This window comes from Erythrolamprus reginae, chromosome 2 (genome assembly GCF_031021105.1).
Source record: "Erythrolamprus reginae isolate rEryReg1 chromosome 2, rEryReg1.hap1, whole genome shotgun sequence".
Taxonomy (NCBI): Eukaryota; Metazoa; Chordata; class Lepidosauria; order Squamata; family Dipsadidae; genus Erythrolamprus; species Erythrolamprus reginae.
Window position 1 is genome coordinate 6064828 of NC_091951.1, and position 72089 is coordinate 6136916.

General features: G+C 40.1%; 1 protein-coding gene across 1 annotated transcript; it reads left to right on the plus strand.

The window, feature by feature from the left end:
- The first annotated feature begins 18102 nt into the window (after positions 1 to 18102).
- LOC139163191 (vomeronasal type-2 receptor 26-like) lies at positions 18103 to 50852 on the plus strand. Its single transcript, XM_070744152.1, has 7 exons — positions 18103 to 18151; positions 21883 to 22057; positions 23741 to 24032; positions 28734 to 29522; positions 30949 to 31161; positions 34883 to 35009; positions 49948 to 50852. The coding sequence occupies exons 1-7, from the start codon at positions 18103 to 18105 to the stop codon at positions 50850 to 50852; spliced, it is 2550 nt and encodes an 849-aa protein (XP_070600253.1).
- The last annotated feature ends 21237 nt before the right edge of the window (positions 50853 to 72089 follow it).

Below are 72089 nucleotides of genomic sequence, written 5' to 3' on the forward strand. Positions count from 1 at the left end.
CCCTTTCATTAGCCAGACCTTTTTCCTAAATATTTTTTATTTTGGCTCTATAAATTTCCTCTTCTTACCTATCACAAATTAACTTTGCACAATCAACATAATAAGTAATACATCCATTAGTTTGTCTATTTTCAATCTTATTGTTGCTTTTATCTCTATATCTTCCTGAAATCTCCTCAATCTGTTTGTCGTTCTGCAGCATCTTTTTCAATTTTTTTGTTTATCTTCATCACAATCTTTATTGAGAGTCTCCTTTATGTCCAAGGCTCCCTATGTTTTTCTTTTCATTCCAGTTTGTATTTGTATTTGTATTTATTAGATTTGTATGCCGCCCCTCTCCATAGACTCGGGGCGGCTCACAACAGTGATAAAAAACGGTACATAGAGACAAATCTAATAATTAAAATCTAAAATAGCACTTATATATATAAAAAATCTAAAAAACCCCAGTAAATAAAAACATACATACAGTCATGTTGTGCACAGAAATACATAGGCAAGGGGAAGATGTCTCAGTTCCCCCAAGCTTGTCGACAAAGATGGGTTTTGAGGAGTTTACGAAAGGCAAGGAGGGTGGGGGCAGTCCTAATCTCCGGTGGGAGCTGATTCCAGAGGGTCGGGGCCACCACAGAGAAGGCTCTCCCCCTGGGTCCCGCCCGATGCCATTGTTTAGTCGATGGGACCCAGAGAAGACCAACTCTGTGGGACCTAACCGGTCGCTGGGATTCGTGTGGCAGAAGGCGGTCTCGTAGATAATCTAGTCCGGTGCCATGAAGGGCTTTATAGCTCAATCAAATCATTTGTTGCATCTTTACATTCCCTATGTTTTTTGAAGATCATTGTAGATATACATTAACTCCTGAATCTCCATCTTGATCTCCTCCTTATCCAAAGAAGCAACTTGTTTCAGCTGTCTAGTAGTATCTTTCCAACAGCGTAAAAGATGTCACTTTAATCTATTCCATATGTAAGGATCATTTTTAGTATTTAATATAGCTTTCTCTCTTTTCTTGAAGTTCATTTAGAGTCCAAACTCAAAATTCAACAAAAACAACAACAATAATATCTCCTTTCGTTTCCCCTTTATCACATTTTGTAGAAAAGAAAAACATCAACATTCTGTGTAGCCCAGTGATTCTTGCTTCAAGGATACAGCTGAACAAAGACTGGTGTAAACCATATGTAATCTCTCACCAACAAATCTTCTACCAGCAGATGGCAGTACTGCACAGTCCCAAAATCCCAAAGTGTCTTTTAAACTTTTTGAAGTCCAAAATATTTAAACTTTAAGTTTTAAAGTTCCCTTTAAACCCAAATTTTAATTAAAATAAATAATTAAATTCCACCCATGTGGGATTTAGTTGTAGCTTTTCAAGTCTTCAATGTTAATTGAACTCTTCTGATATCTAATTAGCAATTCCCCTACCTTTTCTGAATCTTTTCTTCATTAACCAATAATAAAAAATTCTATAATTTTTTTTTCTCCAGCGAAATAGTTCAGCATAAGTTTAGGCTTCTTTTCTTTTTGTCCTCCAGCATAACACTTAGTTCTCGTTTCTTCTCAGATGACATCCAACATTTCAATTCAATCATTCTGTAATGTAGTCTCCATGGCTAGGATGGCTAAAGAGCCAATTTCACACCGCTGCCGGTGGAGGTTCCATGCCAGTTCTCTCTGGGGTATGCCGACCCCAAAAAAGATTGCTGACCAAGTCCCCTTTTTCATCTCTCCTTCTGGGAGGATCTGGGATTTGGGTTTCCCGTGTGAAGCATGGAGAACTCCATGTCTCCACGACAGCTGACTATGCCCCCTCTCCAAGTAATCCAGTTGCTTAAATCTTACTTGAATAAGCTTTAAGCAACTGGATACAATGTTAAATATGGAGAAAGCCAATCTTTAAAATGAACTGATTTGAAATTGCAGTGCTCTAGAGATAGAAGATATAACACGTCTATTATCTAAATGTCAATTTTATTAGAAAAGAGAAAGAGCAGTATCTTAGACCCAAGATTAGACAAATGATTTCATTCAATCTTGCTAATATGCTTGTGCAGTGGTACCTCGACATACGAGTTTAATTTGTGCCAGACCAGAGCTCGTATGTCGATCAACTCGCATCTCAAACGAATGCCTTTAGACTTTGCTTTTTGCGTCGAGATAACTGGAAACATGGAATTCTTGCGCCACCTAGTGGATGCTCGGCTTGTATCCCAAATTTGAGCTCGGGTGTCAAACTGAAATTTTGCTCGTGTCTCGGCTCGTAACTTGGAATACTCGCATGTGGAGCAGCTCGTATCTAGAGGTACTACTGTATTCGTTATCTTGATATAGCTTAATGGTTAAGAACAATAAACTATTCTAATACGTTTGTGAGAACCATACTGGATATGTTAAAAGCTTATATATACTATAATACATATTCTTCATTGCTTTTTCAGATCAGTTTTGGAATTGTTTCAGAGGCTCTGAGTGATAAAAGTCAAATCCCCTTTTTCCATCAAATGCTGCCCCATAAGGGGTTCCAATACTCAGGAATTGTCCAACTCCTCCTCCATTTCAGATGGACTTTGATTGGTCTCTTTTCAACAGACACAGAGGAGGGAGAACTTTTCATTAGAATTTTCACTCCTATGCTTGTCAGAAATGGAATTTGCGTTGTTATCTCAAAACAATTTTCAATGGCTAAAGATACAGAACCTCTCAGAAATGCCATTTCTAAGTGGAAAGAAGTCAATGTCTTTGTTCATTTCATAGAATTTGCTTCCCTTGTGGATAGAGTTCACCACATCCAATTAGCAATTGAAGGTTTGCCAGGACCCATTGAAGGGAAAGTCTGGATCACCACAATTGTGGAGAAAGTGAAAATGGCTAGGAGTACACTTTTTAAATATATCCATAGTATTTGGACCTTTGCTTTTCAGGAAAAAAGGTCAAATGACGATGCCTTTCAATCCAATCTTTTCAGAGATGCCAAATTTGAAGATCAGTCTTTTCACTGTTCTTTTTCAAAGCATGTCCTTTCGGTCAAGGGCCGAAGACGATGCACCCAGATAGCACCAGTGGACATGCAAGAGAAAAAGAACAGTATTCAGATGAAAAATGACCACCGTTTTTATAGTGTTATTAAGACTCTGGCCCATGCCTTGAATGTTGCATATTACTCAATATCTAGAAGGAGAAAAATGGAGAAGAAAGAGAGATTGGGGGCTCCAAGGCTAGAGCCATGGCAGGTATGGAGGTCTATTTGTGTTAAGTTGTTGTGAGTGTTTGAGGTGCGATTAGGGAATTTTGGGGATGAGCTGTTGCTGTTTATAAAAACTGAGTCAAAGAATGTGTTGAGGAGGTTAGCTTTGGTTGATTCATCATAACATTCTTTGTTGTTGGGTCCTTTTAGTGGTGGGATGAGTCTTGAGTCCTTGAATTTATTATTTACAAAGTTGTAGAAGGCATGGTTGGATTTGGTGTGCAGGAGTTTTCCTCTTGTTTGCAATGATAGTGAAGCATTCTGTCTTTATTTGGTGCCATATATTTTTGTAGTGGCTTTTGAAGTTGGCTACATGACCTTTTATGTTTTTCTGCAAGAAAGATTTTTTGGGGGGGATTGTAGTTTTCTTATTGAGATGGGTAGGTTGTTTTTCTTACTTATTGTAGTTATTAGTGGTACATGAAGTCTGATAATTCTTTTGATTTCAAGCAAGAATATGTTGTAGAGATCATCAGCAGTGTTACAGCCAAAGAATAGAGTTTGCCAATCAAGAGTTGAGAGATTGGTGTCTATGAGTTCATAGTTGGCTTTTTTAAAAATTGTACTTGGGTGTCACATTATTAGGGTGATTCCTGGAGTGGCGTGGGTTGAGGCTGAAGTTAATCATGCTGTGGTCACTGTTGGAAAATATTTTTTATTTATCTTTTATTTGTAGTTCATAAATTGCACTTCTTCTTTTTTTATAATAACTTTTATTTACAAATATAAATACACAAGACAATAAATTGCACTTCTGATGTTGCAGAATATGAGGTTTAGGCAGCTGTTGAGTCTAGTATTGTTTGTTACTAGTTGGTCGAGTCCCAGATTGTTACCAGCATTGTATAGAGTTGTATGGATGGGTTCTGTAGTGCATTTGTTTAGGGTCCAGTTAATGTGGGGTAGGTTGAGGTCACCAAAGAAGATAAGGGGATATGGCAGGAGGCAGTCCACATTAGTAGTGAGATTAATTTGTCCGCATGGGTGATGCCATAGTCTGGGGCTCTGTAACAAGGTAAGAAGCGAAGTGTGGCATTTAGGGATAGATCACAGATAATGGTCAAAGCAATGGAAACTGAAGTTTAATGTTTCCAAATGTAAAATAATGCACTTGGGGAAAAGGAATCCTCAATCTGAGTATTGTATTGGCAGTTCTGTGTTAGCAAAAACTTCAGAAGAGAAGGATTTGGGGTAGTGATTTCTGACAGTCTCAAAATGGGTGAGCAGTGTGGTCGGGTGGTAGGAAAAGCAAGTAGGATGCTTGGCTGCATAGCTAGAGGTATAACAAGCAGGAAGAGGGAGATTGTGATCTCGCTATATAGAGCGCTGGTGAGACCACATTTGGAATACTGTGTTCAGTTCTGGAGACCTCACCTACAAAAAGATATGGACAAAATTGAACGGGTCCAAAGACGGGCTACAAGAATGGTGGAGGGTCTTAAGCATAAAACGTATCAGGAAAGACTTCTTGAACTCAATCTGTATAGTCTGGAGGACAGAAGGAAAAGGGGGGACATGATCAAAACATTTAAATATGTTAAAGGGTTAAATAAGGTTCAGGAGGGAAGTGTTTTTAAGTGTTCCATCTCCTCTGCAGGATTCACGTTCAGACTGGAAGACAAGGTAGTTTCTTGATGTGGCGATGGAGTTGGGGAAGGATGCATGCAGCCATATTTTGCAGACAAAAATAATATCAAATGTGTCAGTCTAAATGTTATTGTCATTTAGGCAAATATTGAAAGGGAGGCTGAACATTTCTTGTTCCCAGGCTGAGCTTTAAAATTGCTCCTTTCAAAATTCCTGGATGTTTCCATTCTAGTTCCATCCCTTTCTGGAGAAGAATGAGTTTTGGAATTTTTCCTGGGAGAGATTATACTTGGACCAAAGTGGAAAAGTAGCAGCAGATCTGAATATCATAAGTTGGTTGCTTTTCCCCAAGAAGGATCCCATCAAAGAGCAATTGGGGAGTCTTGAAAGACAGAAGCTTATTATCAACCAAGATGTTCTTGAACGGCTAAAGTTGCTCAACAAGGTGAAGGGAAAAAATTGGAAACTTTTTTGTTCTGTGTAGTTGATGTTAGTGTCCTCTGAAAGAGCAGGCTCAGTTATTTTTAAAGAGCTCATATGTGACCAAAGTAATTTATGCCTCTGTTGCACCTTACTGGGATAAACCTCCTGTTGCTAGGAAGTTGATCCAAGGTGTTCAATCAAAATGGAACCACAATGACTTGTCCAATATGAGATAATGCCTTAAGTTAGAAAAATGAAGGATTGAAAGTTGCCTTTTTGACAAATGAAATAATGAGGGTTATTTTGTAATGAAATGATATTTAGATTTAATCCCTGGATAGTTCAGTGGATTTCAAGCTGGCTGAAGCATAGACATCAGAGAGTTATTGTTAATGGCGAGTATTCTGAGCAGAGACAGGTTACAAGCGGTGTGCCACAAGGGTCTGTTCTGGGTCCTATTCTTTTTAATATGTTTGTGAGTGACATAGGGGAAGGTTTGGTAGGGAAGGTTTGCCTATTTGCCAATGACTCTAAAGTGTGCAATAGGGTTGATATTCCTGGAGGGGTCTGTAATATGGTAAATGATTTAGCGTTACTAGATAAATGGTCAAAGCAATGGAAACTGCAGTTTAATGTTTCCAAATGTAAAATAATGCACTTGGGGAAAAGGAATCCTCAATCTGAGTATTGCATTGGCAGTTCTGTGTTAGGAAAGGCAAGTAGGATGCTTGGCTGCATAGCTAGAGGTATAACAAGCAGGAAGAGGGAGATTGTGATCCCCTTATATAGAGCGCTGGTGAGACCACATTTGGAGTACTGTGTTCAGTTCTGGAGACCTCACCTACAAAAAGATATTGACAAAATTGAACGGGTCCAAAGACGGGCTACAAGAATGGTGGAAGGTCTTAAGTATAAAACGTATCAGGAAAGACTTAATGAACTCAATCTGTATAGTCTGGAAGACAGAAGGAAAAGGGGGGACATGATCGAAACATTTAAATATGTTAAAGGGTTAAATAGGGTTCAGGAGGGAAGTGTTTTTAATAGGAAAGTGAACACAAGAACAAGAGGACACAATCTGAAGTTAGTTGGGGGAAAGATCAAAGGCAACATGAGAAAATATTATTTTACTGAAAGAGTAGTAGATCCTTGGAACAAACTTCCAGCAGACGTGGTTGGTAAATCCACAGTAACCGAATTTAAACATGCCTGGGATAAACATATATCCATTGTAAGATAAAATACAGGAAATAGTATAAGGGCAGACTAGATGGACCATGAGGTCTTTTTCTGCCGTCAGTCTTCTATGTTTCTATGTTTCTTCTATGTCTCTGGCTTCTAAGCCATCTACAAACCATTTGAATGCAATTGCTTATCTTAATTGTCAGCTGTCTTAAGTCTTCCACTAAAACAAATAATTCTCCAAATTTAAGTCATAAATAAATGTGGCTCTGTCTTTCCATGTCATCTTATTGTAATTCTAATTTTGGGAGGTAGTGGAAGTCAGGTTTGGAGTGCTATGGTTCTTGAGGGCTCAAAGAGTTGGACAGAAGTAGCGACTAACAGCAAAACTGTAATTCTTCAATAGAAAGGACCTTATCTTAAATATCTATCTGAGAAAGGAAATACAGTAATACCTTGTCTTACGAACTTAATTGGTTCCTGGAAGAGGTTCGTAAGGCGAAATGTTCGTAAGACGAAACATTGTTTCCCATAGGAAACAATGTAAAACGAGTTAATGCATGTAAGAAAAAACCCCCACCGCCGCCCGACTTTCACCTTTTGAAACAGCCGTGCGCTTCTCAGCTCTCTCCCAATGCCAAACCCGGAAGTTTGGCAAAAGTTCAGGTTTGGGTGGCTGCCGAGAAGCCCCACCGCCCGGCTGTCACCTTTTGAAACAGCTGGGGGGTTTCTCGGCGTCCTCCCGAAACCGAACGCCAAAAACGAACTTTTGCCGAACTTCCGGGTTCGGCGTTCGGGAGGCCGCCGAGAAGCCCCGCCGCCCGGCTGTCACCTTTTGAAATAGCTGGGGGGCTTCTCGGTGTTCTCCTGAATGCCGAACCCGGAAGTTTGGCAAAATTTCGGGGGCGGCGTTCGGGTTCAGGAGGATGCTGAGAAGCCTCGCTGTCTGGCTGTTAGCTTTCAAAAGAGGTGCGGAGCTGTCGGGCCGGTCGGGAGGCTGGAAAGGAGGTGGGGAATCCCAATAGGGAATTCCATGGGCGGAGCTTTGACGTCACAAAGACGTCCTTCCTGGCCGGCCAAAACGTGGCCGGCCAGGAAGGACGTCTTTGTGACGTCAAAGCTCGGTTCATCTGGCTCAAAGTCTGTTGCCAGAGGACCTGGCTGTGATCATAGAAACATAGAAATATAGAAGACTGACAGCAGAAAAAGACCTCATGATCCATCTAGTCTGCCTTTATACTATTTTCTATATTTTATCTTAGGATGGATATATGTTTATCGCAGGCATGTTTAAATTCAGTTACTGTGGATTTATCAACAACGTCTGCTGGAAGTTTGTTCCAAGGATCTACTACTCTTTCAGTAAAATAATATTTTCTCATGTTGCTTTTGATCTTTCACCCAACTAACTTCAGATTGTGTCCTCTTGTTCTTGTGTTCACATAATGATCCAACCACAACATTATGTACTTGAATATTAGAAGGGGTGTCAGGATATAAACCTGAATTAATATTACAAATACAGTAGAAGTAAAATGAATGCTGAGCCATGGTGCTTCAGCAGAATGATACAATCTGTTCTATGATCTGATTGGTCAGTACATATATATAATGGAATACACCTTTTGTATGGGTGTGGTCTGATTTGATGGTTTGGTTTAGTTATTTAGTATAGTGTGGTCTGATAGTGGCTGGTGGGTTGGTTTGTTCTGTAATGTTGTGTAGAGTAAATAGCTACTTTTTGATACTATTGAAGAAGTAAAAGAGCCTTCTGAAGAAAGAACTGACATGTCTTTATTGAGAAAACTACCTTGTGCCTGGTATCCAAGTCTGTGAAGGGGGCGGCATACAAATCTAATAAATAATAATAATAATAATAATAATAATAATAATAATAATAATATCTGCCACATTTCCAATGCAAATTCAAAATAACTGACAGTAAACAGATAGGGAAATTGTATTTCATTGAGGCCTTTGAGGTGAGGTGAGGCCAAGCACCCTAACACTAAATCTAATCCTTGACATGAGTGACATCAAGTTAGCCATGCCCATCCAGTCACATGCCCACCCAGTCACATGACTGCCAAGCCACTCCCACTAGATTACATGCCCATCAAGAGCCTACAAAACTTTTGCCAGACCCATCCTAGACTACTGCTCATCTGTCTGGAACCCATACCACATCTCAGACATCAACACCCTTGAAAATATCCAAAGATATTTCACCAGAAGAGCCCTTCACTCCTCCACATGAAACAGAATATCCTACGTAAATAGACTAACAATCCTAGGCCTAGAAAGCCTAGCACTACGATGCCTAAAACACGATCTGAGTATTGCCCACAAGATCATATGCTGCAATGTCTTACCAGTCAATGACCACTTCAGCTTCAACCGCAATAACACAAGAGCACACAACAGATTCAAACTTAATACGAACCGCGCCAAACTTGACTGTAAAAAATATGATTTCAACAATAGAGTTATTGAAGCGTGGAACTCATTACCAGACTCAATTGTGTCTAACCCCCAACACTTCTCCCTTAGACTCTCCACTATTGACCTCTCCAGGTTCCTAAGAGGCCAGTAAGGGGCGTACATAAGTGCACTGGTGTGCCTTTCGTCCCCTGTCCAATTGTCTTTCCTTTCTTTCACCTATCTTATACATTCTGTTCCTTTCATATATCCTCTCCTCTAAGTTCACTTTCACCCTCTTTTATATCATCACATGTCTATTTTCTTCCTATGTATTTATGTATTGGACAAATGAATAAAATAAATAAAATAAAAATCAAGCCACTCCCACAAAATTAAGCCACACACCTACAAATTTAAGCCATGCTCACATAGCAGCAGTAAAATATTTTGGAATCCGGCCCTGGTTGACAGTCCCTGTTTGTGAAGATATTTTTAATATCTTAACTGGAAGAAATATATGGATTAGATTCAAAGGGGAGTGGCTTTCTAACATTTTATATAGTCTTGATCTATTGCCCAGAAATTTCTTTCTTAAGCAGTTTCATTTTATTTCAATCAATCAATCTAATAAACAAAAATTTGGCAGATAATTTGGAATGAATTTTGTTTTTCTGCTTAGTCTCTGTCTCTGTCCAAATGTGTGGACAATTGTCACCCTGGATTTGTAAAACGGGCTCGGAAAGAAGAACCAATCTGCTGTTATGATTGTATTCCTTGTCCGGAGGGGACCATCTCCACGCAGGAAGGTGAGATACACCAGAGGAAAGGGCATTGGATTCAACCAGAACATTTTATCAAAGTGCATTTTAAAAGACACATGTGAACTTGACTATTTTATTCTTCATTGTGATTTTTAACTTGTCCATATATCCATATATATATCAATGCATATATTTTCAATGAACACAATATTCATCCACACCTTAAACACCAAAATACACTATAGAAGAAGAGTCAGTGTTTTATGGTTTTCTGGGTTTTTTAGATTATAAATTTAAATTAATTGGATTTAGGACATTATATATTGTTCCGTTATATGTTGTAAGACACCCTGAGTCCTCGGAGAGGGGTGGCATAAAAGTCCAATAAATAAATAATAAATAAATCTTAGACCCATAAGAGGACATGTTGGAGGCTTCAGGGTTCCCAGGAAGCTTGTCTACTCCAAAGATAAAACACCCAGATACAAAATGAGCAATGTGGTATATGTGCAGTAGAAAGCAGTGAGACATGGGCAAACCTCTACTTTGCAGAAACAAAACAATCACTTCACAAATGCATGGCACAACATAGGAGAACAGGACAAGATTCAGTAATCCATCTGTATTTAGATGATAAAGGCCACTCTTTTGAAGACAGCAAAGTCAGACATACATCATATAATATATGTTGGTCTGTTCCCTAAAACATCGCCACCATGTGGATCCTCAAAAGGTTGCCTTTTGGGGTGGCATATAAATGTAATAAATTATTATTATTATTATTATTATTATTATTATTATTATTATTATTGTCAGTACAACACAGCAAACGAGATCACTATGCTGGATTTCGTATTTCATCACCACTTGGGCGCTTCCCAAGCACCTAGGACTGCATGATGTAGCGGCAAATTATGTTTGCTGATCCCAGTAAAGTGGCCTTTTGCAATTGACAGGTGGAGATTTTGTCAATTCCGATGGTTTTCAAATGTCCGCTGAGATCCTTTGGCACTGCGCCCAGCGTGCCAAGCACCACTGGGACCACTTTCACTGGCTTATGCCAGAGTCGTTGCAGCTCGATTTTTAGATCTTCGTATTTCACTAATTTCTCTAGCTGCTTCTCCTCAATTCTGCTGTCTTCTGGGATTGCGATGTTGATCATCCATACTGTCTTTTTCTCCACGATCACAATGTCTGGTGTGTTATGCTTCAGAATTCGGTCAGTCTGAAGTCGGAAGTCCCACAGTAGTTTTGCTTGCTCATTTTCGACCACTTTTTCGGGCTTATGATCCCATCAGTTCTTTGCCACTGGTAAATGGTAGTTCTGGCACAAGTTCCAGTGGATCATGTGTGCCACATCATCATGTCTATGCTTGTAGTCAGTCTGTGTGATCTTTTTGGAGCAGCTGAGTATGTGATATATTGTTTCATCTGTTTCTTTACAGAGTCTGCATTTTGGATCGTCTGTTGATTTTTCAATTCTGGCTTTGACAGCATTTGTTCTAATGGCCTGTTCATGTGCTGCCAGTATTAGGCCTTCTGTCTCCTTTTTGAGTGTTCCACTTGTAAAAAAAAAAGAGACATTATTATTATTATTGTTGTTGTTGTTGTTGTTGTTTCAGCTCCTGCCCTATGGAAAACTCTTCCCATTGAAACTCAACAGCCCCCCCATCCTCCTAAACCTCTGGAGAATGTTTATTATTTATTTATTTGTTTATTGGATTTATATGCAACACATCTCTGAGGACTCAGGGTGGCTTACAACCTATAAAAAACAATACAAAGAAGAGAGTCTGCAGAGAGGGGCAGCATACAAATCTAATAATTTATTATTAAATTAATTATTATTATTACATTTAAAATCGAAAACCCATGTTTAAAAATCAATCATCCCCATTCAAATAGGCAAATATACATTTTCATACATCGGACAGGGGGCTGGAAACTAATGGCCCCAAGCCTGACAGCACAAATGAATTTTCAAACCCTTGCAGAAGGCAAGGAGGATGGGGGCAGTGTGAATCTCTGGGGGGAGCTGATTTCAGAGGGCCTGGCCCTCCACTCACAAGGCTTCCCCTCGGCCCCACCATATGACATTGTCTAGTTCTTCCAGGCATTGGGATAAAATGATTACCATAAGGTAGTCGTATATATTGTGTCTTTTAAAAACCTGGAGGTAATCTTCCTACTTGTTTAAGATGAGCAACCAGAAATATCTATATTTCAATTTACCAATTACAGTGTTCCCTCGATTTTCGCGGGTTCGAACATCTTCTATACCACGGTTTTTCAAAAATATTAATTAAAAAATACTTCACAGGTTTTTTCCCTATACCATGGTTTTTCCTTGCCCAATGACATCATATGTCATCGCCAAACTTTTGTCCGCCTTTAATAAATATTTTTTTAATAAACTTTAATAAATAAATAGGGTGAGTAATAATCTAAAGGGTTGCTAAGAGAATGGGAAATTGTAATTTAGGGGTTTAAAGTGTTAAGGGAAGGCTTGTGATACTGTTCATAGCCAAAAATATTTTATTTACTTCCACATCTCAACTTCACGGAAATTCAACTTTCGTGGGCGGTCTCGGAACGCATCCCTCGCGAAAATTGAGGGAACACTGTACTATAAAAGTAATATTACTTACTTTTTTCTCAGATACTGAAAAATGCACCAAGTGCCCAAATGATGAATATCCTACTGATGACAGAATCCAATGTATCCCCAAGAAAATAACCTACCTGTCCTATGAAGAACATCTGGGCATCATCCTGGTTTCCTTTGCTGTACTCTTGTTTGTAACAACAGGCATTGTTTTGGTCATATTCCTTAAATACTTAGAAACTCCCATTGTCAAAGCTAACAACCGTGATCTGTCCTACATCCTCCTGGTTTCCCTCTTGCTTTGCTTCTTGTCCTCCTTTTTCTTCATTGGCCGACCAAGGAAAGCCACCTGCCTTCTCCGACAAACTATTTTCAGCATTGTTTTCTCTGTAGCTGTGTCTAGTGTGTTAGCCAAAACAATCATGGTAGTTTTGGCCTTCCTGGCCACGAAACCAGGGAACAGAGTGAGGAAATGTTTGGGGAAGAGCTTGGCCAACTACATAATAATTTCTGGTTCTGCTGGAAAAATAGTAATTTGTATAATCTGGCTCGGAGTTTCTCCCCCATTTCCTGACTGTGACTTGCATTCTCAAACTGGAGAGATCATCCTTCAGTGCAGGGAAGGTTCTGTCACCATGTTTTATGTTGTTCTCAGCTATATGGGTTTTCTTGCTGCCATTTGCTTCACAGTGGCTTTCCTGGCCAGGAACCTACCTGGAGCCTTCAATGAAGCCAAACTGATCACCTTCAGCATGCTGGTCTTCTGCAGCGTCTGGATCTCCTTCCTACCCACTTACTTGAGCTCCAAAGGGAAATACATGGTGGCCGTGCAGGTTTTCTCCATTTTGGCTTCTGGTGCTGGCCTGCTGGGCTTCATCTTCTTCCCCAAGTGCTACATTATCATCCTGAGACCAGATCTAAATACTAAGGAACATTTAATGATAAAAGTCAGTATCCGATCATGAAGTAGTTTCTCAGGCTCATAATACTTAATTATTTATTGCAGTCTTTGCATTTGCATGCTTGTTTTGGCAATTATGGTTATTTAAATCAACGGAAATAAACGTACAAAGAATGTAAGACTAACTTAAGCTATCATCAGTGTAAAATTAAATAATTAATACTTTAAATTGTTGTGAAACTAGAGAAGGACAAGATAAGAAATGAAATAGCTATAGTAACATAATGCATCTGCAGAGGAGACAACGTTTTCCAGAGTGGGGTGAGGGAGAGAAATATGACATCATCCATCTCCATTCCACAACATAGTTCTTTCAGCAGTTCCAAGAAAGCTCCACACCAATTTACCATATGTTGGTGACCCAGGGGATAAAGATCAACCCCAAGTAGCTTCAATGACACTCTAAAACAAGAGTTGGCAATTTATTTATTTATTAATTGTTAGAGTTGAAAGGGACCATGAAGGCCATCGAGTTCAACCCCCTGCCCAAGCAGGAACCCTATAGTACACCAGTCAAGTGGCAGTTCAATCTTCTCTTTAAAATGTCCAGAGTGTTGGAGTTCACAACGTCCGCTGGTAGGTTGTTCCATTGGTTGATCGCTCTGACCGTCAGGAAGTTCCTCCTTATCTCCATGTTGAATCTCTCCTTGGTCAGCTTCCAGCCGTTGTTCCTCGTCCGACCCTCTAGTGCCCTGAAGACTAAAGTGATCCCTTCCTCTCTGTGACATCCCCTCGTATACTTGTACACTGCTATCATGTCTGCTCTGGCCCTCCTTTTCTCTAGGCTATCCATGCCCAGTTCCCTCAGTCTCTTTTCGTAAGTCTTGGTTTCCAATCCCTTAATCATCTTGGTTGCTCTTTTTTGCACCTTCTCCAGAGTTTCAATGTCTCTTTTGAAGTGTGGTGACCAGAACTGAATACAGTACTCCAGGTGTGGTCGGACCAGGGTGTAGTAGAGTGGTATTAAGACTTCCCTGGTCTTGGAGTGTATTCCCCTGTTGATGCAGCTTAGGATTGTGTTGGATTTTTTAGCTGCTGCTGCACATTGTTGGCTCATGTTTAGTTGATTGTCCACCAAGACTCCGAGGTCTCTTTCACAGTCGCTACTGCTAAGAGGGGTTTCTCCCAGGTTGTATGTGTGTCCAGGGTTTTTTCTGCCTAGGTGAAGGACTTTGCTCTTGTCGATGTTAAACATCATTTTGTTGGTGTGGGCCCACTTTGTTAGTCTGTCTAGGTCTTTCTGTAATTTGAGCCTGTCTTCTAGGGTATTGGCTACCCCCACCAGCTTAATGTCATGTGGCTCTTTTAACCATCTGCTGTAGCTCCCTCATTTCATCCCTCTGCTGCTGAGAGAAATGGTCAATGCCACTGTTTTTGCTGCCTCTATAGCTTGCCCCCTGCTCTCACAGTGCCTTGTGCAGCACAGTGAAGTCTAGTGTGCTTCACAATGGCAAAAATGGAGTCCCCTCCTCCTCCTGGAGCCCTTTACAACGTGGAGCCACAATGTGACCCTGTCCCACTCACCCCTGGCAACAGCAGCAGTGTTAGCTGTGGCATAGTGTGGGCTAGCGTCACAGAGTAGAGAGCAGGTCACATGTCTTCCCAAGCTAGTAATAATAATAATAATAATAATAATAATAATAATAATAATAATAATAATTCAGCACCAACAAAGGTTAGAGAGATAGAGACAGAAGCAGACATAGAGAGAGACAGAAACACACACACACACACACAGAGGGAGAGGGAAAGTTAGAGGAAGAGAGAGAGTTAGAGAGAGAGGGGGGGAGGGAGGGAGAGGGAAAGACAGACAGAGAGAGAGAGAGACAGAAAAATACACCGGAGGCTGAGTGTGGCAAGATGTGGGATATAATATGGCTGGCTGTGGCAAATCATTTAACAAATTGGTTATTTGTCCTACTGACTGGCTGGGTAGGCATGGCTGGGGCGTCATGTAACTGGGTGGGTGTGAGTGATGTTGAGTTTGTCACATCCACCAAGTCACACTAGTTGTTAAATTATTGGCTCCCAATGATTTTTATTCTGTGAAAAACAGTGTTTAAGGTTGAAGACTCCTGCTCCAACAGGATGTAAGGAATATAAATCCTTCCATTCCTCACTGTCCACTCAGATCTGAAGAAGCTTCTTGGAAGAGAAGTCAAATGTCTTCAAAGAAAAACAAAGCAGTCTAGTTGCCCCTTGAAAAGGCACCTTTGGGACATCACCATACTAAAAATCTACACTTCAGTTGTAGTCACAAATGATGATGAAATTGAACGAAACAAAATGGGTGGATAGACAAGCCTTCATTGCAAGGGGTGGAACTTCTCTTTCACAGGGGACAGAATTTTATTTCAAAGTTTGGATATTATGAGCATCAAATAAAATACAGTAGTACCTCTAGATACAAGCTGCTCCACATGCGAGTATTCCAAGTTACGAGCCACGATAGGAGCGAAATTTCTGTTCGACACCCGAGCTCAAATTTGGGATACGAGCCGAGCTTCCACTAGGTGGTGCAAGAATCCTTACTTCTGGTTATCTCGGCGGGGGAAAAACAAAGTCTAAAGGCATTCGTTCGAGATCTGAGTTGATCGACATACGAGCTCGGTTCTGGAACGAATTAAACTTGTATCTAGAGGTACTACTGTACAACCATTTGTTCCTGAAGCCTTAAGACTTAAGACCTGGTTCTGTACATAGCTACAGATTCCAGTGATGGACCATCAAAAAAGAGATCCTACCCACCACCCACACATTCAACTCTTTCCCTTCCCATTGTTTATTTATTTTATTTATTCATTATTTAGACTTCTAGGCCGCCCTTTAGGGCAGTTTACAAAACAAGAATAAATACAGATTGGAACATATAAGAAATCCAACATAAAAACTAATCTAAATCTAATCTAAAAACCTCAATTATTAAAAAAACAATTACCCACCATCCACAATCATACATACGGCCAAAGCTCAATGGCCGCAAGCCTGCCGTTTTTAAAACATTATGAAAGGCCAGGAGGGTGGTACAAATCTGTGGAGGGAGTTGATTCCAAAGGGGCGGAGCTGCCACAATGAAGGCTCTATCTTTAGGTCCAATCAGATACTATACTATATGCTTGATAGATGGGATTCATGAGGCAGGAGACAGTCTCATAAGTAACCTGGTCCTAAGCCATGTAGGGCTTTATAATTCATGACCAATAATTAAGTTGTGTTCAGAGACAAATCGGTAGTCAATGTAGCTCACAAAGTAATGTTGTAATATGGGTATACCATGGAAGGCCCATAATGGTTCATGCAACTGTAGTCTCTGAACATTCTTTAAAGGTAGACCCATGTAGAAGACATTGCAGTAATTGAACTTTGAGGTAATGAGGGCATGAGTGACTTTGAGGAGAGACTCCCTGTCCAAATAGGGCTACAACTGGTGCACCAGGCAAACCTGTGCAAATATCTCCTTTGCCACAGTCTATAGGTGATGTTCTAAATGCATCAAGGAGGGCTCCCAAGTTGTAGACCCTTTCTGAGGGGGTCCAAAGTTTCCCCTCCAGGGAAATGGACGGACAGATAGAATTGTCATTGGGGGGCAAATCCCACAGCCACTCCAACTTGTTGGGGTCGAGCTTGAGTCTGTTAACACCCATCCAAACCCTAACAGTCTCCAGACACCAGCACATCACCTCCACTGCTTCACTGAATTGACACAGAGTGGATATGTACAGCTGATATTAAACAGCAGGGGGCAAAGGACCAACCCCTGAGGAATCCCACAGAGGAGGGGCCTAGGAGTCAACCTCTGCCCCCCTGCCAACATTGACTGTGTCTGACCAGAGAAGTAGGAGGAGAACCACTGTAGCATGGTGCCTCCCATTCCCAACCCCTCCAGCCGGCGCAGAAGAATATCATGGGTGTGATATTTAAAGTCTTTAAGAGGTCAAAAAGCACCAGGACAGAGGAATGACCCCATCCCAGGCCTGCCAGAAAGGATTCATCAGTGCAAACAAAGCAGTTTCAGTGCTGTAACTGGGCCTGAAACTGGACTGTTGAGGGTCCAGATAATCGGCTTCATCTTAGGACCAGTTTGTTGGAGCTGGAGCGCCACCACCTTCTCAACAACCTTCCCTAAAAAAGGAAGGTTGGAAACGAGATGATCGTTATTTAAAATAGCTGGATCCAGGGAAGGCTTCTCGAGGAGGGGATGCACCACCGCCTCCTTTAACAGAGATGGGAAGTACTCCTCCATCAATGAAGCATTGATAGCCACCTAGATCCAGCCTCTTGTCACCTCCCTACTGGTAGAGACCAGCCAGGAGGGACATCAGTCCAATAAACAGGTAGAGAAGCTCACAGCTCCAATGGCCTGGTTTACTTCATCAACCATCACCAGGTCAAAATCTTCCAACCTAACTGGACTAAGACAGGTCCCTGTCACTTCAACTGATTCATTGTCAGTCAAAACTGCCTTCTTGTCGGAGTCCAGGTCTGTCCAGATCTGAGTGACTTTATCAGCGAAAAAGTTATTAAAGTCCATGAACCAAGGAGATCTCGTGGGTCTCCTGCCACAGAGAGGTCACAAAGGCGCAATTCGTTCCAGAGCCCCCCCCCCCCCCACGGCCACATTCCAGGCTGTTATCAGGGACTCTGCCAAATTGTGTATAAGCAAATCCAGTATTTTCCCAAGCACCCTGTAAAAGCCCTCTGGGTTCATTAGGCATCTTGGACAGAACCACCTAATCAATTCCACCTCCCTGTGGGGAAGTCCTAAAATGAAGCCGTAGCAGAAAATGATCTGACCATGAGAAAGGCAAGATATCTAAGCCCTTTAATCTCAGATCATTGCTCAACTGCCCTGAGAAGAATACCATGTCGGGAGTGTTCCCCTCCTTGTGAGTTGGACCCTGAACTACTTGGGCTGCCATGGTGGCCATGAACTCCTGCACCAACCCAGAGGATTCCCTGAGTGATGGTACATTGAAGTCCCCCAAGACAATCTGCCTGGGGAACTCAAGCGCCAACCCATCTACCTCCTTGAATAATGCAGGCAGGGCTGTGGTCACACAGCTAGGAGGCAGGTACATGAGCAACAAGCCCACTTGAACCCCTAGGTCCAATTTCACAAAGAGGGATTCCCATTTATTTATTTATTTATTTATTTATTTATTTATTTATTTATTTATTTATTTATTTATCTATCTATCTATCTATCTATCTATCTATTTATTTATTTATTTATTTATTTATTTTTTAGATTTGTATGCCGCCCCTCTCCAACTAACTCAGGTGCAGAGAGCCTGCGTAAGCTGAAGGTCTTTTGGGCTATAATAGCCACTGCTCCCCTCTTTCCCTGAGGTTGCAGCTGGTGCAAAACTTGAAACTTGGCTGGGCACAAGCCAAAATTCTGTGTGTGCACGCATGATAGTGTTTTGGGCCTCGAAAAATTCCTGCACCAAATTTTGCCAGCTCAAATGGTTTGTCGCCACCACTCCTCCTCTTCTTGCCAGCCTTGCACTCTGGGCAAAGAAAACCCAGCCCACTGTTTCTGCCATCCTCACACCTTCACGTTTAGCAGTGGCTATTCTCACACATTTCCATGGTGGCTGCAGGAACAGCAGACTGAGGATTACCTCCCTCCCTGCTAAAGGCTTGGGATCACAGCAGAAGCCTTCTCATGAAGTAGAAGACTCCAGGAGGGAGAGAAGTCCCAGCCTACTGTTCCTACAGCCGCTGGGAAATGGCAGCGTGAGAATAGTCACTGCCAGGCGCGATGGTTTGGGGGCATCAGGAATAGCAGGCTGGGCTTTCCCTTCCTTGCTTCCTGCAAAAGGGTTGGGGCTGCAGGAGAAGCCTGCTCTGGTGGGGAGACAGGGAAGCCCTGGCCTTCTTTCTTTCTTTCTTTCTTTCTTTCTTTCTTTCTTTCTTTCTTTCTTTCTTTCATTCGCTTGCTTGCTTGCTTGCTTGCTTATTTATTTTTTGATTTGATTTGATTTGATTTGATTTGATTTGATTTGATTTGATTTGATTTGTATGCCGCCCTTCTCCGTAGACTCGGGGCGGCTAACAACAATAATAAAATACAGCATGTAAATCCAATACAAAAACAGCTAAAAACCCTTATTGTAAAACCAAACAAACGTACCATACATAAATTGTAAAGGCCTAGGGGGAAAGAATATCTCAGTTCCCCCATGCCTGACGGCAGAGGTGGGTTTTAAGGAGCGTACGAAAGGCAAGGAGGGTGGGGGCAATTCTAATCTCCGGGGGGAATTGGTTCCAGAGGGCCGGGGCCGCCACAGGGAAAGCTCTTCCCCTGGGTCCCGCCAAATGACATTGTTTTGTTGACAGGACCCAGAGAAGGCCCACTCTGTGGGACCTAACTGGTCGCTGGGAGTGTTGTCCTTGAAGCCACCACCCTGTTGTCCCTGGCGGCGGTACTTCCCTGGCAGTGGCAGGAGCAGTTGGTGGGCAGAAAGGGCAGTGGCAAGCATGGGGGATCTTGGAGTGTTGTGGGGGCATGTGGAGCAACTGGGGAACGGCCTGTCTCACTGCTCTTCCTACAGCACAAATTCTCACTCCAGCTCCTCTAAGCCCCATTACTAATCCTCCAGTCTCTCAGAATCCCCGAATTTCATTTTATTTTGCTCCCCTTCCTTCCTTTCCATTCCCCACTCTGTGTGCGTTGTGTATTTGCATGAGGATTTGTGTGTGTTTGTATGAGGATTCCAGCGCACCTTCCGTCCCCTGTCCTAATGTCTCTGTAATGTCTTTCTTATGTTTATGTCTATGTTTATGAATCCTATTTATTACTCCCAATGATTATTTCTTCCATATTATTCCTAATGTCTTATCTGCCATTCTTCTATTACTGTATTTTTACTATGATTATATCCTTTGAACCTTACATTATGTATTTTGACAAAACAAACAAACAAACAAACAAATAATCTATATGAAACCTCTGGGTGAGATCATCCAAGGGCATGGGGTGAGGTATCATCAGTATGCAGATGATACCCAGCTCTACATCTCCACCCGTTGTCCAGTCAGCGAAGCAGTGGAAGTGATGTGCTGGTGCCTGGAGGCTGTTGGAGTCTGGATGGGTGTCAACAGACTCAAACTCAACCCTGATAAGACAGTAGTGGCTGTGGGTTTTGCCTCCCAAGGACAACCCCATCTGTCCCTCCATTACCCTTGGTGGGGAATCACTAACCTCCTCAGAGAGGGTTCACAACTTGGGCGCCCTCCTCGATCCACAGCTTACATTAGATAAACATCTTTCAGCTGTGGCGAGGGAGGTGTTTTTCCAGGTTCATCTGGTGCACCATTTTTGGCCTTTCTGGACCGGGAGTCACTGCTCACAGTCACTCATGCCCTCATCACCTCGAGGCTCGAGTACTGTAATGCTCTCTACATGGGGCTACCTTTGAAAAGTGTTCGGAAACTTCAGATCGTGCAGAATGCAGCTGCGAGAGCAGTCATGGGCTTCCCCAAATATGCCCATGTTACACCAACACTCCGCAGTCTGCATTGGTTTCCAGTCACAATTCAAAGTGTTGGTTATGACCTATAAAGCCCTTCATGGCATCGGACCAGAATATCTTCGGGACCACCTTCTGCCGCATGAATCCCAGTGACCAGTTAGGTCTCACAGAGTTGGCCTTCTCCGGGTCCCATCGACTTAACAATGTCAGTTGGCGGGACCCAGGGGAAGAGCCTTCTCTGTGGCAGCCCCGACCCTTGGAACCAACTCCCCCCAGATATCAGGATTGCCCCCACCCTCCTTGCCTTTCATAAGCTCCTTAAAACCGACCTCTGTCATCAGGCATGGGGGAATTGAGATTTTCCCTTCCCCCTAGGCTTATAAAATTTATGCATGGTATGTCTGTATGTATTATTGGTTTCTTAAATTAGGGTTTTTAAATTAACTTAAATATTAGATTTGTTTATATTGTCTTATTATTGTTGTTAGCCGCCCCGAGTCTATGGAGAGGGGTGGCATACAAATCTGATAAACCAACCAACCAACCAACCAACCAACCAACCAACCAACCAACCAACAAACAAACAAACAAACAAACAAACAAACAAACAAACAAGTGCTTTGCTCCAGGCATGAGAAGGGGGAAGGTTGGCCCACTGAATAGCAATGGGAGAAAAATTCCCCCCTTCTCCATAGGGATGCTAGTCCAGTCACCTACTGCAGGAAGTGGTTTGCTGTTTTCCCCACACACCAATGGAGAGGAAGGGTGGAGCTGCCCCGGGGGAAGAGAGAGAAGAAAGGACAACAACCACTTCAGACCAATGGCCTCTAGAGGTATATCTATGATTTTTCACTATGCTTTTTTTGAGTATCTCCTTTGCACATGGAGGCCCAGAAGTAGTTCAGTCTTCCCAAGAGGAGATGTTGCTTCTTACAGTAATTATTAAAATCTTGGTCTGTTAGATCTCTCCTGATATTTCTTCAGTGATCATCTTTGATGTAAACATCAGACTGAAGCTACTTGAAAGGCATCTTGCATCAGAAAAGGATAAATGTCTCAGGTCACATTCTGTGCGGCACATATTTTTGGGACATTCAGGACATTAATGTACCTTTCCTTTCGCTCCTTTCCAGGTGATCGTCTCTCTCTCCGTCCAGAAAGTCACTCTCATTTCCATTCCATGACTTTGAATTCTTCAAACTCTCTTGTTCTTCCTTAGAATCAGGAAAAGGATTGAGTCAGCCCATGAATTATGGATCTCCTCCTCCTACTTCTGCTTCTGCTGATGTCCCAACCAGTCTCTGGGAAGCTGAGAATGAAATGTCTGCTGAATTTGAAAGAACACGAGGGAAAAAAGCTACGGAGTTATTACAGGCCAGGAGATCACCTCATTGGTATAGTGTCCATTGCCACAATAATATCCCACACAATGCTGTCTTTCAAAACAGCTCCTTACACTCAATCTCCCTCGTAAGTCATTCAGATGAGATGGAGTTGCATTCTCTCCATTTGCAGTGCTAACATACTTCTTTTTCTTTCACTTACTCCTATATTGAAGGACCTCTTTAATTTCTTAAACCATTTAGATTTTATTTATTTATTTATTTATTTATTTGTTTGTTTGTTTGTTTATTTGTTTGTTTGTTTGTCATGCATTTAAAAGTAGTAGGTATTGGTATAAACATAAACATTAGCAAAGTAGGTACAGGTAAATTAGGCAATAGGACACTAGGGCAGGGACAGTAGGCACAATGGTGTGAGGTTGACTGTAGATAGTCTACGCCTAAGGTTTTTGGCATTTTGGGAAGTAATCACAGAGTCAGGTATTGCATTCCATGCATTGGTTATTCTGTTGCTGAAGTTGTATTTTCTGCAGTCACGTTTGGAGTGGTTTAGAAACATAGAAACATAGAAGACTGGTGGCAGAAAAAGTCCTCATGATCCATCTGGTCTGCCCTTATGCTATTTCCTGTATTTTATCTTACAATGGATATATGTTTATCCCAGGCATGTTTAAATTCAGTTACTGTGGATTTACCAACCATGTCTGCTAGAAGTTTGTTCCAAGGATCTACTACTCTTTCAGTCAAATAATATTTTCTCATGTTGCCTTTGATCTTTCCCCCAACTAACTTCAGATTGTGTCCCCTTGTTCTTGTGTTCACTTTCCTATTAAAAACACTTCCCTCCTGAACCTTATTTAACCCTTTGACATATTTAAATGTTTCGATCATGTCCCCCCTTTTCCTTCTGTCCTCCAGACTATACAGATTGAGTTCATTAAGTCTTTCCTGATACGTTTTATGCTTAAGATCTTCCACCATTCTTGTAGCCCATCTTTGGACCCGTTCAATTTTGTCAATATCTTTTTGTAGGTGAGGTCTCCAGAACTGAACACAGTACTCCAAATGTGGTCTCACCAGCACTCTATATAGCGGGATCACAATCTCCCTCTTCCTGCTTGTTATACCTCTAGCTATGCAGCCAAGCATCCTACTTGCTTTCCCTACCGCCTGACCACACTGCTCACCATTTTGAGACTGTCAGAAATCACTACCCCTAAATCCTTCTCTTCTGAAGTTTTTGCTAACACAGAACTGCCAGAACTTCTGCTTTCTCTGCCAGTGCAAGTGTTTTCTCCCATCTCCCACAATCATTTTTGCTTCCTCTCCCAGCACAAATGTTTTCTCCTGTTCCCCATGATCATCTCTGCTTCCTCTCTCAGTGCAAATGTTTTCTCCCATCTTCCATGATTGATTTTCATGTCCCTGCTTACACTCTGATGGAGATCGTTGCATAGAACAATGTTTTTCTGATTGAATTATTTTGAATCTTGGTCATTGCACAAATTAAAAATGAGCACTATTACAAATAATGATACATTTTAAATATTAAATCTCCATCCCACCTTCTCAACACTCATAACAAATAAAAAGTGGGGGGGGCGCCGGCCATAATTTGTTTCTTGCTTTGAACTTTTTAGTTTAAGGCTGAATGGGCTTGTGTAGAGAAATAAATAAATGAAAACATTTTGTTTTTGTTGTTAGAAATAATGTTTTGATGAACATTTTTTACAGTAGTTCATTTATTTATCCAGCAAGAATCTTATGCTTCATTTTTGCCATTCAACAAATAAACAAGAATTCTCAGCTTTTTTACAATCTCACACTTGGCTACAACATCCATGACAATTATTTCAACACCCTTGGGACTTCAGATGCCTTGCTGGACATGCTCTCAACTGGAGAAGCCAATGTTCCCAACTACAGCTGTGGAAAGAAGGACAACTTGATGGCTATTCTTGATGGATCTCTTGATAACATCTCCATTCAGATGTCCACATTAGTAGGCACCTACAAAGTCCCACAGGTTTGTTTGTGTATTTCTGTAACTGGTAAAGTGAGAAGATTGTTGGTGAGTGGGCAATAGATTGAAACAGATTCTAACAAACAGATAGCCACAGGTGAAGGTAAACAGAATTACATCAGATACCTTTACAATTAGCACAGGGGTCCCCCAAGCTGTTTGCTTTCTCCACTTCTCTCTGTAAACCAATGACTACATCTCTAATGATCCATCTGTTAAACTACTAAAATTGGCAGATGATACAACAGTGATTGGACTCATTCGAGACAATGATTCATCTACCTACAGAGGGGAGGTCAAACAATTAGCTTCATGGTGTGACCAGAACAATCTGCAACTCCTTTCCAGTTGTAAGCTCAATCAAATATTTTGTTGCATCTTTACATTCCCTAAGTTTTTTGAAGATCATTGTAGATATTCTATTGTAGATCATTGTAGATATTCTACAAAAGCTCACTCAATCTAAAACACATTCAAGTTGCACATGATCTTATCCTCCCTGAAAGCCTAGTTTGTGACATTTCCCTGAACACTACACCGTTTCCTTCTGTGCTACAGAGCTCCAAACTACGACATTACCCATGCAACTAAACTAACCTCCCTCCTAACTTGGGCAACCTCCTGCCCCTATTCCATTATCTTCCTTGGTGACCTCAACCTACCACACATCAACTGGTCACTAAATGAATGCTCCATTGAACCTATACATACCGCCATCTATAACGCCATCACCAGCCTAGGACTGGAACAATTAGTATCAAACAACACCAGACTCAACAACTGTCTCGACCTCATATTCTGCAACAGCAAAAGTGCTACCTATGGACTGCACACAAAAGAACCCTTCTCCAACAGCGACCACAGTACGATCAACTTCAACCTCAACCTACATCATCTAAACACTCACCAGAAGAGTGTGGCTCCTAAGTACAATTTTAGGAAAGCCAACTATGATCTCATAGATGCCAATCTCTCAATCCTTAACTGGCAATCCTTGTTCTCTAACTGCATCACCACTGTACAATATGTTCTTACTCCAAATCAAAAGGCTTATAGAACTACATGTGCCACTCACTTCTTCCAGAGGTAAATGAAAAAATAACATACCTGTCTCGATAAAGAAACTACAAACCACTCACTCTCCAAAAAGACCTGGACTTTGTCTCAGACTGGTCTAACACCTGGCAACTTCAAATATCAACCAACAAATGCTCTACCCTCCACATCGGCAAACAGAATCCAAACGCACATACGAACTGAATAAACAATCTCTCACTGCCAACCCACACTCAGTAAAAGACCTTGGAATACTAATATCGAATGACCTAAGTGCTAAAGCCCACTGTAACAATATCGCCAAAAAAGAGTTGTTAACCTGATTCTACACAGCTTCTGCTCAGGCAATCTCACACTACTCACAAGAGCCTACAGAACTTTTGCCAGACCCATCCTAGACTACTGCTCATCTGTCTGGAACCCATACCACATCTCAGACATCAACACCCTTGAAAATGTCCAAAGATATTTCACCAGAAGAGCCCTTCACTCCTCCACTCGAAACAGAATATCCTACGAAAATAGACTAACAATCCTGGGCCTAGAAAGCCTAGAACTACAGCGCCTAAAACACGATTTGAGTATTGCCCACAAGATCATATGCTGCAACGTCCTACCAGTCAATGACTACTTCAGCTTCAACCGCAACAACACAAGAGCACGCAACAGATTCAAACTTAATACGAACCGCTCCAAACATGACTGTAAAAAATATGATTTCAACAATCGAGTTATCAAAGCATGGAACTCATTACCGGACTCAATTGTGTCAACCCCTAACCCCCAACATTTCTCCCTTAGACTCTCCACGATTGACCTCTCCAGGTTCCTAAGAGGCCAGTAAGGGGCGTACATAAGTGCACTGGTGTGCCTTTCGTCCCCTGTCCAATTGTCTTTCCTTTCTCTCACTTATCATATATATTTTCTTTCTTTCATATATCCTCTCCTCTAAGTTCACTTTTACCCTCATATATATTACTACATGTCTATTTTTCTTTCTATGTATTTGTGTATTGGACAAATGAATGAATGAATGAATGAATGAATGAATGAATGAATGAATGAATGAATGAATAAATAAATATACATTAACTCCTGAATCTCCATCCTGATCTCCTCCTTATCCAAAGAATCAACTTGTTTCAGCTGTCCAACAGCTTAAAAGATGTCACTTTAATCTATTCCATATGTAAGGATCATTTTTAGTATTTAATATAGCTTTCTCTCTTTTCTTGAAGTTCATTTAGAGTCCAAACTCAAAATTCAACAAAAACAACAACAATAATATCTCCTTTTGTTTCCCCTTTATCACATTTTGTAGAAAAGAAAAACATTAACATTCAGTGTAGCCCAGTGATTCTTGCTTCAAGGATACAGCTGAACAAAGACTGGTGTAAACCATATGTAATCTCTCCCCAACAAATCTTCTACCAGCAGATGGCAGTACTGCACAGTCCCAAAATCCCAAAGTAGAAACATAGAAACATAGAAACATAGAAGACTGACGGCAGAAAAAGACCTCTTGGTCCATCTAGTCTGCCCTTTTACTATTTCCTGTATTTTATCTTAGGATGGATATATGTTTATCCCAGGCATGTTTAAATTCAGTTACTGTGGATTTCCCAACCACGTCTGCTGGAAGTTTGTTCCAAGGATCTACTACTCTTTCAGTAAAATAATATTTTCTCATGTTGCCTTTGATCTTTCCCCCAACTAACTTCAGATTGTGTCCCCTTGTTCTTGTGTTCACTTTCCTGTTAAAAACACTTCCCTCCTGAACCCTATTTAACCCTTTAACATATTTAAATGTTTCGATCATGTCCCCCCTTTTCCTTCTGTCTTCCAGACTATACAGATTGAGTTCATTCAGTCTTTCCTGATACGTTTTATACTTAAGACCTTCCACCATTCTTGTAGCCCGTCTTTGGACCCGTTCAATTTTGTCAATATCTTTTTGTAGGTGAGGTCTCCAGAACTGAACACAGTACTCCAAATGTGGTCTCACCTTTGTGTCTTTTAAACTTTTTAAAGTCCAAAATATTTAAACTTTAAGTTTTAAAGTTCCTTTTAAACCCAAATTTTGAGTAAAATAAATAATTAAATTCCAGCCACATGGGATTTAGTTGTAGCTTTTCAAGTCTTCAATGTTAATCAAACTCTTCTGATATCTAATTAGCAATTCCCCTACCTTTTTCTGTTTCTTTTCTTCATTAATCAATAATAAAAAATTCTATAATTTTTTTTCTCCAGTGAAATAGTTCAGCATAAGTTTAGACTTCTTTTCTCTTCGTCCTCCAGCATAACACTTAGGTCTCGTTTCTTCTCAGATGACATCCAACATTCCAATTCAATCATTCTGTAATGTAGTCTCCATGGCTAGGATGGCTAAAGAGCCAATTTCACATCGCTGCCGGTGGAAGTTCCAAGCCAGTTCTCTCTGGGGTATGCCGACCCCAAAAAAGATTGCTGACCAAGTCCCCTTTTTCATCTCCCCTTTTGGGAGGATCTGGTCTGATTCCACTGGAATCAGCGCTCCTGGAAGACAGGGTTTCCCATGGGGAGCATGGAGAACTCCGTGTCTCCACGACAGCTGACTATGCCCCCTCTCCAAGTAATCCAGTTGCTTAAATCTTACTTGAATAAGCTTTAAGCAACTGGATACAATGTTAAATATGGATAATTATCACCTCGAGGTTCGATTACAGCAACACTCTCTACATGGGGCTACCTTTGAAAAGTGTTCAGAAACTTCAGATCGTGCAGAAGGCGGCCGCGAGAGCCATCGTGGGGCTTCCTAGATTCGCCCATGTTTCTACAACACTCCGTGGCCTGCACTGGCTGCCGATTGGTTTCCGGTCACAATTCAAAGTGTTGGTAATGACCTTTAAAGCCCTTCATGGCATTGGACCAGAATACCTCCGGAACCGCCTTCTACCGCACGAATCCCAGCAGCCGATAAGGTCCCACAGAGTTGGCCTTCTCTGGGTCCCGTCAACCAAACAATGTCGTTTGGCGGGCCCCAGGGGAAGAGCCTTTTCTGTGGCGGCCAACTCTCTCCGGAGATTAGAACAGCCCCCACCCTGCTTGTCTTTCGCAAGTTACTCAAGACCCACCTATATCGCCAGGCATGGGGGAACTAAGACATCTCCCCCAGGCTCTCTTATATTTTATGTTTGGTATGTATGTGTTGTGTGGTTTTTTAACAGTTGGGGCTTTTTATTTAATTCCTATTATTAGATTTGTTCCATTGTCTATACTGTTTTTTATTGTTGTTGTGAGCCACCCTGAGTCTTCGGAGAGGGGTGGCATACAAATATAAATAATAATAATAATAAATAAATAAATAAATAAAAGCCGATCTATAAAATGAACTGATTTGAAATTGCAGTGCTCTAGACATAGAAAACATAACACGTCTATTATCTGCATGTCAATTTTATTAGAAAAGAGAAAGATCAGTATCTTCGACCCAAGATTAGACAAATGATTTCATTCAATCTTGTTAATATGCTGCACTTTGTATTCTTTATCTTGAAATAGCTTAATGGTTAAGAACAATAAACTATTCTAATACGTTTGTGAGAACCATACTGGATATGTTAAAAGCTTATAATATACTATAATACATATTCTTCATTGCTTTTTCAGATCAGTTTTGGAATTGTTTCAGAGGCTCTGAGTGATAAAAGTCAAATCCCCTTTTTCCATCAAATGCTGCCCCATAATGGGTTCCAATACTCAGGAATTGTCCAAGTACTCATCCATTTCAGATGGACCTTGATTGGTCTCTTTTCAACAGACACAGAGGAGGGAGAACATTTCATGAGAATTTTCACTCCTATGCTTGTCAGAAATGGAATTTGTGTTGTTATCTCACAATTTTCAATGGCTAAAGATACAGAACCTCTCAGAAATGCCATTTCTAAGTGGAAAGAAGTCAATGTCTTTGTTCACTTCATAGAATTTGCTTCCCTTGTGGATAGAGTTCACCACATTCAATTAGCAATTGAAGGTTTGCCAGGACCCATTGAACGGAAAGTCTGGATCACCACAATTGTGGAGAAAGTGAAAATGACGAGGAATAAACTTTTTAAATATATCCATAGTATTTGGACCTTTGCTTTTCAGGAAAAAAGGTCAAATGACAATGCCTTTCAATCCAATCTTTTCAGAGATGCCAAATTTGAAGACCAGTTTTTTCGCTGTTCTTTTTCAAAGCATGTCCTTTCGGTCAAGGGACGGAGACGATGCACCCAGATAGCACCAGTGGAAATGCAAGAGAAAAAGAACAGTATTCAGATGAAAAATGACCACCGTTTTTATAGTGTTGTTAAGACTCTGGCCCATGTCTTGAATGTTGCATATTCCTCAATATCCAGAAGGAGAAAAATGGAGAAGAAAGAGAGATCGGGGGCTCCAAGTCTAGAGCCATGGCAGGTATGGAGTCCTGAGAAGGATCCATCAAATCTAGTTCCTATTTAGAAAAAAAAAATCCAATGTTAATGTAGGGAAACCCTTCTTCAAAAAAACCCCAACAGTGTTGGCTAAGCTGATGCCATATTTAGTTCACAGGATTATGTTCCAAAGTGCAGGCACTGTTAGGTCCCACAGAGTTTGCCTTCTCCGGGTCCCGTCAACTAAACAATGTCATTCTCTGTGGCGGCCCCGACCCTCTGGAACCAGCTCCCCCCAGATATCAGAGTTGCCCCCACCCTCCTTGCCTTTTGCAAGCTCCTTAAAACCCACCTCTGTCGTCAGGCATGGGGGAACTGAAATTTTTTCCCTTCCCCCTAGGCTTATAGAATTTATACATGGTATGCTTGTTTGTATGTATGATTGGTCTCTTAAATTGGGGTTTTTAGATTATTTTTTAATATTAGATTTGTTAAATTGTCTTTTTTATTGTTGTTAGCCACCCCGAGTCTTCGGAGAGGGGTGGCATACAAATCTAATAAATAAATAAATAAATGAATGAATGAATGAATGAATGAATAAATAAATAAATAAACAAACAAACAAACAAACAAACAAACAAACAAACAAATATTATTTACAAATATAAATACATAAGACAATAAATTGCACTTCTGATGTTGCCGAATATGAGGTTTAGGCAGCTGTTGAGTCTAGTATTATTTGTTACTAGTTTGTCGAGTCCCAGATTGGTAACAGCATTGTATAGGGTTGCATGGATGGGTTCTGTAGTGCATTTGTTTAGGGTCCAGTTAATGTGGGGTAGGTTGAGGTCACCAAGGAAGATAAAGGGATATGGCAGGAGGCAGTCCACATTAGTAGTGAGATTAATTTGTTCGCATGGGTGATGCCATAGTCTGGGGCTCTGTAACAAGGTAGGAAGCGAAGTGTGGCATTTAGGGATAGATCACAGATAATGGTCAAAGCAATGGAAACTGAAGTTTAATGTTTCCAAATGTAAAATAATGCACTTGGGGAAAAGGAATCCTCAATCTGAGTATTGTATTGGCAGTTCTGTGTTAGCAAAAACTTCAGAAGAGAAGGATTTGGGGTATTTAGGGATAGATCACAGATAATGGTTCAGGGGAGGGTAAGGTCATGTGCATCTTCAATGCTTTTTAGGTTTAGTGACTTTTTGTAGGATATAGCTATTCCACCTCCTCTGCAGGGTTCACATTCGGACTGGAAGACAAGGTAGTTTCTTGATGTGGTGATGGAGTTGGGGAAGGATGCATGTGGCCATATTTTGCAGACAAAAATAATATCAAATGTGTCAGTCTAAATGTTATTTCCATTTAGGCAAATAGTGAAAGGGAGGCTGAACATTTCTTGTTCCCAGGCTGAGCTTTAAAATGGCTCCTTTCAAAATTCCTGGATGTTTGAATTCTAGTTCCATCACTTTTTGGAGAAGAATGGATTTTGCAATTTTTCCTGGGAGAAACTATACTTGGACCAAAGTGGAAATGTAGCAGCAGATCTGAATATCGTAAGTTGGTTGCTTTTCCCCAAGAAGGATCCCATCAAAGAACAACTGGGGAGTCTTGAAAGACAGAAGTTTATTATCAACCAAGATGTTCTTGAACGGCTAAAGTTGCTCAACAAGGTGAAGGAAAAAATTGGAAACTGTTTTGTTCTGTGTAGCTGATGTTAGTGTCCTCTGAAAGAGCAGGCTCAGTTATTTTTAAAGAGCTCATATGTGACCAAAGTTATTTATGCCTCTGTTTTATCCCACTGGGATAGGCCTCCTGTTGCTATAAAGTTGATCCAAGGTGTTCAATCAAAATGGAACCACAATGTGGTCCAATATGAGATAATGCCTTAAGTTAGACAAATGAAGGACTGAAAGTTTCCTTTACTCCCCACCCCAAAAGTCCTTTGTGACAAATTAAATAATGTGGGTTATTTTGTAATTAAATGCTATTTATGTTTGGTTTCTGGCTTCTAAGCCATCTACAAACCAGTTGAATGCAATTGCTTATCTTAATTGTCAGCTGTCTTAAGTCTTCCACTAAAACAAATAATTCTCCAAATTTAAGTAATAAATAAATGTGGCTCTGTCTTTCCATGTCATCTTATTGTAATTCTAATTTTGGGAGGTAGTGGAAGTCAGGCTATGCTTCTTGAGGGCTCAAAGATTTGGACAGAAGTAATGACTAACAACAAAACTGTAATTCTTCAATAGAAAGGACCTTATCTTAAATATCTATCTGAGAAAGGAAATATCTCTTTCTCATACAGGGCTCAATAGACAGAATGAGTTTTGTCTCGCCCGGCAACCAACCAGTTATTAACTGTTCTGCCGGGCTTCTCGGCACGAGCCCTCAATTAAATTCAAAAGTAGGAATTCAGACATACAGTTGTAAGTCAAAAACAATGTTTTTTTTATTGAAAGTAAAAGAGGAGCTACACACACTTTTAGTCAGGCAAAATGCTCACCTTCAAAGCAACCACCTTAAGTGCTGTGAAGAACAATAAACAAACACAAAGCAGATAACAAGCAGCTGTGAAGATGTCACAGCCACTCTCCTTCAAGAATTCGCAAAGTCACAAACTTGACTATGATTTAGTTCAAAAGTTCTGAAAAGAGTTCAAAGATAGTCCTTGTAGAATCCTGATACAAAACACACGTCCTCCTTTACCAAACGGATAAACTTCCGCACCCAGAGGCCAAACCGCTGACTATTTAACAGCAGCCCCAATTAGTCTAATGACACCCAGCCACAGGGGATCTACCTTATTTCCTGTAGTATTTACGCAGTTGCTCTTTCCTAGACATTGCCCTGCACCTGCATACATCAATGACTGTCTCTTCTTCCAAATCCAGTGATGATAACGATGATGAATCACTCAGGGGGCGACTACCTAATGGGCTGTCTGCCATTACCTCCTCTGAGGATCCCATTTCACTTCCGCTCTCTGCTTCAGACACTTCGCTGTCAGAAGCAGTCGGCAATAAAACTGGCCTCTGACCCTGGGAGGATTCACCCACATCCACCCCCACAGTCCTTGGGGCAGGAGCTGGCCCAGAGCCAATGACAACATTAACCATCAACTAAGGCTCAGACACAATGTTTCAAAATGAAAGGGTCAATTTACAATAAGGTTTGGTGCAACACACAAATTATAACAAAAGAATGTCCCTTGACTGCCAAAGTTCAGACCGGGAGGCAGAGTTGATAAACGAGCCTTCCAAAACAAACGCAGAAATTACTCACAGCAATCTTTAATCCTAAAATTGTCCAGAACTGTAACAAGGTAGGCTTGAACAACAGGCAAAAACTCTGAACGTGCTCTTTTCCTTCGAAGGATCAAATGTTGGTTTTCTGCAAAGGGAATCTCCCAACTCCTCCCCTTTATATACACCCTGGGAGTACAGACTGCACACAGCTGTGCTCAAGTCCTCCTTCTGAGTCTGTGTAACTGTTCTTGCCTCCCTTTCATCTTTCTGAACTTTGCATCCAGGATAGGATCCCTCAGCAGAACTTCCTGACGGTCAGAATGATCAACCAGTGGAACAACCTACCAGCGGACGTTGTGAACTCCAATACTCTGGACATTTTTAAGAGGAGATTGGACTGCCATTTGGCTGGAGTGCTATAGGGTTCCTGCTCAGGCAGGGGGTTGGACTTGATGACCTGCATGGTCCCTTTCAACTCTAACAATAAATAAATAAACAAACAAACAAACAAGCAAACAAATAAATAAATAAATAAATAAATGGATGGATAGATAGATAGATAGATAGATAGATAGATAGATAAATAAATAAATAAATAAATAAATCTCCTCTTCCTTATCAGACCCAGACAAAGTCCCAGTTGGGGGTTCTGGAACCTCTGCAGGCTCCTCACACCCAATCTCTCCTTCCTCCTCACTGTCCAACTCCTCTGACAGCCACATAGGCTGACCATGCCCAGATGGACCAGGTTCATCTGGCTCAAAGTCTGTTGCCAGAGGATCTGGCTGTGATCCAACCACAACATTACATACTTGAATATTAGAAGGGGTGTCAGGATATAAACCTGAATTAATATTACAAATACAGTAGAAGTAAAATGAATGCTGAGTCATGGTGCTTCAGCAGAATGATGCAATCTGTTCTATGATCTGATTGGTCAGTACATGTATATAATGTAATACAGTGTTCCCTCAATTTTCGCGGGTTCAAACTTCACGGAACGTATATACCACGGATTTTCAAAAATATTAATTAAAAAATACTTTGCAGTTTTCCCCCCTATACCGAGTCTTCGGAGAGGGGCAGCATACAAGTCCAACTAATAAATAAATAAATAAATAAATAAATAAATAAATAAATACCACGGTTTTTCCCGCCCGATGACATCATATGTCATTGCCAAACTTTCATCTGCCTTTAAAAAACATTTTTAAAAATAAACTTTAATAAATAAACATGGTGAGTAATAATCTAAATGGTTGCTAGGGGAATGGGAAATTGTAAATTTAGGAGTTTAAAGTGTTAAGGGAAGGCTTGGGATACTGTTCATAGCCAAAAATAGTGTATTTACTTCTGCATCTCTACTTCGCGGAAATTCGGCTTTCGCGGGTGGTCTCGGAACGCATCTCCCGCGAAAATCGAGGGAACACTGTACACCTTTTGTATGGGTGTGGTCTGGTTTGATGGTTTGGTTTAGTGATTTAGTATAGTGTGGTCTGATAGTGGTTGGTGGGTTGGCTTGTTCTGTAATGTAGTGTAGTGTAGAGTAAATAGCTACTTTTTGATACTATTGAAGAAGTAAAAGAGCCTTCTGAAGAAAGAACTCCTGCTTTCAGGAGAAAACTACCTTGTGCCTGGTATCTGCCACATTTCCAATGCAAATTCAAAATAACTGACAGTAAACAGATAGGGAAATTGTATCTCATTGAGGCCTTTGAGGTGAGGGGAGGCCAGGCACCCTAACGCTAAATCTAATCCTTGACATGAGTGACATCAAGTTAGCCATGCCCATCTAGTCACATGCCCACCCAGTCACATGACTGCCAAGCCACTCCCACTAGGTTACATGCCCATCAAGCCACTCCCACAAAATTAAGCCACACACCTACAAATTTAAGCCATGCTCACATAGCAGCAGTAAAATATTTTGGAATCCGGCCCTGGTTGAGAGTCCCTGTTTGTAAAGATATTTTTAATATCTTAACTGGAAGAAATATATGGATTAGTTTCAAAGGGGAGTGGCTTTCTAACATTTTATATAGTCTTGATCTGTTGCCTAGAAGTTTCTTTCTTAAGCACAGTTTCATTTTATTTCAATCAATTTAATAAACAAAAATTTGGCAGATAATTTTGTTTTTCTGCCTAGTCTCTGTCTCTGTCCAAATGTGTGGACAATTGTCATCCTGGATTTGTAAAACGGGCTCGGAAAGAAGAACCAATATGCTGTTATGATTGTGTTCCTTGTCCGGAGGGGACCATCTCCATGCAGGAAGGTAAGTGACACCAGAGGAAAGGGCATTGGATTCAACCAGAAAATTTTATCAAAGTGCATTTTAAAAGATATATGTGAATTTGACTCTTTTATTCTTCATTGTGATTTTCAACTTGTCCATATATCCATATATATATCAATGCATATATTTTCAATGAACACAATATTCATCCACATCTTTTTTTTAAAAATAAATTTTTATTGATTTTATAGAATAATACATAGAACGAACATATAACAGTGCACAGTGCATGTGCCCATCACCTTACAAAACAAGACACCCCCTTCACCACCACCACCCATACAAGGAGATTCCAAAGTTTTGATTTTGTTTATCTGTATTTCCTTGGCTCTATCTTGCATTAGATATTACTAAAAGAGTGATTGCAGTTTATTTTTCACATTTACATCACAGATTCTACTCAACATATAATCCTTCACCTTATTCCATCGTACCATCAGCTTCTCCAGTTTGTTTTCATCAAAGTTGTTTAATCTTATTTCCATAATTTCAAAATGTATGTGGTCCACCATGTACCAGTACCAATTCTGTATTGCCCATTTTGTGGAGTCTTTCCAACCCAATACCACTACTGCTTGAGCACTTTCTAATGCTGCAGATTTTATTTCCTTGAATTCTCCTAATTTTCTTTGTTTAATTAAAATCGCTATTTCTTTTGCAATTATCCAGTTAATATTTAACATTTTCTTAATTTCATTCTGTACTTCATTCCAGAATGTCTGAATTTCTGCACACACCCAGAACATATGCATAAAGATTCCCTTTTTTTGGCAGCCATGCCAACAATTACCCTTCTCTTTCCCCTGGAAGTGTGCAAGTTGAGCCGGTGTATAGTACCATTTATGTAAAATTTTCCTTCTCATCTCTTTAACTCTTGTATTTTTGATCTTATATATATTTTCTACTATTTCTTTCATTTCACTTTCATTTATTTGTAAATCATTTTGCTAGCATCTTGTCAAACTTTTTATTACTTCCTCTTCCGCCTGCAATAACATTCTATATATATTGCCGGCTTGGGCTTTTATCTCATTAATCTTTTCTTTTATTATTTTTTCTAAACAATTTTCTTCTCATAAGAAAGCTTCTTTATTCTCACTTTTATTTAGATATTTGCTTATTGCATTAATCTGCAGCCATTTCTGTTGACCAAGCCACCATTCCAATCGAGTTCTGCTAACTCTTCCATCCTTCTCATATAATTGTTCAATTCTCATTACCCCTTTGCTATTTAATACTTTAATAATTCTGCTTAAATTAACATCATCACCTATATTCAATACATGTAACGTTGATAGCTTGGAATTCCTAGTTCCACATTTTCTCTGCCATTTAGACAATATTTCTAAACATGCTTTCAGAGGGTCGATTAAATTACTGATTTCTATTCTACTCCAATTTTTAAATAATAGCTCTTTATTATTTATATTGGTAATTTCCTTTTCTAACTTTACCCACTTCTTTTCCCCCCATAACTGTAATTCCATTAATCTTTCTATTTGAAATGCTTCTCTATATTGTACCAAGCATGGGCTCCACCCCCCCCTCTTTCTCTTGTGCAAACTGCCATTTTTTTCTTATTCTAGGCCTTTTGTTTCCTTCAATCCAAAAGTTTAATTTACTATCCCATTCTCTCAGTTTTGCCCCAGGGAGGGTACCTGGTAAAACCTGAAACAAATACATCATTTTTGGTAATATCATCATTTTAAGGGCTCTGATCTTGGCAATTCTTCCCAACCTTTTCCCCCTCCAATTTTTTATCTGCTTCTGAATTTTTTTCCATATTAAATTATAGTTGGCTGTCGCAATTTTTATCGGATTCTTAAACAACCAGATTCCTAAATATTTCATTTTTTTACATCCTAGTTTCAAACCTGATATTTTTTGTATCTCAATTTGCTCTTTTGGGCCTGTGTTTAAACAAATTATCTCAGATTTCTCTATATTAACCATAAGTCCCGATTGGTCTTTAAATTCCTGGAGCAATATCATTATTCTTTTCATCATTTCGATTGGGGTCTCAGACATCATTATAGCATCATCTGCAAATAAATTTAATTTCAATTCAAATTTTCCTCTTTGATAACCTCTCCATTCCTTATCATTTCTAATTTTATTTGCTAAAACCTCAATTGCCAATGCAAATAACATTGGGGACAATGGGCAACCCTGCTTAGTTCCATTCTGAATTTTAATCGTCTCTGTTCTGTTACCATTTACTCTAATATGGGCTAAATTATCCTTATAAATTGTTTCTATAATTCTACAAAATGAATCTCCCATATTTAAATCTTTGCATAATTGAAACAGGTAATCATGGTTGACTTTATCAAAGGCTTTGTACACGTCTAATTTTAAAATACTTAATTTTCTTTTGGTATTGGTAGCATGGTGTATAACATTAACCACGTTTCTCATTGGTTCATAAATCTTCCTTCCTTTAACAAATCCATATTGGTCTTCTCCAATTACCTTTGGTAAGATATTCTCTACCCTGTTTGCCAATATTTTCATAAATATTTTATAATCCTGATTAAGTAAGCTGATAGGGCGATAAGAACTTGGGTCTGTTAGATCACAATCCGGCTTTGGGATAGTTATAATTTCTGAAATTTTCCACATCTGTGGAGTTTCAAAAGTCTCAATTACATTGTTAAACAATTTTTCTAAATGCGGTAATAATTCATTCATATAAGTCTTGTAATATTCAGCAGTAAAACCATCTGGACCTGGAGCTTTAGCAGGTTTCAACTCTTTAATAACTCTAGATATCTCATCATTTGTTATTTTTGCATTTAACATTTGTCTATCTTCTTCCATTAATTTCTCATTAACCTCTATGGTTTGTTATGTAATATATTCTTTTTTATATAAATTCCCATAAAAGTCACTCATTATTTTTTCCATTTCTGCATTACTACGTTTTATTACACCTTTCTTATCCTTTAAAGCAGAAATATGTATTACTGAAACCTGGCTGGGCCCGGAGGGAGGTGTTTCTCTCTCTGAAATTTGCCCAGCTGGGTTTCAGATATGGCATCAACCTCGACCCCAGGGAAGGGGGGGAGGAGTGGCTATTATAGCCAGGGAGAGCCTTTGCCTGCGTAGACTCATTGCTCCGGAAATTGCGGGTTGCGAGTCTCTCTTGCTGAAGTTGGACTTAGGGGTTCAGGTGGGCTTATTTCTCACGTACCTGCCTCCCAGCTGCGTGTCAAAAGCCCTGCCTGTGCTACTCGAGGAGGTAGCCGGGTTGGCGGTGGAGTTCCCCGGACTCATTGTCCTGGGGGACTTCAACCTGCCGTCATTCGGCGAAACCTCTGGGCTGGCACAGGAGTTCATGGCCACCATGACAGCCATGGACCTGACTCAAGTAGTACAGGGTCCGACTCACGAGGGAGGGCACACACCTGACATGGTATTCCTTTCCGAGCAATTGAGTAATGGTCTGAGACTAAGGGGCTTAGAAGCGTTGCCTTTGTCATGGTCAGACCATTTTCTACTACGGCTTGACTTCCTGGCTCCAATCCTTCCCCGCAGGGAGGCGGAACCAATGAAGATGTTCCGCCCCAGACGCCTGATGGACCCAGAGGGCTTTCAGACGGTGCTTGGGGTTATTCCAGAGGCACTCGTCCACAGTTCGGCAGAGTCCCTTGCTGAGGCCTGGAACAGGGCTGCGGCTGGGGCTCTTGACCGGATTGCGCCTTTGCGACCTCTCCGCGGCGCTAGACCCCGTAGAGCCCCATGGTTCAACGAGGAGCTCTGGGAGTTGAAATGCCAAAAGAGACATCTAGAGAAGCGATGGAGGAAGAGTAGGTCCGAATCCGATCGAACACTTGTAAGAGCTTTTATTAAGACTTACAAAGTGGCGCTCAAGGCGGCAAGATGCGCGTACCATGCTGCCTTGATTGCATCAGCGGAATCCCGCCCGGCCGCTCTGTTTAGGGTGACCCGCTCCCTTCTTAACCAGGGGGGAGCTGGGGAGCCCTTACAGAGCAGTGCCGAGGATTTTAACATGTTTTCGCTGATAAAGTCGCTCAGATCCGGGCTGATCTCGACTCCAATTGTAATACAGAGTCGACTGACAACGAGTCAGTCGAGTTGACTGGGGCATGTACTTGTCCACCTGTCTGGGAAGAGTTTGATCTGGTGACACCTGATGAAGTGGACAAGGCCATTGGAGCTGTGAATTCCGCCACCTGTTTACTGGATCCGTGTCCCTCCTGGTTGGTATCGGCCAGCAGGGAGGTGACACGGAGCTTGGCCCAGGAAATTACCAACGCTTCCTTGGGGAGGGGAGTCTTTCCAACTCTCTATAAAGAAGCCCTTGTGCGCCCCCTCCTCAAGAAGCCCTCCCTGGACCCAGCCGTACTTAATAACTATCGTCCAGTCTCCAACCTTCCCTTTATGGGGAAGGTTGTCGAGAAGGTGGTGGCACTCCAGCTCCAGCGGTCCTTGGAAGAAGCCGATTATCTAGGTCCCCAGCAGTCAGGCTTCAGGCTCGGTTACAGCACGGAAACCGCTTTGGTCGCATTGATGGATGATCTCTGGCGGGCCCGGGACAGGGGTTTATCCTCTGTCCTGGTGCTTCTTGACCTCTCAGCGGCTTTCGATACCATCGACCATGGTATCCTTCTGCACCGGCTGGAGGGGTTGGGAGTGGGAGGCACTGTTCTTCAGTGGTTCTCCTCCTACCTCTCTGGCCGGTCGCAGTCGGTGTTAGTGGGGGGTCAGAGGTCGGCTCCGAGGTCGCTCCCTTGTGGGGTACCTCAGGGGTCGGTCCTCTCCCCCCTGCTATTCAACATCTAGATCTAAGAGTGCCTCTCAGTAATGGAAGGTTTTTTTTTCCGTTGCCTTCCCCTGCGGGGAGGTCAGGTAGGGGCACCAGGGTGTGGATTCATTGGGAAAATAAACAATTCTCCGGCAGGCTCTGTTTTGTTGAAAGAGGAAATGCATTTAGTTTATGTAAATGGGTGATTTAGGCCTTCTATCTCTCAATGTAAATGGTCTTTCATCACAGAAAAAGAGATGTAGAATCATGAAGCTGGCTAAGGACTGTAAGGCAGATATTTTATTCTTTTCAGAGACCCATAAGGGAAGGGAAAAAACAAATAAATTAGTAACAAATAAAGAATGGGAAAGAGTTTATCAGTCGAATGGATCGAATAAATCAAGAGGGGTAGCAATTTTGGTCCACAGAAGAGTGGATTTTCAGTTAAGCAATATTAAGAGAGACAAGGATGGTAGAATGTTATTTATTAAGGGGAAAATAAGAAATAATCTAGTAACTCTAGCGGTTATTTATGCCCCTAACGTAAATGCAAAACAATTTATAATAAATGTAAAACGGAAATTAGATAACTTTGCGGAAGGTATAGTGGTTTTAGCAGGTGATTTTAATTTGGAATTAACAACAGGGAAGGGGGATAAGAAAAAGTTACATTTAAATAAAATTAATATGATGGACCTTCATCAAAATGTGGTTAAAAGAGATACTTTCTATTCTGCAAGACATAATAAATTTAGCTGTATAGATTACATGTTAATTAATAAAACAGATAAGGTTAAGTTGAAGAAAGCAGAAGTGAAAGCCATCTGGCTATCAGACCATGCTCCTATGTTAGCTGTGTTAGAAATAGGGGTTTGTAACAAACAAAGAATTTGGAGGTATAACCCCATTGTCTCTGCAAATGAGGAGAGTAGAACTAAATTACAAAAGGAACTCAATGGATTTTTTAGTATTAATGCAACAGGCGAGGTTAAAGAAACAATAGTCTGGGATACACATAAAGCAGTGATGAGAGGTAACTGCATTAGTACGGAAGCTTTCCTTAGGAAATCCTGGAATGTTAAGAGGAATAATCTATTAAAAGAGATAGAATTAATCCAAGAAACTTTAAAAATTACAAGAAACAGAGAATGGAATTTATTACTATCATTTAAGAAAAAGCAATTGCAATTACTTGATGAGGAAAATTGGAATAAAATGAAGATGATTATGAAACATAGAATTAGAAGCTGGAACAAGAAATCTATGAAGCAAATGGTACATTATTTAAAAAAAAGAAAAGAGAAATCTTTTATCTCTGCTTTAAAAGATAAGGATGGTCTAATAAAACGTAATATTGTAGAAATGGAAAAAATAATGAGAGACTTTTATGGGGAATTATATAAAAAAGAGTATGTTGTTTCACAAACTTCAGAGGTTAAAAAGCAATTAAAGAAAGAGGACAGTCAAATGTTAAATGCAAAAATTACAAGTGAGGAGATATCTAGAGTTATTAAGGGATTGAAACCTGCTAAAGCTCCTGGTCCAGATGGTTTTACAGCTGAATATTATAAAGTGTATATGAATGAATTATTACCGTATATGGAGAAATTGTTTAATAATGTAATGGAAACTTTTGAAACTCCACAGACGTGGAAAATGTCAGAAATTATAATGGTCCCAAAACCAGATCGTGATTTAACGGATCCTAGTTCCTATCGCCCTATTAGCTTGTTAAATCAGGACTACAAGATATTTATGAAAATATTGGCAAATAGGGTGGAGAATATATTACCAAAAATAATTGGAGAAGATCAATATGGATTTGTGAAAGGAAGGAAAATCTTTGAACCAATAAGAAACGTGATTAATGTTCTACATCATGCTACCAGTACCAAAAGGAAATTAAGCATTTTAAAATTAGATGTTTATAAGGCCTTTGATAAAGTTAATCATGAATACCTATTTCAACTATGTAAAGATCTAAATATGGGAAATAAATTTTGTAAAGTTATAGAATCAATATATAAGGATAATGTAGCTCAAATTAGAGTAAATGGCAATAGAACAGAAATGATTAAAATTCAAAATGGAACTAAACAGGGTTGCCCATTATCCCCAATGCTATTTGCATTAGCAATCGAGACCTTAGCAAATAAAATTAGAAATGATAAGGAATGGAGAGGCTATCAAATAGGGGAACTTGAATTGAAATTAAACTTATTTGCAGATGATGCTATAGTAATGTCTGAAACCCCAATTGAAATGATGAAAAAAATAATGATATTACTTCAAGAATTTAAAGATCAATCTGGGCTTAAGGTTAATATAGAAAAATCAAAGATAATATGCTTAAATACTGGCCCCAAAGAGCAAATTGAAATTCAAAAAATCTCAAGATTGAAATTAGGTTGTAAAAAAATGAAATATTTGGGAATTTGGTTATTTAAAAATCCATCTAAAATAACAACGGCCAATTATAACTTAATATGGAAAAAAATCCAGAAGCAGATCAAAAATTGGAAGGGAAAAAATTTAGGAAGAATGGCTAAGATAAGGGCCCTTAAGATGATGATAATACCAAAGATGATGTATTTGTTTCAAGTTTTACCGGGCAGTTTTTCTGAGGCAAAATTAAGAGAATGGGATAATAGACTAAACTTTTGGATTGAAGGAGAGAAAAAATCTAGAATAAGGAAGCATTGGCAGTATGCACAAGAAAAAGAAGGAGGTTGGGGAAGCCCATCTCTAGTATTATATAGAAATGCATTTCAAATTGAAAGGTTAATCGAGCTACAGTTATGGGGGGAAAAGAAATGGGTAGAATTAGAAAGAGAAATTAATAATATAAATAATAAAGAATTATTATTTAAAAGTTGGAATAGAATTGAAATTAGTACCCTAAGTGATTCTTTTAAAGCATGTTTAGAAATATGGCTTAAATGGCAGAGAACAAGTGGAATAAAGTTATCCAAGCTATCAACGTTGCATGCACTGAATATAGGGGATGAGGCTAATTTAATTAGAATCATTAAAATATTAAATAGTAAAGGGGTAATGAGAATGGAACAGCTATATGAGAAAGATGGAAGAGTTAGTAGAACTAGATTGGAATGGTTGATCGGTAAACAGCAATGGTTGCAGATTAATGCAATATGTACATGTTTAAATAAAAGTGAGAATAAAGAAGCCTTCTTACGAGAAGAAAATAATTTGGAAAAAATAATAAGGGTAAAGATAAATGAAAGTAAAGGACAAGCCAGTAACATATATAGAATGCTATTGCAGAGGCAAGAAGAGGTAGTTAAAAGTTTAACAAGATGTTGGCAGGATGACTTACAAATAGACGAAAGAGAAATGGAAGAAATAATAGTAAACATATATAAGATTAAAAACACGAGAGTTAAAGAGATGAGAAGAAAAATCTTACATAAGTGGTATTATACACCTGCACAACTTGCATACTTCCAGGGGAAAGAGAAAGGTAAATGCTGGCATGGATGCCAGAAAAAAGGAATCTTTATGCACATGATCTGGGAATGTATAGAAATACAGAAATTCTGGAAGGTAGTCCAGAATGAAATTAACAAAATGTTAAACATTAATTGGATAATTGCAAAAGAAACAGCAATCTTAATTAAATATAGGGAACTAGGAGAATCTAAAGAAATTAAAACTGTAGCATTGGAAAGTGCTCAAGCGGTGATAGTATTAGGATGGAAAGACTCTACAAAATGGACACTACAGAATTGGTATTGGTACATGGTGGATTACATACATTTTGAAATTATGGAAATAAGATTAAATAATTTTGATGAGAATAAACTAGAGAAGCTGATGGTGCGATGGAACAAGGTAAAAGATTATATGCTAAGTAGAATCTGTGATGTAAATACGAAAAATAAACTACAATCACTCTTTTAGTAAAAAAAAAAGCTTTCAAGATAGAGCCAAGGATCAATAGATAGACAAATAACTCAAAAGTCTTTGAATCCTCCTATAGGGGTGGTGGGGGTGACGGGGTGTGTGTGTTGTTTGGTGATGGGCACATGCACTGTGCACTGTTATATGTTCGTTTTTTGTAAACCTATAAAATCAATAAAAAATTTATTTAAAAAAAAAAAAACATCTACATGAAACCGCTGGGTGAGATCATCCAAGGACATGGGGTGAGGTATCATCAATATGCTGATGATACCCAGCTTTACATCTCCACCCCATGCCCAGTCAACGAAGCGGTGGAAGTGATGTGCCGGTGCCTGGAGGCTGTTGGGGCCTGGATGGGTGTCAACAGACTCAAACTCAACCCGGATAAGACGGAGTGGCTGAGGGTTCTGCCTCCCAAGGACAATCCCATTTGTCCGTCCATCACCCTGGGGGGGGGAATCATTGCCCCCCTCAGAGAGGGTCCGCAACTTGGGCATCCTCCTCGATCCACAGCTTACATTAGAAAACCATCTCTCAGCTGTGGCAAGGGGGGCGTTTGCCCAGGTTCGCCTGGTGCACCAGTTGCGGCCCTATCTGGACCGGGACTCATTGCTCACAGTCACTCATGCCCTCATCACCTCGAGGTTCGACTACTGTAATGCTCTCTACATGGGGCTACCTCTGAAAAGTGTTCGAAAACTTCAGATCGTGCAGAATGCAGCTGCCAGAGCAGTCATGGGCTTACCTAGGTATGCCCATGTTTCACCATCACTCCGCAGTCTGCATTGGCTGCCGATCAATTTCTGGTCACAATTCAAAGTGTTGGTTATGACCTTTAAAGCCCTTCATGGCATCGGACCAGAATACCTCCGAGACCGCCTCCTGCCGCACGAATCCCAGCGACCGATTAGGTCCCACAGAGTGGGCCTTCTCCGGGTCCGGTCAACTAAACAGTGTCGGTTGGCGGGCTCCAGGGGAAGAGCCTTCTCTGTGGCGGCACCGGCTCTCTGGAACCAACTCCCCCCGGAGATTAGAACTGCCCCTACTCTACCTGCCTTCCGTAAACTCCTTAAAACCCACCTTTGCCGTCAGGCATGGGGGAACTAAGACATCTCCCCCTGGGCATGTTTAAATTGTGTATGGTATGCTTGTGAGTGTGTATGTACTATATGGGGTTTTCTTTTTAAATCTTAAATGTTTTAAATGTATTCAGATTATTTATGATTTGTTTTTCTCTGCTGTGAGCCGCCCCGAGTCCTCGGAGAGGGGCGGCATACAAATCTAAATAATCAATAAAATAAATAAATAAATATGGGATTTCTCTTTTCTTTTTTTCAAATAATGTGCCATTTGTTTCATTGATTTGTTCCCCCATCCTCTGATTCTCTGTTTTACAATCATCTTCATTTTATTCCATCTTTCTTCATCAAGTGATTGTAATTTCTTTTTCTTAAATAATAGTAATGTGTTCCAAGCTCTATTTCTTGTAATTTTTAAAGTTTCTTGAATTAAATCTATTTCTTTTAATAGGCTTTGTCTTTCAACTTCCCAGGATTTCCTAATAAAAGCTTCAGTGCTAATACACTTACCCCTCATGACAGCCTTATGTGTATCCCAAACTATTGTTTGCTTAACTTCGCCTGTTGCGTTAATACTAAAAAATTCACTCAGTTCCTTTTGTAATTTAAGTCTATTTTTCTCACTAGCTGAAACCACAGGGTTATATCTCCAAATCCTTTGTTGCCTACCAACGTCTATCTCAATCACTGCCAACAGTGGGGCATGGTCTGATAACCAAATGCTTTTAACTTCTACTTTCTTAAGTTGTACCTCAGCTGTTTTATTAATTAATATATAATCAATGCAACTAAATTTATTATGTCTTGCTGAGTAAAATGTATCCCTGTTTACTATATTTACATGTAGGTCCATCATATTAATTTTATTTAAATGTAACTTTTTCTTTTCTCCCCTCCCTGCTGTTAATTCCAGGTTGAAATCGCCTGCTAAAATCACTGTGCCTTCTGCAAAATTATCTAATTTACGCTTTACATTCATTATGAATTGTTTTGCATTTACATTGGGAGCATAAATTACTGCTAAAGTTACTAACTTATTATTTATTTTCCCCTTGATAAATAGCATTCTACCGTCTTTGTCTCTTTTAATATTAATTAATTGAAATGATATTCTTTGATTAATCAAGATGGCAACTCCTCTTGATTTTGCCGTCCCTCTCGACTCGTAAGCCCTTTGCCACTCATCATTTGTAACTAATTTATCTAATTTTCCCCTTCCTTTATGAGTTTCTGATAAAAATAAAATATCAGCTTTACTGTCCCTAGCCAGCTTCATGATTCTATAACGTTTTTTCTGTGATGAGAGACCATTTACGTTTAACGATAATAACACTGTTTCACCCATTTACATGATTTTAAATATATTTCCCCCTTCTGCAAAACAGAGCCTGCTGGAAAAATGCTTGTTGATTATCATGAATCCCCACCCTAGTGCCTCTTCCCTCCCCCCCCCCTAAGGGGAGGCAACAAAAAAAACTTTCGTTATCCAAGAGGCACTCCTGAATTTGCGTTCCACTAGAGACCTCCCCCATCTCCCCTTTTAAAACAATAAAGAAAGATCCCCCCTCCTTCCCTCTTTTCCCCTTGTTGGTTAGCATAAAATACATAAAGAAGTTAATTGGTTGAGAACAATAATACCATAATGGCAGATCAGCTCAGTTCAGTTATTTATTTTTTCTTCTGGTGCGTGATTCTCGATTCTTCTCTTTTTTCCTTCTCCTGAAGTAATTCAAGTTCCTTTTGCAGAGCTGCAATTTTTTCCTCTTTGCTTTGTTCTGCTGCACGAGTTGGTTGGAGCATAAACAAATCATTTTCTCCTCTTCCGTGTCTCCCGTCCCCGTCTCCTACTTCTGGCTTGCCCTTTGATGTTGATGCCTGGGAAGTTGCCTTCGAATCAATCCCCAGCTGTTGAAGCAGTTTTTCCCCCTCCTCCAGAGATCTCGCCTGGAAAACTTTGGAGTCTTTAAAAACAATTACTGTGGCAGGATAACGCCATGAGAAACGGATTCCATTTTCGTATAATTGGGAGGTGACATCTTTCATCTGATTTCTCATCCTGAGAGTTTCTGCAGACAAGTCTTTTAGAATGCGTATTGGAGTGGCTTTATAACGTAAGTTTGAAATCTGCTTTAGTTCTCTGAAGATTTCTGCTGCCCTCCTTTCCGAATTAAATCTTACAATAACATCTCTTTGATCTCCTTGATTCCGAGATCCAAATGCCCAGTGTGCTCTTTCAAATTCACCTAGATCACTTTTGATGTTATTTTCACTGAACCATTGGTAAATTGCTTGGATAAGATGTTTACCCTCCGCAAAATCTTTTTTAAATCCCCTCAGGCGGAGATTAGGTCTTCTCTGTCTGTCCTCCAAGATAATTATACGTAATTCCTGACGACTCTTTCCCTCCTCCAGTTTCACAATTCTTTGATCTTGTGTTTTTGACTGCTCTTTTAAATCAGCAACCACAGCTCCCACGGCAGATATCTCCTTTTTCATATCTTGGAGCAACTGTCCCATATTGGCAAATGCCGTTAACAATGAATCCATTTTTCCCTCCAGCTCCGTAGTAGACGCCATCTTTTCTTTGTTCTCACTTTTCCCCCTACTCACGTTTAAAACTGCAGCTTGCACCTTCTTTTGTCTCTTTTTTATAAAGTTTTCAAAAGCTCCGTTCAATCCACTTCCTCTCAATTCACTTTCCACCAAGCTAGAGAGGGTTGTCAGAGGTTAACTTTCACTTTTCCTAATTCACATTAGGGAGCTCTCTGTAGATGCGTCTATCTAACTAGTTGACGCATGCGCAAAATCGACACCTTAAACACCAAAATACACTATAGAAGAAGAGTCAGTGTTGTATGGTTTTCTTGGTTTTTTAGATTATAAATTTAAATTAATTGGATTTAGGACATTACATATTGTTCCGTTATATGTTGTAAGACACCCTGAGTCCTCGGAGAGGGGTGGCATAAAAGTCCAATAAATAAATAAATAATAAATAAATCTTAAACCCATAAGAGGACATGTTGGAGGCTTCAGGGTTCCCAAGAAGCTCGTCTGCTCCAAAGATAAAACACCCAGGTACAAAATGAGCAATGTGGTATATGTGCAGTAGAAAGCAGTGAGACATGGGCAGACCTCTACTTTGCAGAAACAAAACAATCACTTCACAAATGCATGGCACAACATAGGAGAACAGGACGAGATTCAGTAATCCATCTGTATTTCGATGATAAAGGCCACTCTTTTGAAGACAGCAAAGTCATACCTAAATCATAAAATATATGTTGGTCTGTTCCCTAAAACATCGCCACCATGTGGATCCTCAAAAGGTTGCCTTTTGGGGTGGCATACAAATCTAAGAAATTATTGTTGTTGTTGTTGTTGTTGTTGGCTTGTCTTGGTTAGCTAGGCTATGAAACCTTCGACAACACCGAGCAGAGAATTTTAACAGAGCGTGGATGTGTGATGAAGCCAAAACACAGACGTAGTTGAATAAGTATTATTTACATATAAACAAAATATAAACAATCCAGAATAAGCATGAAGCAAATACAGAATAATAAGCACTGAGCAATCACAAGATAGAAGCACAAAGCAAAATACAATATAGATAATAAGCATGAAGCTTATACAAGCATGAAGCTTAAACACAACTCCCCCTTCTCAGGCAAAAGTAAAGGAAGTGACTGAGCAGAATAATGAGCTTTTATAGCTTCAACGAGGAAGTTATGAAACAGCCTTGAATATTAACTCTTCAAGTACAAGTTAACTCTTTGAGTGCACATTAACTCTTTAAGTACAAGTTTAGTACAAGTGTACAATATGCAGTTTACAATGGCAACCCCTAACAACCATGTACCTTGTACTAACAATTATTATTATTATTATTATTATTATTATTATTATTATTATTATTATTTCAGCTACTGTCCTATTGAAAACTCTTCCCATTGAAACTCAACAGCCCCCCCCATCCTCCTAAACTTCTGGAGGATGTTTATTATTTATTTGTTTATTGGATTTATATGCAACCCCTCTCTGAGGACTCAGGATGGCTTACAACATATAAAAAACAATACAAAGAAGAGAGTCTGCGGAGAGGGGCGGCATACAAATCTAATAATTTATTATTAAATTAATTATTATTATTAAATTTAAAATCTAAAACCCATGTTTAAAAATCAATCATCCCCATTCAAACAGGCAAATATCATACATCAGACAGGGGGCTGGAAACTAATGGCCCCAAGCCTGACAGCACAAATGAATTTTCAAACCCTTGCAGAAGGCAAGAAGGATGGGGGAAGTGTGAATCTCTGGGGGGAGCTGATTCCAGAGATCCTGGCCCTCCACTCACAAGGCGCTTCCCCTAGGCCCCACCAGATGACATTGTCTAGTTCTTCCAGGCATTGGGATTTTTTAAAAAAATATTAATGGGCTTTTAATTATTTCTAACATCAGACTACTATTGTACACTGCTTTATTGTTGCTGTTAGCCACCCCGAGTCTCTGGAGAGGGGAGGCATACAAATCCAATAAACAAACAAACAAACAAATAAACAAACAAACAAACAAATAAATAAAATGATTACCATAAGGTAGTCGTATATATTGTGTCTTTTAAAAAACTGGAGGTAATCTTTCTACTTGTTTAAGATGAGCAACCAGAAAAATATTTTATCTTTTTATCACTATATCTATATTTCAATTTACCAATTACAATGTTCCCTCGATTTTCGCGGGTTCAAACTTCGTGAAAAGTCTATACCACGGTTTTTCAAAAATATTAATTAAAAAATACTTCACAGGTTTTTCCCCTATACCATGGTTTTTCTCGCCCAATGACGTCATATGTCATCACCAAACTTTTGTCTGCCTTTAATAAATATTTTTTTTAATAAACTTTAATAAATAAATATGGTGAGTAAAAATATAAATGGTTGCTAAGGGAATGGGAAATTGTAATTTAGGGGTTTAAAGTGTTAAGTTAAGGCTTGTGATACTGTTCATAGCCAAAAATAGTTTATTTACTTCCACATCTCTACTTCACAGAAATTCAACTTTCATGGGTGGTCTCGGAACGCATCCCCCGCGAAAATTGAGGGAACACTGTACTATAAAAGCAATATTACTTACTTTTTCTCAGATACTGAAAAATGCACCAAGTGCCCAAATGATAAATATCCTACTGATGACAGAATCCAATGTATCCCCAAGAAAATAACCTTCCTGTCCTATGAAGAACATCTGGGCATCATCCTGGTTTCCTTTGCTGTACTCTTGTTTCTAACCACAAACATAGTTTTAGTCATATTCCTTAAATACTTAGAAACTCCCATTGTCAAAGCTAACAACCGTGATCTGTCCTACATCCTCCTCATTTCCCTCTTGCTCTGCTTCTTGTCCTCCTTTTTCTTCATTGGCCGACCAAGGAAAGCCACCTGTCTTCTCCGACAAACAGTGTTCAGCATCATCTTCTCAGCAGCTGTGTCTTGTGTGTTAGCCAAAACAATCATGGTTGTGCTGGCTTTCCTGGCCACAAAACCTGGGAACAGGGTGAGAAGATGGTTGGGGAAGAGCTTGGCCAACTCCATCATCCTTTCTGGTTCTGCTGGAAAAATGGTAATTTGTGCAATCTGGCTGGGAGTTTCTCCCCCATTTCCTGACTCTGACTTACACTCCCAGCCTGGAGAGATCATTCTGCGATGCAATGAAGGCTCTGCCACTATGTTTTATGTTGTTCTCAGTTACATGGGTTTCCTTGCTGCCATTTGCTTCACAGTGGCTTTCCTGGCCAGGAACCTACCTGGAGCCTTCAATGAAGCCAAACTGATCACCTTCAGCATGCTGGTCTTCTGCAGCGTCTGGATCTCCTTCCTACCCACCTACTTGAGCACCAAAGGGAAATACATGGTGGCTGTGCAAGTTTTCTCCATCTTGGCTTCTGGTGCTGGCCTGCTGGGTTGCATCTTCTTCCCCAAATGCTACATTATCATCCTGAGACCAGATCTAAATACTAAGGAACATTTAATGATAAAAGTCGGTATCTGATCATGAAGTAGTTTCTCAGGCTCCGAACAAATGGAACGGTGGAAGTGATGTGCCGGTGCCTAGAGACTGTTGGGGTCTGGATTGCTGTCAACAAGCTCAAACTCAATCCAGACAAGATGGAGTGGCTGTGGGTTTTGCCTCCCAAGGACAATTCCATCTGTCCATCCATTACCCTGGGGGGGGGAATTATTGACCCCCTCAGAGAGGGTTCACAACCTGGGCATCCTCCTCGATCCACAGCTAACATTGGAACACCATCTCTCGCCTGGTGCACCAGTTGCGGCCCTATTTGGACAGGGAGTCATTGCTCACAGTCGCTCATGCCCTCATCACCTCGAGGTTCGATTACTGCAACACTCTCTACCTTAGAAAAGTGTTCGGAAACTTCAGATTGTGCAGAATGCGGCCGTGAGAGCTATTGTGGGGCTTCCTAGATTCGCCCACGTTTCTACAACACTCCGTGGCCTGCACTGGCTGCCGATCAGTTTCCGGTCACAATTCAAGGTGTTGGTAATGACCTTTAAAGCCCTACATGGCATTGGACCAGAATACCTCCGGAACCACCTTCTACCGCACGAATCCCAGCAGCCAATATGGTCCCACAGAGTTGGCCTTCTCTGGGTCCCGTCGACCAAACAATGTCATTTGGCAGGCCCCAGGGGAAGAGCCTTCTCTGTGGCAGCCCCAGCCCTCTGGAACCAACTCCCCCTGGAGATTAGAACGGCCCCCACCCTCCTTGTCTTCCGCAAGTTACTCAAGACCCACCTATATAGCAAGGCATGGGGGAACTAAGACATCTCCCCCAGGCTTTTTATATTTCATGTTTGGTGTGTATGTGCTGTATGGTTTTTAATTATTGGGGGTTTTATATATTTTTATTATTAGATTTGTCCCATTGTTATACTGTTTTTATTACTGTTGTGAGCCGCCCCGAGTCTTCGTAGAGGCGCAGCATACAAATCTAATAAATAATAAATAATAATAAATAATATTTATTGTAGTTATTATGAGTTTACATGTTTGTTTTGACAATTAAGGTTATTTAAAATCAATAGAAATAAACATACAAAGAATGTAAGACTTAAGATAATCATCAAAGTGTAAAATTAATTAATTAATAATTGAAATTGTCATGGAAGTAGGGAAGGACAAGATAAGAAATGAGATTTTATCATCATATAGAACTGACTGACTGAATAAGTAAATAAACAGACAAATGTTTGAAACAAATTTAGTAGCCAGTGGGTGAGAGCCTCTTCAGTGCACTTAAAAAGAAAGAAAATCACATCTTTCCAACTTTGTAAAGTTTTTATTTTTTTCATATTTTGTAATATACAGCAAAGAAGTGATTTAGAGTTGTTTTCGGAAAACTTTATAAATGCTTTTTAAAATTGATTTAAAGACTATGAAGTTAATTACAAAGAATCTCTGGTGTGGGAGAAATCTGTCTTGTTTTTTAATCAATTGAAATACAAACCTTGAACGCTGATTACCAGAACACAAGATGACCACTTTAAAGGAATCATGTGTCCTGTGGGCCAGTAAAAGGCTTGAACTTTTAAAAACTTTTCTTAAACCAGAAATTACTAGTGAATGCAGTCAAATACTTTAGGAGACAACTGAAATGGATTTACTAGAGTTAGAAATGCACTTGGATGACGATTTAAAAATTGAGTGGATTATCCCTACAAACTGAAACCCATATAGATTTTTTGCAGTTGCCACCATTTAGTTTACTCTTCCTATTGTTGACCTCCATCAACGCTGACTCTTTGCTCTCCTTCACATAGCCAGCTAATGCATGCTTCTCTTCTTCCACTGTCTGCTTCACTTGCAAAAGTCCTCTGCCGCCTATTTTCCTTGGTAAATACAGCCTGTCAACATCACTGTGGGGGTGTAGTGCATGATGGATCATTAATTTTCTGGTTTTCCTGCCCAAGTTGTCCAGCTCTGTTTGAGTCCAGTTCACTATGCCAGCTGTGTATCTAATGACAGGTATGGCCCAAGTATTTATAGCCTTGATAGTGTTGCCACCATTCAGTTTGCTCTTCAAAATTTTTCTGGTCCTCTGGATGTACTCTTTGCTGATCACATTTTTCATATGACCATCCTTGATATTATCCAGTTGCAAGGTGCCCAGATATTGGTAGGTTTCTGGCTGGTGGCACAATGGTTTGACCATTTGGCATTTCAATGCCCTCACTTTCAGTGATTTCCCCCTTTTTCAATGCCACTATGACACACTTATCCAGGCTGATGTCATTGCTGAAGATTCGCACAGTGTTGGTTAGTGACTGTATCTCAGTTTCTGATTTTCTGTACAACTCCAGGTCATCCATATACAGCAGGTGTGAAATTTTCTGTGAATTTCTAGCCGTTTGGTAGAAGAAGAAGACTGACAGCAGAAAAAGACCTCATGGTCCATCTAGTCTGCCCTTATACTATTTCCTGTATTTTATCTTACAATGGATATATGTTTATCCCAGGCATGTTTAAATTCGGTTACTGTGGATTTACCAACCACGTCTGCTGGAAGTTTGTTCCAAGGATCTACTACTCTTTCAGTAAAATAATATTTTCTCATGTTGCCTTTGATCTTTCCCCCAACTAACTTCAGATTGTGTCCCCTTGTTCTTGTGTTCACTTTCCTGTTAAAAACACTTCCCTCCTGAACCCTATTTAACCCTTTAACATATTTAAATGTTTCGATCATGTTCCCCCTTTTCCTTCTGTCTTCCAGACTATACAGATTGAGTTCATTAAGTCTTTCCTGATACGTTTTATACTTAAGACCTTCCACCATTATTGTAGCCCGTCTTTGGACCCGTTCAATTTTGTCAATATCTTTTTGTAGGTGAGGTCTCCAGAACTGAACACAGTACTCCAAATGTGGTCTCACCAGCGCTCTATATAAGGGGATCACAATCTCCCTCTTCCTGCTTGTTATACCTCTAGCTATGCAGCCAAGCATCCTACTTGCCTTTCCTACCGCCCGACCACATTGCTCACCCATTTTGAGACTGTCAGAAATCACTACCCCTAAATCCTTCTCTTCTGAAGTTTTTGCTAACACAGAACTGCCAATGCAATACTCAGATTGAGGATTCCTTTTCCCCAAGTGCATTATTTTACATTTGGAAACATTAAACTGCAGTTTCCATTGCTTTGACCATTTATCTAGTAACGCTAAATCATTTACCATATTACAGACCCCTCCAGGAATATCAACCCTATTGCACACTTTAGAGTCATCGGCAAATAGCCAAACCTTCCCTACCAAACCTTCCCCTATGTCACTCACAAACATATTAAAAAGAATAGGACCCAGAACAGACCCTTGTGGCACATCGCTTGTAACCTATCTCTGCTCAGAATACTCGCCATTAACAATAACTCTCTGATGTCTATGCTTCAGCCAGCTTGAAATCCACTGAACTATCCAGGGATTAAGTCCAATCTTCACTAATTTATCTATCAGCTCTTTATGTGGAACCGTATCAAAGGCTTTGCTGAAGTCCAGATAGGCAATATCCACAGCACCACCTTGATCCAACACCTTTGTGACATAGTCAAAGAACTCAATGAGATTAGTCTGACACGATTTGCCTTCAGTAAAGCCATGCTGATTTGGGTCCAATAAGTTATTGTTTTTTAGATGCTGATTTATCCTCTTTTTGAGTAGAGTCTTCATCATTTTAACTACAACTGATGTCAAGCTAACTGGCCTGTAGTTACCAGCTTCTTCTCTACTGCCCTTCTTGTGGATAGGCACAACACTGGCCATTCTCCAATCCTCAGGAACATCTCCTATTAACAGGGATTGGTTAAACAAATCAGTCAGGGGGGTAGTAATGACAGATCTGAGTTCTTTAAGAACTCTGGGGTGGATGCCATCTGGACCCATTGCCTTATTTATCTTTAATCTTTCAAGTTCTTCTAAGACATCGGCTTCTAAGATCACTGGAGCTGAATCCGTACAGCTGGAAGCAATGCTATATCCCTCTATAGTATTATTTTGTAAGGTGTCTTTTGAGAAAACTGAACAGAAGTAGCTATTGAAATGGTCAGCGATCTCCTTATTCCCATCAATGCATGTATTATTCCTGGTACTAAGCTTTGTGATGCTGCAGTTTTTCTTCTTCCTATCACTAATATATCTGAAGAAGGTTTTATCCCCCTTCTTTACAGATTTTGCTATTTCTTCCTCTTTTGAGGCTTTAGCAGCATATATTATCTGTTTCGCCTCCTTCTGTCTCATTTTATACACCTCTCTATCAGCTATACTTCCAGACTCTTTATACCTCCTATAGGCAGCCTTTTTTTCATTGACTATAGCCCTTACATCATTGCTAAACCATAGCGGTTTCTTCTTTCTTTTACCTTTAGTTACTTGCTTTACATAAAGTCTTGTGGCTTTTAAGATGGCCTTTTTTAATACAGTCCACTGGGTGCTCGCTCCTGCCATTTTATCTCTCCCCTTTAATTCATTATTTAAATATTCCCCCATTGCATTAAAATTTGTTTTTCTGAAATCCAATACTTTGGTTGCAGTATAGGATTGCTCACAATCAGTTTTTACATCAAACATAGATGGTCACTGCAACCTAAATTTTCTCCCACCTTGACCTCTGAAACCCAATTCCCATTTGTAAAAACTAAATCTAGAATATTCTCCCCTCTAGTTGGTGTCTTAACTAGCTGTGCCAGAGCTGCTCCTGTAAAGGCCTCTACTATATTCTTACTTTTGCATGTAAGGGCACTGGGGATATTCCAGTCAACATCAGGCATGTTGAAATCACCCATAACCACAATATCTCCCTTTACTGCCATTAGGGTAATCTCATCCACCATCTTGTTGTCATGTTCCTCAGATTGCCCTGGAGGCCTATAGATCACCCCAATTCTAATGACAGAACCATCTTTATTTTGCATGCAAATCCAGAGGGTCTCCAGATCTTTACATGTATTTTGAATTAGTATTGTTTTTAGACTTTCTTTAACATAAATGGCTACTCCACCTCCCCTTCTCTCTATTCTATCCTTCCTATACAGTGTATATCCTGGTATGGATATTTCCCATTCATTAGAATCCTTAAACCATGTCTCAGTTATGGCAACCAGATCCAGGTAGTCTAGGTTTATTTTATTTCTTCTTCTTCTTCTTCTTCTTCTTCTTCTTCTTCTTCTTCTTCTTCTTCTTCTTCTTCTTCTTCTTCATCATCATTGTCAATACAACACAGCAAATGAGATCACTATGCTGGATTTCATATTTTATCACCAGTTGGGCACTTCCCAAGCACCTAGGACTGTGTGATGTAGTAGCAAATTATGTTTGCCGATCCCAGTAAAGCGGCCTTTTGCAATTGACAGATGGAGATTTTGTCAATTCTGATGGTTTTCAAATGTCCACTGAGATCCTTTGGCACTGTGCCCACTGGTACCACTTTCACTGGCTTATGCCAGAGTCATTGCAGCTCGATTTTTAGATCTTCGTATTTCACTAATTTCTCTAGCTGCTTCTCCTCAATTCTGCTGTCTCCTGGGATTGCGATGTCGATGATCCATACTTTCTTTTTCTCCATGATCACAATGTCTGGTGTGTTATGCTTCAGAATTCGGTCAGTCTGAAGTTGGAAGTTCCACAGTAGTTTTGCTTGCTCCTTTTTGACCACTTTTTCAGGCTTATGATCCCACCAATTCTTCGCCACTGGTAGATGGTAGTTCTGGCACAAGTTCCACTGGATCATCTGTGCCACAGCATCGTGTCTATGCTTGTAGTCAGTCTGTGTGAACTTTTTGCAGCAGCTGAGTATGTGATCAATTGTTTCATCTGTTTCTTTTCAGAGTCTGCACTTCGGATCATCTGTTGATTTTTCATTTCTGGCTTTGATAACATGGCCTGTTCTTGTGCAGCCAGTATTAGTCCCTCTGTCTGCTTTTTGAGTATTCCACTTGTAAGCCATGACCAAGTCTTTTCTTTATCCATTTTGCCTTCAATCTTCTCCAAGAACTGACCATGCAATACTTTGTTCCACCAGCTGTCCATACGACATTGAGTTACAGTTTTTCTGTACTGGTCCTTAGTTTGCTTCTCCTTGAGAAGCTTCCTATTGTTGATCTCTATCAATTCTGGCTCTTTGCTCTCCTTCACATAGTCAGCTAATGCATGCTTCTGTTCTTCCACTGTCTGCCTCACTTGCAAAAGTCCTCTACCACATATTTTCCTTGGTAAATATAGCCTGTCATCATCACTGTGAGGGTATAGTGCATGATGGATTGTCATTAATTTTCTGGTTTTCCTGTCCAAGTTGTCCAGCTTTGCTTGAGTCCAGTTCACTATGCCAGCTGTGCACCTAATGGCAGGTATGGCCCAAGTATTATTATTATTATTATTATTATTATTATTATTATTATTATTATTATTTGTCCACACATTTGGATTGAGGCAGAGACTAGCAGAAAAATAAAATTCATTCCAAAATATCTGCCAAATGTTTGTTTTTTAGATTGACTAAAATAAAATGAAATTGTTCTGAAGAAAGAAACTTCTGATAATGACTACATAAAATATTGCAAAGCCACACAATTGTCACCCTGTATCTCGGAGGGTGGAGCTCGCCTCCAAGGATGGGAAGACACAGACTTAAGCCAATCAGGTCTGAGTCTGAAAAACTATAAATTTGGCCCCATGCTTAGATCCCTCTCTTTTTCATGAAGGACAAGACAGACTCATTGTACACCACTCAAATAACAAATTAAAGGAAGCAAAGAAGAGCGAGAACAGCCAACCAGGAAAAAAATTACAATATAAGGAAGGGACTTGGAGGCTAGCTCCACCCTATGAGAAAGGGCATATCAGGTAGGTCCAATGCCCCTTCTCCATAGTAGGTGGAGCTAACCTCCAAGGATGGGAGATACCAAAGCCCACTGTCCCTAGGGAGGGTACCTATTGATGGCTGGGCAAGTCCAAGCCTCTCCCCACCTGATGAAGCACCCTCTGACCAAATGATGATGATGATGATGATGATGATGATGATGATGATGATAATAATAATAATAATAATAATAATAATAATAATAATAATAATTTATTGGATTTGTATGCCGCCCCTCTCCGCAGACTTGGGGCAGCTAACAATAATAAACACAACATGTACAATCCAATAATAAAAAAACAACTAAAAACCCCTATTATAAAACCAAACATACACACAAACATACCATGCATAACTTGTAATGGCCTAGGGGGAAGAGCTATCTCAACTCCCCCATGCCTGGCGGTATAAATGAGTCCTGAGTAGTTTACGAGAGACAGGGAGGATGGGGGCAGTTCTAATCTCCGGGGGGAGTTGGTTCCAGAGGGCTGGGGCCGCCATAGAGAAGGCTCTTCCCCTGGGGCCCGCCAAACGATGATGCCTCATCAGAGGCAAATTGGAGGGGAGACATCAAAGTCCCCGACTGGCAAATCTCTGCAATCGAGGCACATGCCGACCAAGCGGCCATAGTGGTGGTGCTACGAGTAGAGCAAGCATTCAGGGGATCTGGACAAAGCTGAGACAGTTGTTCAAAGGCAAAGGAAATGGCCACCCAGCTCCAGCGTCCCACTGTAGCAGAGGATGCCTTGCGTCTGGCCACAGAACCCTGGAAATAAACAAACATAGACTCTGATCTGTGGATGGTTGTAGTGCACCTAATGTATATGTCCAAGGCACGGCAAATATCAAGCATGTGCCATAGAGTCTCCTGGGCATTAGTGGGGTGGGCACAGAGTCGGCCTTCTCCAGGTCCTGTCGACTAAACAATGTCGTTTGGCGGGCCCCAGGGGAAGAGCCTTCTCTGTGGCAGCCCCGGCCCTCTGGAACCAGCTCCCCCTGGAGATTAGAATTTTCCCCACCCTCCTTGTCTTTCATAAACTACTCAAGACTCATTTATACCGCCAGGCATGGAGGAGTTGAGATATTCCTTCCCCCTAGGCCATTACAAGTTATGCATGATATGTTTGTCTGTATGTTTGGTTTTATAATAAGGGTTTTTAGTTGTTTTATTATTGGATTGTAACATGCTGTTTTTATCATTGTTATTAGCCGCCCCGAGTATACGGAGAGGGGCTGCATACAAATCCAATAAATTATTATTATTAATTATTATTATGAAATCCAGGAGGACAAGCTCCTGCATCCTGTGGAAAGGAGAGTTTACTTTGGGAGTAAAGGATAAATCCAACCGCAAAACCATCCTATCATCATAAAATATACAGAGATCCCCATGCACAGAAAGAGCCGCAAGCTCAGATATGCACCTGGCTGATATCATTGCCCTTTAGAAAGACCCTGTTGCAGGAATTGGAGAAACTGGATGATGGACAAATCAACAGGTGAGCAGCCCTCTCGTGAACTCCATGACTGGAAGATCCACCATGTTGCCTAGTAGTGAGGGAACTGGGCATGGATAGCCTAGAGAAAAGGAGGGCCAGAGTGGACATGATAGCAGTCCACAAGTATACGAGGGGATGTCACAGAGAGGAGGGGATCACTTTATTCTTCAGGGCACCAGAGGGCCGGACGAGGAACAACGGCTAGAAGCTGACCAAGGAGAGATTCAACCTAGAAGTAAGAAAGAACTTCCTGATGGTCAGAGCGATAAACCAGTGGAACAACCTGCCTGCGGAGGTTGTGAACTCCCCAACTCTGGACACTTTCAAGAGGAGATTGGACTGCCATTTGACTGGGGTGCTTTAGGATTCCTGCTCAGGCAGGGGGTTGGACTTGATGACCGCATGGTTCCTTTCAACTCTAACAATAAATAAATAAATAAATAAATAAATAAATAAATAAATAAAGTAAGTAAGTAAGTAAGTAAGTAAGTAAGTAAGTAAGTAAGTAAGTAAGTAAGTAAATAAATAAATAAATATGCTCTGTAGGAGGGCAACGGGAAGCCAACATGACCTCAATGATGTCATCTGGGACTTGATGGACAACAGAAGTTAATTCCCTGGCTGTTGAACTATTTTTTTTGTAGCATTACCTTATGAATATGTCTTGACAGGAAATATAACAATTACTACAGAACTGCCTCCTGGGGTATATCTGTGATTTTTCAATAACATGTTTCCCCCCCCCCTTGGTATTGGTTGCCTCAAGCACTTCAGTGTCCCAAGAGGAAAAGGGAGGTCTTACTGTAATTATCACCCTCTTCTGCTCCTTCTCCAGTGACTGCTTTTTATGTAAAATATCATGGAAGGGATCTTGCATTAGAAAAGGATAAAAACAGTCATGCATTCTATAGCAAACATTTTTTGGGAGAGGCAGGGGCGGTGGCCTTGAATGTATCTTTCGCTCCTTATGAAACTCAGGTTTTTTATGTCTTAATTAGGGAAGTCATTGGGATTTCCATATTGTAACAGAGCATTGAATTCTTTTATCTCTTGCTTAGAAGGGAAGGGGTTTAGAAATGGGAAGATGATTGATTCAACCCCATGAATAATGGATGTCCTGCTTCTGTTTCTGCTGCTGTTGCTGTCCCAGCCTGTCTCTGGGAAACTAAGAATAAAGTGCCTGCTAAGTTTTGAATGCCAGGATGGAAAAAGACCATGGAGCTATTACAGGCCAGGAGACCATCTTATTAATGTAGTTCTCTCTGCCACACAAATAATGCGTATAATGTTGCCTTTCAACATGGTTCCTTTTAGTCAGACCCAATTGTAAGTGTGATGGAATTGCATCTCCTCCAATTGAAATTGCAATGTTCTTCTTCTTTTCTTCTTGTTTACTTACTTCTAAATTGCATGATCTGTCAAATTTCTTGGATTTTTTTTTCATTTTCAGGATTTCCCTCTTTGTCTCATTTTGAGGAAGAGACTCAAATCTAAAGATGGATTTGGAAACAAAACCATGAAAGAAGTCCTTATTACTGTCTATCCAATTTTCAGTTTATCAGTTGAACGCTAACTTTTGTTGAAACTAGTGGTTGAAAGGATTTTAGTTGGCTCTGTCTAGCCATTTCAATATTTTTACAATAGAATAGAATAGAATAGAATTTTATTGGCCAAGTGTGATTGGACATACAAGGAATTTGTATTGGTGCATATGCTCTCAGTGTACATAAAAGAAAAAGATACATTTGTCAAGATGATTGCCATAGGGGTCAAATAAGCAATGAAGAAACAATCAATATTAATAAAAATCTTAGGATACAAGCAACAAGTGACAGACATACAGTCTTAAGAAGGAGGAAAAGGATGATAGGAATGATGAGAAAAAAAAGTAGAATAGAAGTGCAGATTTAGTAAAAAGTCTGACAGTGTTGCGGGAATTATTTGTTTAGTAGAGTGATGGCATTCTGGAAAAAATTGTTCTTGTGTCTAGTTGTCTTGGTGTGCAGTGCTCTGTAGCGACATTTTGAATGTAGGATTTGAAACAGTTTGTGTCCAGGATGCGAGGGGTCTGTCAATATTTTCCCTGCCCTCTTTTTGATTCGTGCAGTATAAAGGTCCTCAATGGTTCATTTATATATTGACAAAATTGCTATTGACAGGATATTGACAAAATTGAACGGGTCCAAAGACGGGCTACAAGAATGGTGGAAGGTCTTAAGCATAAAACGTATCAGGAAAGACTTTATGAACTCAATCTGTATAGTCTGGAGGACAGAAAGAAAAGGGGGGACATGATCGAAATATTTAAATATATTAAAGGGTTAAATAAGGTCCAGGAGGGAAGTGTTTTTAATAGGAAAGTGAACACAAGAACAAGGGGACACAATCTGAAGTTAGTTGGGGGAAAGATCAAAAGCAACATGAGAAAATATTATTTTACTGAAAGAGTAGTAGATCCTTGGAACAAACTTCCAGCAGACGTAGTTGGTAAATCCACAGTAAGTGAATTTAAACATGCCTGGGATAAACATAGATCCATCCTAAAATAAAATACAGAAAATAGTATAAGGGCAGACTAGATGACCATGAGGTCTTTTTCTGCCGTCAGACTTCTATGTTTCTATGTTTCTATATTCAATACCTGATCATTACAAGAAATAAAGGTTGACTTATTTCTAGAATTATGAAATTGTCTTTTTCTGTTATGATGGTTCTGCTTTAATGATTGAATGGTTTTGAATCCTGGTCCTTGGGAAGATGAAAAATTGCTATATATTATGATGCATTTATTATTCTTAACTTTCATTTCATCTTCTTGACAGTCATTAAAATGAAATGGTAATATCATTTGTCTCTGATTTTGGATCAGAATTGGCTTAATACTCAGAGGTCTTTTGGAAACAAAGGCTTAAATTTTTTAAAAAGTATTATGTTATTGCTGTTAATAATGATAATAATAAGATAAATATATTTTTACAATAGTTTACCTTTGGAGAAGTTAAGAATATTACGCTACATTTTTGCTATTCAAGTTGTCAACAAGAATTCCCAGCTTCTTCATAATTTCACACTTGGCTACAACATCCATGACAACTATTTGACCACATTTGGTACTTCAGATGCTTTGCTGGATATGTTCTCTATGGGAGAAGCCAATGTTCCCAACTACAGATGTGGAAGGAAGGACCTCATTTTGGCTCTTGTTGATGGCGCTGCCAGTGACATCTCCATTCAGATGTCACCATTAGTAGGCACCTACAAAGTTCCACAGGTTTGTGTGTGTGTGTGCGTGTGTGTGTGTTTATTATTGTTAAGTCAGTAGTGTAGTAGTGGATGAGTAATAGAAACATAGAAGTCTGGCAGCAGAAAAAGACCTCATGATCCATCTAGTCTGCCCTTATACTATTTTCTGTATTTTATCTTAGGATGGATATATGTTTATCCCAGGCATGTTTCAATTCAGTTCCTGTGGATTTATCTACCACGTATGCTGGAAGGATCTACTACTCTTTCAGTAAAATAATATTTTCTCATGTTGCTTTTGATCTTTCCCCCAACTAACTTCAGATTGTGTCCCCTTGTTCTTGTGTTCACTTTCCTATTAAAAACACTTCCCTCCTGGACCTTATTTAACCCTTTAACATATTTAAATGCTTCGATCATGTCCCCCCTTTTCCTTCTGTCCTCCAGACTATACAGATTGAGTTCATGAAGTCTTTCCTGATACGTTTTATGCTTAAGACCTTCCACCATTCTTGTAGCCCGTCTTTGGACCCGTTCAATTTTGTCAATATCTTTTTGTAGGTGAGGTCTCCAGAACTGAACACAGTATTCTGGAGACCTCACCTACAAAAAGATATTGACAAATTGAACGGGTCCAAAGACGGGCTACATTCATGAACTGCTTTTCTCTATGAGCATTTTAGGTGTCATGGATAAGATTTGAGTTCCACAGTTTGGAGGATGTAAGGATCAAAGCTTCCATATCCTGTCACAAAAAAAATCTTCATTGCTCTGGGAGCTAATGTTATATATAGTTAAAGATGAAGAGAGGCTTGTGTCTAATCAAAAGCTTTCCAGCACAAAAGGAAGGTGCAGCAGTGATGGGATACTCATTCTAATATGAGCCAAAATAATGATATTTGCAACGGTAAACAAATCCCATATTTGTTTAAAGCAGTGATTTTCAACCTTTTTTGAGCCATGGCACATTTTTTACATTTACAAAATCCTGGGGCACACCACCAACCAAAATGACACAAAATGACACTCTAACACAGTACATATTATACATATAGTTAATAATATAGTTTCTAAATGAATTTATACTCACTTAGTGTGAAACCTGGGCCTGTTTCAATGAACACAAAAGGGATATCCTGGCAGGAATTGTAGTTTGGGGACCCATGTTTAATTTCCCCACGGCACACCTGAACATGTCTCACGGCACACTAGTGTGCCACAGCACACTGGTTGAAAAACACTGGTTTAAAGAATGCCAATAGAGTAAACTATCTCTCCCCCCCCCCAGTGCTATTCTACCTTTTTTTCCCCTAGTGCTTTGGCAAGGTTCCCTTAAACTCCTTCTTATGGCTCTCTAATCCTTTAGTTTGGGGTAGATAAGAGGATGACTGGATGGAGCTGAGAATTTACTGGCTGGATGCCCTTCCTGATAACAGGTGGAGTTCACAGCAGTTTTTTCTTTTCTTTGTACCCTAGAAAAGAAAAATCTGCCACTAACTAGGATTTAATTCGCAACTTTCTGCGTGGGAAGCGAGCATCTTCACCACTTGGGCCACATATTTCTTATGGACTAATAGGGACTGCTTTAATTAATTAATCAGTTTATTTTAAAAATATGTGAACATCACTTATTTTTACTCTAGTATTTTTATGATGAAATTGGTCATAAATTTTGAAGAGCCCCCTGAGAGAATTGTTTATTGACTGAATTATTTGAAAAACTGTTCCAACCGGTGGGTCCCTTACAAACTATGCCAATCAAATTAAGCCATGGTTTTCTGCTTTTGTAGATCTTAGTGCAGCATTTTAAAAAGTAAAAAAAATATATTATGGGAGAAACATATGGCCCTTAAGAACTGCTGGCTCTCTCTAAAAGCACTTTTTTCTCAGTGTACCTCGGTCACAAATTTCAGTAGTACGGTAGGATTGAAAAAGGTTACTACCCACCCCACTTAAGGTTACCACAATATCCTCATTTCCTCCTGATCAGCTGGGACTTGGGAGGCAGAGAATAGTCAGAGGTGGTATTGCAGTTCTCTGAACTGCTCAAAATTTCCACTACCAGATCTCCAGAACTGGTCAGAACCTGCTGAAACCCACCCCTGGTCATAATGGTGTTGGTTATGACCTATTAAAGCCCTTCATGGCACCGGACCAGATTATCTCAGGGACCGCCTTCTGCAGCACGAATCCCAGCGACCAGTTAGGTCCCACAGAGTGGGTCTTCTCCGGGTCCCATCAACTAAACAATGTCGCTTGGCGGGACCCAGGGGAAGAGCCCTCTCTGTGGCGGCCCCGGCCCTCTGGAACCAACTCCCCCCAGAGATTAGAATAGCCCCCACCCTCCTTGCCTTTCATAAGCTTCTTAAAACCCACCTCTGCCGCCAGGCACGGGGGAACTGAGATACCCTTTCCCCCTAGGCCTTTACAATTTTATGCATGGTATGTCTGTATATATGTTTGGTTTTATAATAAGGGTTTTTAACTGTTTTAATATTGGATTGTTATATGCTGTTTTTATTACTGTTGTTAGCCACCCCGAGTCTATGGAGAGGGGTGGCATACAAATCCAATAAATAAAATAAAATAAATAAAAAATGGAGCCATGGGAAGCAAGATAGATAGTTATTAAGAGGTAATACCTCTTAATACATACTTGAACCACTGCTATTCAGTTCAGACATTAATTATTTATCAGTGCTAATGAAGGACCCTGAGTTTTCAGAGAAGGGCAGCATAGAAATCAAATAAGTAAATAAACAAAGAGACAAATAAATAAATAAATTCTGATGTACACACATCTAAAATGATAAACACGTATAACACCATAGTATATATTGATGATATGAAGTTTTATCACACTGCCAAGTTGGGTTGCATAGGTTTATGGAGATTAACTTCAGAATTTAAAACATATCAGTATAAGAACAAACAGAATCACATCTCCTGAGAAGTATTTTGGGTGTGCAAAAATAAATAAATAATTCAACTGCTGCCCTCAGAGCCGAATTGGGAATTTTTACAATTTATTCTTTGTCTAAATCAGGGCACATAGTGGAGTAAACTTTAAGCTATGGAAATTGACAGAACCAGAAAAGTATTAACGATATCTTGGAGTGTACAACTGATAAATTTCGGAAACTTCAGATCGCACAGAATGCAGCTGTGAGAGCAATCATGGGCTTCCCAAGGCATGCCCATGTTACACCAACACTCCGCAGTCTGCATTGGTTGCCGATCAATTTCCGGTCACAATTCAAAATGTTGGTTATGACCTATAAAGCCCTTCATGGCATCGGACCAGAATATCTCCGGGACCCCCTTCTGCCGCATGAATCCCAGCAACCGGTTAGGTCCCATAGAGTTGGCCTTCTCCGGGTCCCGTCAACTAAACAATGTCATTTGGCGGGACCCAGGAGAAGAGCCTTCTCTTTGGTGGCCCCGATCCTCTGGAACCAGCTCCCCCCAGATATCAGAGTTGCCCCCACCCTCCTTGCCTTTTGCAAGCTCCTTAAAAACCACCTCTGTCGTCAGGCATGGGGGAATTGAATTTTTTTCCCCTTCCCCCTAGGCTTATAGAATTTATACATGGTATGCTTGTTTGTATGATTGGTCTCTTAAATTGCAGTTTTTTAGATTATTTTTTAATATTAGATTTGTTACATTGTTTTCTTTATTGTTGTTAGCCGCCCCGAGTCTTCGGAGAGGGGCGGCATGCAAATCTAATAAATAAATAAATAAATAAATGAATGAATGAATGAATGAATGAATGAATGAATGAATAAAGAAAGAAAGAAAGAAAGAAAGAAAGAGCTGTGCTGCCACACAAAAAATATGGATATCAAAGGAGAGCAAGATAGAGCTATCCCAAGCAATATTGGAGTATTGAAATGGACAAATGGACAATTTCTGAAATGCAGAAATGCCTAAACATTTTAGAGCTGTATTTATTCAAGCAAGATTTGAGCAGTTGGGCACAATAAATAAATATGGAAAAATCAACCAAGTCTCTTATAATGAATAGACTTGTATTTGTGGAGCTTCAGAAATAGAAGACATAACATTTGTATTTGTATTTATTAGATTTGTATGCTGCCCCTCTCTGAAGACACAGGGCGGCTAACAACAATATAAAAAGACAATGTAAACAAATCTAATATTAAAAATAATCTAAAAAACCTCAATTTAAATAACCACTCCTACACACAAGCATACCATGTATAAATTCTATAAGCCTAGGGGGAAGGGAAATTTCAATTCCCCCATGCCTGACAAGAGAGGTGGGTTTTAAGGAGCTTGCGAAAGGCAAGGAGGGTGGGGGCAACTCTGATATCTGGGGGGAGTTGGTTCCAGAGGGTCGTGGCCACCACAGAGAAGGTTCTTCTCCTGGGTCCCGCCAAATGACATTGTTTTGTTGACAGGACCCGGAGAAGGCCCACTCTGTGGGACCTAACTGGTCGCTGGGATTCGTGCGGCAGAAGGCAGTCCCAGAGATATTCTGGTCCAATGCCATGAAGGACTTTATAGGTCATAACCAACACTTTGAATTGTGACCAGAAATTGATCGGCAACCAATGCAGACTGCGGAGTGTTGGTGTAACATGGGCATACCTTGGGAAGCCTATGATTGCTCTCGCAGCTGCATTCTGCACAATCTGAAGTTTTCGAACACTTTTCAAAGGTAGCCCCATGTAGAGAGCATTACAGTAGTCGAACCTCGAGATGATGAGTGCATGAGTGACTGTGAGCAGTGAGTCCCGGTCCAGATATGGCCGCAACTGGTGCACCAGGCAAACCTGGGCAAATGCCCCCCTCGCCACAGCTGAAAGATGTTTCTGTAATGTGAGCTGTGGATCGAGGAGGACGCCCAAGTTGCGGACCCTCTCTGAGGGGGTCAATAATTCTCCCCCCCCCAGAGTTATGGACGGACAGATGGAATTGTCCTTGCGAGGCAGGACCCACAGCCACTCCATCTTATCCGGGTTGAGTTTGAGTCTGTTGATACCCATCCAGACCCCAACAGCCTCCAGGCACCGGCACATCACTTCCACTGCTTCGCTGACTGGACAACGGGTGGAGATGTAGAGCTGGGTATCATCCGCATACTGATGATACCTCACCCCATGCCCCTGGATGATCTCACCCAGTGGTTTCATGTAGATATTGAACAGCAGGGGTGACAGTATGTCAGTAGTATAAGGAAGAGGGAAATCAGTATCATGGACTCCATATTAGAGGTATGAATATTGGGTTCCTTATATTAAAACAACAAGTATCCTGTGAGGTTAAAATCCAAAAATAAATTAAAATATGATACTTTTTCCAACAATTTTTTTCCAATTCCCTCCCCCCCCCCATATCTGGTTCGGATTCTAGTGAATGGTAGGGTGATGCAGAAATATTCTTTATTCTTATTCTGTTTTAGTTAGTTGCTTTAATTATATTTTTATACATGAACTTGTTAATGTTCTTTGTTGTGTATTTTGTATATTAATGTGGCTGATGGCTAATTAACAATAACCTATTTTTAATATGTCCATGAGATCCAAGTTGGATTTATTATAAACTAATATTTTGAAACTGATCTGATTGGAAGATTATAATGTAGCATTTTTCATTGCTTTTTTAGATCTGTTTTGAAATTTTTTCAGAGTCTTTGCATGAGAAAAGTCAATTGCCCTTTTATCACCCACTTTTCCCCAAACAAGGAATCCTCTACCCAGCAACTGTCCAATTGCTTCTTTATTTCAAATGGAATTTGATTGGTCTCTTTGCTCCAGACACAGAGGTGGGAGACAATTTCATGAGGACTTTGACTCCTTTGCTTGTCAGGAATGGGATCTGTATTGTGATAGTACAAAGATTTTCAAAAGCTAAACATGCAGCATCTCTCAGAGATGCCATCTCTAACTGGAGACAAGTCAATGTCTTTTTTCTATTTGTTGAACTTGATTCCTTTTGGGACATAATTCTTCCTGTCCATTTAACATTTGAACTTTTGCCAGGATACATTGAAAGGAAAATCTGGATCATGACAATGGTCGGAGTACAAAGTATGGAAAAACACAAACTTCTCAAGCACATCCATAGTGTCTGGACTTTTTCTTTTTCGGGAAAACAAAGCCCAAAAGATGATACCTTTGAACCCAATTTCTTTGTGGAACCACCATTTGGAGATCAGTCTTTTCATTGTTCTTTTATAAAACGTATCTTCTCTGTCAAAGGCCGGAAAAGATGCATCCAGAAAGCACCGCTGGAGACCCAAAAGAAAAAGAACAGGATCCAGATCACAACTTACCACCATTTTTACAGTGTCATCAAGACTCTGGCCCATGCTTTGTGTGCTGCTTATTCCTCCAGATCCCAGAGGAGTAGAAAGTGGGGTGGAGATATACCAAGAGACACAAGGTTGCAACCATGGCAGGTATGGGGTCTTATTTATTTATTAATTTACTTACTTACTTACTTACTTACTTACTTACTTACTTACTTACTTACTTACTTACTTACTTACCTACCTACCTTTTTATTTATTTATTTATTTATTTATTTATTTATTTATTTATTTATTTATTTATTTGTCCAATACACAAATACATAGGAAGAAAAATAGACATGTGATAATATAAAAGAGGGTGAAAGTGAATTTAGAGGAGAGGATATATGAAAGGAAGAGAATATATATGATAGGTGAAAGAAAGGAAGGACAATTGGACAGGGGACGAAAGGCACACCAGTGCACTTATGTACGCCCCTTACTGGCCTCTTAGGAACCTGGAGAGGTCAATCATGGAGAGTCTAAGGGAGAAGTGTTGGGGGTTAGGGGTTGACACAATTGAGTCCGGTAATGAGTTCCACGCTTCGATAACATAAAATCATAGAAACATAGAAGTCTGACGGCAGAAAAAGACCTCATGGTCCATCTAGTCTGCCCTTATACTATTTTCTGTATTTTATCTTAGAATGGATATATGTTTATCCCAGGCATGTTTAAATTTAGTTACTGTGGATTTATCTACCACATCTGTTGGAAGTTTGTTCCAAGGATCTACTACTCTTTCAGTAAAATAATATTTTCTCATGTTGCTTTTGATCTTTCCCCCAACTAACTTCAGATTGTGTCCCCTTGTTCTTGTGTTCACTTTCTTAAAACACTTCCCTCCTGGACTTTATTTAACCTTTTAACATATTTAAATGTTTCGATCATGTTCTCCCTTTTCCTTCTGTCCTCCAGACTATACTTGAGTTCATGAAGTCTTTCCTGATACGTTTTATGCTTAAGACCTTCCACCATTCTTGTAGCCCCTCTTTGGACCCGTTCAATTTTGTTGATATCTTTTTGTAGGTGAGGTCTCCCGAACTGAACACAGTATTCCATTGATTTCTTTGACTATGTCACAAAGGTGTTGAATGAAGGTGGTTCCGTGGATATTGCCTATCTGGACTTCAGCAAAGCCTTTGATATGGTTCCCCATAAAGAGCTGATAGATAAATTAGTGAAGATTGGACTTAATCCCTGGATAGTTCAGTGGAATTGCAGCTGGCTGAAGCGTAGACATCAGAGAGTTGTTGTTAATGGCGAGTATTCTGAGCAGAGACAGGTTGCAAGCAGTGTGCCACAAGGTGTTGTTCTGGGTCCTATTCTTTTTAATATGTCTTAATATGGATCCATCAAATTTATTTCACTTATAGGTGGAATCCAACATAGAAGGAGGCTAACCTTGTCAACCTACTTGTGCCACAAAAGGTCATCAGGTTTGGTCAATTTAATTGCTCGAGGCTAACAGTTACAAAGACAGAGCATTGTGGCTCATATTTTTAATATTAAAAACTAGTAATTTTTGAAAAAAAATATCCGTGATTAGCATCATAGAATTCTACATTTATAAATTTGAATGACACCTAAATGAGACCATTTAGGATGTTTGGCATCGCTTTAGGATGCTCTGTCTCTTGTGACTGAACTCATTTTTTCATATCAGACACTTTGGGAAAACAGCAAACAGCACTCAAGCATCTATGTAAAATCTTTCAGTTATTGGGAAGAGTGCTGTATCCTCCCTTCTCCAACCAAAAGATTGTGTTAATTAGAAAAGGTGTTCCCAGACTTCTTATAGCTGTCATAATGTATAATTTTACCCAAAAGGAAGCTGTGATGCTCCTTCCATATACCAAGGTGATTCGACAAAAAATCACATACAATCCTTCCCTGGTACAAGCTGATACAGGAGATGAGCCTGTAGCCTAGAGGTTAAGGCCACTGCTTTACACTGGCTTAACTAATAACAACTCCCTGCATTCCTGGCTTGGACTATTCCTGTGACTTCTCCTTGCAAGGTTTCCCTGGAAACTGGGGAGGGCAAAAACGGGCCCACCAGAAGTTGGGAAATGCATGGGGGGACAGCATGAGATCATGCACTCATGTGCAGGGAGCGGGGCATTGGGGGATTGAATTATGGGTGTGGACATGCATGCATGTGCAATAGTGTGTGTGTGCGTGTGCACACTTTTGGCACCCGAGAAAAAAAAGCTTTGCCACCATTGTTCTATACCAGTGTTTCCCAATCTTGGCCACTTTAATACTTGTGGACTTCAACTCCCAGAATTCCTTAATGAGCATGTCTGGCTGGGGAATTCTGGGAGTTGAAGTCCACAAATCTTAAAGCAGCTAAGATTGGGAAATACTGCTCTACACCATTTCTTCCACATCATATAATACAAAAAGTCATATACCTTCTATTTTGTTACAATAAAATAGTTTTGGATTAGTACATCTTATATAATCAAACTATACATTCTTAAATCCCATCTATTTAATTTCAGTTACCATCACACACCCCTTATTCCATTCTTTCTATTCATCCAGATAAATCTCCATTAATGTCTAATTCAGTCCATCTTTAATATTCTTTAAACGATTGGTAAAATCAATATCTTTCACATCTTATAATCTTAATATCAAAGTTGTAGTGCCTTCTTCCCTCTTAGTAATTTCTTTAAACCCCCAGTGATCAAGCACCCAGAACATCTGGAGACAAGCAGTTCCATTGATTACTTGTTCTCACTGTCAATATGTTTCTCCTTAGTTTTAGGTTGCTTTTCTCTTTGTTCAGTTTCCATCCATTGCTTCTTGTTTTGCCTTCTGGTGCTTTGAAAAATACATTCCCACCCTCTTTGTGGCAACCCCTTAAAAGCTTGTTGCCTGTCACACTCTTGGGCAAAGCATGTGAGCCATTTCCTCCTTGCAGTGGTCCATGAAAGTACATCTATAGCTTACATCTTTCACTATTTTCATTTCCTATATTTACTGCTTAATAAAAAAGATAAGTAGTTAAACTCAAGGTCTGCTATTGATGCAGACACCTCTCTCCCTACCCCACTTCCTTCTTCTTATTCAATCCCTACCCCTCTAAATACTTTTTTTTTTAAAAAGTACAACCTCTTACTATCCTAAATATATTATATATTCGACAAAATTACAGTAGGACTAATTATATTTAAATGTCTCGAATAGACTTATCAAGCAACATAAGGTATAGATAATAAAGATGCTCATTGCAATGTAAACTAAGACCGAAACATGAATAGAACTAATGTAATAATGTTAATCGTTGTATAAT

Excerpts from the sequence above, each read along its gene's own strand:
- LOC139163191 (XM_070744152.1), top strand. The coding sequence starts at position 18,103 with ATGGTGGCCATGAACTCCTGCACCAACCCAGAGGATTCCCTGAGTGAT. Across the intron at positions 31,162-34,882 it reads GGCTAAAGTTGCTCAACAAG|TCTCTGTCTCTGTCCAAATG; the intron begins GTGAAGGAAAAA and ends TTTTCTGCCTAG. Across the intron at positions 35,010-49,947 it reads GACCATCTCCATGCAGGAAG|ATACTGAAAAATGCACCAAG; the intron begins GTAAGTGACACC and ends ACTTTTTCTCAG.